Source organism: Macrotis lagotis, chromosome 7 (genome assembly GCF_037893015.1).
Source record: "Macrotis lagotis isolate mMagLag1 chromosome 7, bilby.v1.9.chrom.fasta, whole genome shotgun sequence".
Classification (NCBI taxonomy): Eukaryota; Metazoa; Chordata; class Mammalia; order Peramelemorphia; family Peramelidae; genus Macrotis; species Macrotis lagotis.
The window spans coordinates 150,168,068-150,240,156 of NC_133664.1; the positions used below are offsets into that span (position 1 = coordinate 150,168,068).

The 72,089-nt window shown below is 35.6% G+C and overlaps 2 protein-coding genes across 2 annotated transcripts; one reads left to right on the top strand and one right to left on the bottom strand.

Moving 5' to 3' along the window:
* Positions 1–31,667: 31,667 nt before the first annotated feature.
* Positions 31,668–41,315, bottom strand: DNAJB9 (DnaJ heat shock protein family (Hsp40) member B9). Its single transcript, XM_074193902.1, has 3 exons — positions 41,040–41,315; positions 38,737–38,963; positions 31,668–33,326 (listed from the first exon to the last, which is right to left on the bottom strand). Exons 2-3 carry the CDS (start codon positions 38,957–38,959, stop codon positions 32,890–32,892), a joined length of 660 nt encoding a protein of 219 aa, XP_074050003.1. The 5' UTR covers positions 38,960–38,963; positions 41,040–41,315; the 3' UTR covers positions 31,668–32,889.
* Positions 41,316–41,490: 175 nt separating this feature from the next.
* On the top strand, positions 41,491–52,454 carry THAP5 (THAP domain containing 5). The gene is made up of 3 exons (XM_074193901.1): positions 41,491–41,651; positions 48,566–48,758; positions 49,299–52,454. The coding sequence occupies exons 1-3, from the start codon at positions 41,572–41,574 to the stop codon at positions 50,229–50,231; spliced, it is 1,206 nt and encodes a 401-aa protein (XP_074050002.1). The 5' UTR covers positions 41,491–41,571; the 3' UTR covers positions 50,232–52,454.
* Positions 52,455–72,089: the final 19,635 nt, after the last annotated feature.

The window sequence follows — 72,089 nt, forward strand, 5'->3', positions numbered from 1 at the left end:
TGAATCTAGGCTGACTTAGTTATGCAGTAAGAAAACTACAAATTACTCATATATTTCTTTTAATTGGTTAAAAGAGAAATTTTTCATACAAATTGTTTGGCACTGTACAATTCAGGAAGAAACAATTCAGGATAAAAAATAGTTCAGGAAGAAAAAAAATGAGTAGTTCCCCCCCTTACCAAAAAAATACATCAGCAGACTTTTGGAATAAATAATAATCACCACATGATTTCATAAATTATCAACTTGCTCTAAAAAAGGTGATTTTATTCTGAGTCCTTAACTCAATAAAAGTTTTTTAACCCTCCTTTGGTTCTCTATTAATAGTCAAAGAGTTTTGTCCAATATTCTTAAATATCTAAAAATCTACCAATATCAACATATAAATGAATTGTGTCCAACACAAAAAGGTTATTTCTTATATATTTAGAGATAAGATTGAATCTCTGATGGTTTGAACCATGGCAATTTTGACACAAAATTACTTTTTCTCTATGCCAAAATACCTATAACGAAAAACAAGAAGATGTGTGAGAACTAATGTCTAAAAACAGATATCTCTCTCAGGGAAAAAAAAAATAACTGTTGGGTGAATAAGTCATTATTCCAACAGTTCTGAACATTTGTCAATTATTCAGGGCAATCAATCCAGATATCCATGTTTCTGTGTGTGTGTATATATATATATATAAAATATTCTGGTATATAAAGTATTATAGAATCTTTCATAAATGTGAATTTGGGGCTTATATTTGGATCATGTAAGCCCTACAAATTCTATACCTCATTTGTCCCACCCACAAAAAATATTTCATTTTGTAATAGCTAGGGTCACTAGTCAAATTATTATTAGCATGATTGCCTTATACATTTTCAAGGCCATGAGACCCAAAGACAAAAATTTCATATGACATTCCTAGAATAATAGAACCAATTTTATGTTTCATCTGTACATCTTTTATCCCCTAATTTTGTCATCTTAATCTCATCATGAGCCCATGCTACAACTGTTAAGCTTCAATGATAGGTCCCCTCCAGCTCATTGGATTAGGTTCTTCTGCATTTGATATATGGTAAACATAACTGATGCATACCTCTGACCTTGATCCTATAGCCACACATTCTAGGTCCTAGGTCTGGCTATTTATACTCTCAAGGAAAACATACAGTATAGAAGTTTATCCAACATATTAGAAAGAAAAAAGTATGAAAGTGGAGGTTCAAGATAAAAGAAGGGAAGCAACTATAAGCAGACACTTCAGACAGGTTATTATTAGTTAATGCACAACTCTGCCTTTCCTGCCAAGCTCACCTTGATAATGGTGATTTGGCCTAGTTTCTTGTTTCTATTTACTAAGTGAAATGACACCGAACTCCCATTTAGAAATTTATAGAATCATACAATTCAAGAAATTTCCCATACCCAATAAGGGGATGCCACCCCTTTAATGATTGGAATTTTAAGAGGGGAGATCTCCCTTGGAAGAGGAGACCTACCCTCTAAGTCTAGCAATATCTCATCTGGGTATACTCCAAATATCAGACACCCATTGTCCTATAAGTATCTATAGGCTCAGAAGATAACTGACATATTTTCAAAGGCATTTGATGATGATCAGACTTAGATTCCACAATAGGTTAAAATGACTCTATGAATAGTAGACAAAAAGTTATTAAACTGGGTATAGTTTTTGACCCCAAAATACCAATACTAAGTCTATACTCCAAAGAAAGATGGAAAGGATCTATGTGTACAGAAATAATTATAGCAGCTCTTTTGGTGAATATAAAAAAATGGAAATTGAGAGGATGCCTATCAAATGAGAAATGGATAAGCAAATATGGTATTTGAATGTGATCAAATACATGTCCTACAAGAAATGATAAAAAGCCTTCCAAAAAGCCTAAGACTTGTACATACCGATACAAAGTGAAGTGACCTGTACTAGCATATAAATGTAATAACAGTAACTTTGTAAAGATAGTCAACCTTTAAAGATTCGGTTACTTTAATGAAGCCAAATAACCATCACACTCCCAAAAGGATTAATGATGAAACATGGTAGCAGGCTCAAAGAAAAAGTGAATGGACTCAGAATAAAAACTGAAGCATGTTTTCTTTTCTTCGTTTTCTTTTTCTTTTTTCAGACATGGTCCATGCAGGAATGTGTTTTGCATGACTATATACATTTTTGTTTTTGTTTTTTATTTTTGCAAGGCAATGGGGTTAAGTGACTTGCCCAAGATCACAGAGCTAAGTAAGTATTAAGTACCTGAACTCAGGTTCACTTGACTGGTGCTCTCTATCCATTGCACTAACTGGCTACCCCCAATCATTTATTTGTATATCTATTTCAGTACTTCTCAATAAATGGAGGGAGGAAATAGTTCAGAATTGAAAGTAAAATAAAGTTTTAAAAATTTAAAGGTGATATGTAGCTACTGGAGTTGACTCAATGGGAGGCATGTGGTGAGACCTGTACTTTAGGTAACTAATATGATAGGTGAATGGTGGATGTTCTGGAGTAAGGAGAAAATTGAGGCAGGAAAACCAATCCAAAGGCTATTTCAATAATTCAGACATGTGATGATAAGGTCCTGCAGCATAGTTGTAGCAGTGTTAGAGCAGAGAAGAAAAGGTATATGAGAGATATTTAGACTAATCAAAAGGATTTCATAATAAAATGCATAATGAGGGGTTAGAGAGAGTAATGAGTCAGAAATCATACCTACATTGCAAGCCTATTTTCTGAAAGGATGGTGGTACCCCAAATAATAGGGAAGTTTGGAAGAGGGAGAGGATGTGAGGAAGAATGATTCCTATTTTAAACCTACTGAGTTTTAGATGGCCACTGTACATCTGGTTTGAGATGTCCAATAGGCAACTGAAGATGTAAGACTGGAAATCAGGAGAGAAGTTGGGGCAGACAAATAGACTAAGATTCACCTGCAGAGTGGTAATGATTAAATCCATGGGAGTTAAAGGGAAAGGCATAGAGAAAAAAAGAAAGAAAAGAGCTCAGGATAAAACCCTTGAACATAATGATGGTTAATGGCCACAATCTAGATGAAGATTTTGCTTCTAGATGAAGCAAAGAAGGTTCAGAAGATGAACCAAACAGGTAGGAGGAAAACCAGAAGCAAAGAGTATATACATATAATACAAATATACCTAGAATAAAATGATTTAAGGGTAGAGAGGACCTGAGTGAATTTGAGAACATGAAAGAGAGTAATGTAAAATAAGGATGAAAAAGAATATAGAATGTGGAAGACTATAAAAACCATGTTGAGAAGTTAGTATTCATGCTAGATTCATTAGGGAGGCATTGAAGATTTTTGAGCAGAGTAGTGGTGTGGTGAGACATGTACTTTGAGAAAGTCATTTTAGCTGCTAAATAGAGAATGGTTTGGAGAGGGGAGAAATTAGAAACAGGAAAATCAATTCTAATTGGTAGTCTTAGTGAAAATTGATGAGAGTGACAGACTGGTAGTCTTTTGAGTGAAGGGAAAGCAAAGGAAATGAGAGATTCTTGGTACCTGTTTGGATATGTGTTGCAGTGAGAGAAAGGAAAAAACAAAGTATTGTTCTGAGTCTATAAACCTAAGTGATGACTGGTGGTGGTATTTTTAATATTATGCTTGGATAAATAAAGTACAGCTAGAATAATATAATGGAAACCCACAGAGAGGAGGACATTAAGGAGAAAAGAGAAACCAACAGTTTTGAAAAAAAAGTTGAAAACAGAACATAAAAGACCCTTGGAATTGGCAGTTGTCATTGGTACTTTGGGAGAGTAGTTTCAGAGGGAAGGGAATAAACATTTACATAGTACCTACTACAGACAAGCCTCTCTGCTATATAAATATTATCTCATTTGATATTCACAATAATCTTGTGATATAGGTACCGATATTATTCTCATTTTGTTGGTGTATTTTGTTATTCCCAACAATAAGTTCTGATATTATCCCCATTTTATAGTTGAGGAATAGAGGCAAAGACAGATGAAGTGATGTTCAGCTAGTAAGTGTCTGTCAAGATTCCCTGACTCTGGGGTTCAGTCATCTATCCACTTTGTCACTTTGCTGTCTTATATTCCAGTTAAATGAGGAATCCATAAGTCAGACTGAGGAGGGTTTAGAAGAGCAAGAGGAAAGGGAAGCAGAAAAAAACACCAGAAGTATACAGAAAGGAATTCAAGTACCAAAGAATCATAGTCAGGATCACATAAGATCTGGCAGCTTCATAAAGATGAGATCTTGGAATACAACATTCCAAAAAGACCAATTTTATTAACCTACAATAAAAACAAACTTTTCATGCAAAAATGAGCATTATCCTATAAGGGAGGGAAATGGATCTGTAATGGAATAGAGGACTTTTAAGCTTTTCTCATGAAAAGACCCCAGTGAAGGAGAAATTCTGAAATGCAAACATAATTCATGAAAAATTTGGAAAGGTAATTCATTTGAACAATTGGAAGAATTCGATGAAGTAATATTAACACTCCTGTACAGTAATAAATAAGTATCCCTTTAGAATTTTAATGTTCTTAAAAGGTATTAAAGGAGCAAATTTTTAAAACTCTTTTAATTGGAGGAAGAGAGAAAGGATTGTTTCCATTTAAGGGTTTTTTTAAGTGGAGGAAAAAAGGTAAAAGAAAAAAAGAATATAAGATTTGCTATTTTTGAGAATGGGGGGTTGTTAGAAGAATATGCACAATTGAGAACAGGAAGCGGGTGAGAAGAGCAGGAACCAGATGAACTTCATCTAGGCAAAGGAGCATTGAACACATACACATATAATTTGATGCAGAAATATATCAAATTCAGGGCCACTAGGTGGCACAATGGATAGAGCACCAGTCCTGCAGTCAAGAGGATGTGAGTTCAAATTCAGCCTCAGACACTTAATAAATACTTAGCTGTGTGACCTTGGGCAAGTTACTTAACCCTACTGTCTCAAATAAATTTTTTTTAAAAAAGTTTAAAAAAAGAAATATATCAAATTCAACAGGGGAGCGAGTGGAGTTGGGGAGGGGGAGAGGGTTGGCTATATTAAGAGAGAGTGATACTAGAAGAGAAGAGCTGCAAGCAAAAAATTTCCTGATCCTAAACAGGAGATTAAAAGACAGGCGATAAATGAACAAATCATGATATATAGATTAGTGAAATAGTATTGTACCATAAAATATGATGAAAAAGAAATGGTTTTAGAGAATCCTGGGAAATATGAATTGATGCAGAGTGAAGTGAACAGAAGGAAATACTAACCAAATAACTAACAACAAATACTATAAAGAAAACATCTTTGAAAAGCTTAATAAGTCACAAAACAATAACCAATCATATTACTGGAAGACTTATAATGAAGTTTTTTACCTACTTGCCAGAGATGATGAATTCAGAATGATTGCAGAAAGAAATACACATCATTGGACATGATGGATGTGGATTTTGTTTGCTGTGCCATTCTAATATGTTACAAGGCTTTTTTTTCTTCCTATCTTTCATGAGGGAGGGAAGGAATGAGGAGAAAAGAGATGTCATAAAAAAGAGAACTATTGAAATTCTTTTATAATGTACAGAAGAAAACCAAAGAAAGGATATACAAATAGAAAAGTTTTGAAAGTGAAGTGTGGAATTCATAATATTTTTAAAAGCAAACAGTATAAAATGACATAGTTTCATAAATATTTTTTTAGTGTGTCTTCTTCTGTGTATATAGAAATGCTCATTTTTGACATTTAAATTCATAATAATCAAATTTAAAAGAATTTACAGTTACAGTAAGGCTTTTCATAAATTTACCTGAAGAACAAATGGTTGTTTTCCAGTGTCTATAATACCAACAAGTCCTACAGTCTGTTAAAGTGAAATATTCACAGTAGGAAATATTGGTCATGCCTATTGTCAATGTTTTAAGCAAAACAGTATAGAGAATGAAAGGTTGTCAAATTCCATATTTGACTCAGTAGTTGGAGAATAGAAAAAGGGATTATTTAATCATTATAGGGAAGATTACATAAAACTGCTGTGATAGAGGTGACAAAAACAATTTAGAAGAGTTTCTGGGCCCTGAATCTGTCCTCTCAATGGAAAAGAGATTTGTCCAAGAGGAAACTGGAGAGTCTGTGTAGTATGGTATATAATATGCCAGATTTGGAGTTTGGATCTAGGTTCAAATCTTATCTGTGATTTAGTTGTGATAACAGGAGTTCATGATTTAACTTTTCTGAGCCTCTGATTCCTAATCTGCAAAATGGAAATCTCCCAGGTATGTCAAACAATGCTAAGTTTTTATTACTATTAGAAACTGAAGTATAAGAAGTGACCTAGTCTACATACTTGTCATGTTCCAATTGCAAGAAGTACAACTAGCAATACCCCATCTATGATGTAATTGTGTGGGAAACAACAGAGATAAAAAGATTGTCTGTGTGTGTGTGTGTGTGTGTGTGTGTGTGTGTGTGTGTGTGTGTGTGTGTGTGGTAATAGTTCAGCCAATAAACCAGGAAGCATTATAATTGTAGAGCAAGCACTGAATTTAGGGGCAAAAAACACAGTTTAGAATTCTGTTACTTTACTTTCTTAGTAGATTTGAACAAGTCATTTAATCTGCCCCTCACCTATAAAATGAAAGGGTTGGACGATGTGAATCTAAATCTTTTATCAATGATCCTGGGACATCCTAGGTGATCCAGGGACATTTTAAACAGTCTGTAAAAACAGACCTACATAAAACATAAACAGACCTTCTTATGAGCTAGTGATCTTGGACGTGATAATATTTGTTCTAAGAGAGAGAGAGAGAGAGAGAGAGAGAGAGAGAGAGAGAGAGAGAGAGAGAGACTTAAGCATATTAAAACATTGTATTGTCACCATAACAGTTCCTGCATTTTCAGTGCAGTGGATTTTGTTAATCCTTTCAGGTTAAGTGGCATAACTCTTCAGAATTCCCTCCAGTGAGATTTGGAGATGTCAGGTGTTAATGTGCTTAGAATAATGAGGCAGAGTCTCAGAATAAACACAATGTCAGAAATACAGACAAAGCTTTCTCTGAACATTCTGATCACTGATTCAATCTTTATAGAAATGCTAAACCTTTACCATATAGGGAATAGCACTTCCAAAAAGACTGTAGATATTCACACGTATTCTCTCCTTTTAAGTTTTGTGCCCCACACAAGAGAATACAGAGAAATGATCACATTACAGCAATATGGTCTCTTCGGGAAACCTGAAAAATGCTGCATCACCTTGCCTACATTCCAGAGATTTACACAAGTCTCACTCTATGACCAATTCCCATTGTCTAAAGATGGCAAATTCATTAATTCTACTTGTTTATCCTTAAATAATCCTCTCAACTTTTGCCATAATTGTTGGGTATGATGTTTTTTCTTTAATAATAGTGTGTTAACATTAGGGGGGGTGAAACTTCTAATCTGTGTTTTGAGAAAAAAAAATACCTGGTTAGGGACTTGTTGGTCTTAATTGATCTAAGTGTGTTAGGAACAATCCAGGTGTTTTTCTGTCCTGACAGAAATCAGTCCATGATGAGATCTGGTCTCAGGCTATGCTTACTTAGTGAATGACAGGATCATTTTGAGACTTTCTTCTTACCAGAGAAAATAAGAGTAGTCATTAATATCTCATCAGAATTTCTTTCAACATTTGACCTTCTCCATTTTGGAATGTTATTTTTAGTTATTCAGAAATCAGAAAAGAATTTCCTTTATGGAAAATTACAACAATAAAATATTACATCATAATGGTATAAGACAGTTCTTAGAGTCAGAGGACCTCCAAATCCACTTCTGATAATTGCTACATGTGAGGCATTGGGCCTCCTTTTATACAATTATAAAATGAGAGGGTTAGACTAGAATGTTTTTAATCCCTTCCAGTTCTAATTCTATGATCCTATAATTGAAGAAACTAGAATTCAAAACTTTGACCAATGCTTGGATAGATCTGTGGTCTCTTGATGTCGGTCCTCTTTCTAGTGAAACTGGTGGAATCAGGAAAGTCAAATACAGAAGTACCTTTTTCTAAACTTTTCCCCCTTCTTTTTTATTTTCATTTTCCATTCTCATAGGGAGAATCCCTACAATAAGGCTAGGGTTTTTAACTGGATCCCAAACTAAGACTTTTATGTATATATTTTGAGAACAAAGTAAAGTAGAAGAAAGGTCATGATTCAATGCTCTGAAACATTCCCATTGACTAACAAATCCTCCACACCTTCACCTAGTGCAGTTGAGGAAAGAGAGATAGAGAGAGAAATATTTATTATGAACCAACCACTGTGCTAAGCATTGGATGTAGGGAGTCATTTGACACTCAAAAAAAGAGACAGGAGCAGCCAGGTGGCACAGTGGATAGAGCACCGGCCCTGGAGTCAGGAGTACCTGAGTTCAAATCTAGCCTCAGACACTTAATAATTACCTAGCTTTGTGACCTTGGGCATGTCACTTAACCCCATTGCCTTGCAAGAGAGAGAGAGAGAGAGAGAGAGAGAGAGAGAGAGAGAGAATTTTGTTCTATGTATAATTTCCTTTCAAATATTGAGAGCCCATGTCTTTTACCTACTTGTCAAAGAATCCTATTTATTATTATAATACCTTATATTTGCATAGAACTTTATTAGTTTACAAAGGGTTTTTCCCCCCACAAAATAATACTTTAAGGACAAGAGAAATAATATAATTATTCTTGGTTTGTAGTTAATGAAATCAAGGCTTGGAAAGGATAAGGTCATGTAGCTAGTAAATGATAGTTATAGCTCAAACACAGGTCTTAGATTCTAAATCCAGTGCTCTCTCTACTACATTATGCTAGCTATCAATACTGTTTGAATATTAATACAAATAATTAGAGGCTAAGCAGTAGCAAAATCGATTAAGTTAAAATTAAGGCATCTCAGAGTATATTATGGTTAAAAATGTAATAGTTATGTAATAATTTTAAATAATTACCTATATATATAAATATATTTAGTTGTAACTAAGTAGAAATTATAGAATGTCAGTAGGGAATTTTATTAATGGTTTTATTTAATACAAGCAATGATTCATGAAGAGGTTCCTTGAGAATGTTAATGTGATTATTATTAACATATGAAGATACACTGAAAATAATATAGAATTAAATGGCAAAATTAAGTAGATGAAAGTGCTTGCAATACTAACTCAAATTGATAATTTTATTCAGTGAAAATTATATATTACTATTAGAACAGCAGTTGAGATTCTTCTTAGTCATTGGAAGCTCACTCAGAAATCGTTTGGCATTCCCTTTTTTGCAACTCATTTTAACATATTCTTATTAGCATTTCTCCCTTCCCTCTTGTCCCACTTTTCCCTTCTTTCTACTCAACAGAAGAAAACAAAGAAAATGAGCCATTTGACTGAGAATAGTTTCTGAGAGTTTGAAAGAACCTTAGCTCACTTAATTCCTGTTCAAGTATCTCCTCATCCACAGGATTATAAAAACATAAATATAAAGAAGAAAAACTCCAGAGGTCATACCCTATCATTTTCAGACAAAGAACTAAAACCCAGGGAAGTTAAATCCTTGTTTAAAGGTCACACATTTAATAAGCATCAGGGGTGAAATTTAAGCCCAAGTCCTCTGACTTCAAAGCCAGAGCTTTTCCAGATCTCCCTAGTTTAGGAGTTCTTAACCTTTTGCTGCTGCTGTTCAGTCATGTCTGAGTCTTCATGATTCCATTTGAGGTTTTCTTGGCAGATGCTGGAGTGATTTGTAATTTTCTTCTCTAATTCATTGTACAGATGAGGAAACTGAGGCAAATGGGGTTAAATGACTTGCCCAGGATCTGAAGTGTCTGAAATACTTCTGCTATTCTATGTGAGAAACAAAGTGAGAAACAAATAATTAAATCTTTCTCACTTGGTCAGATGAGGCAGGAACAGGGACCTAGTTTAGAATATGTCGCGTACAGTTTGAGTTGTCTTCCCTCCTCCAAACGAACTGACCTGAATCCTGGAATAAGGAGAGAAATTGTGCTCATGTGTACACACACACACACACACACACACACACACACACACACACACACACAAAACCTACCTAGCTTTAAATGTATAATCCTATGATCTCTACCAAAAAAGGGGGGGGGTAGGAGGAAAGGATTCACAATTAAATGGAACTCAGGGGTGGCTAAGTGGCATAGTGGATAGAGCACAGGCCCTGGAGTCAGGAGTACCTGAGTTCAAATTTGACCTCAGACACTTAATAATGACCTAGCTTTGGCCTTGGACAAGTCACTTAACCCCATTGCCTTGCAAAAACCTAAAAAAAAAAAAAAAACAATTAAATGGAACTCAAGGTCAAAATTCCCTTATATAACTAGGATTTTTCTGACAGTCATATAGAATTCAAATAGTAAAAATGTAAAGAAAACATTGTTTTCATTTTATATAATAATAATAATAATAATAATAATAATAATAATAATAGCTAGCATTTAAATCACCCCATTGACAAAGTGCTTTGCTAATATCTGATTTTAGGAGAGTAATAAATGAATACCTTTTTTCTATCTATTTCATAATAACTTAATGAATTAGAAGAATTTATACAGGGCTTAAGTGCCTAACTTGCTCCTTAGGAACTTCTAATGCAAGAGACAATGTAATATAGGAGGTTTCAGCTGAAAGTCAGATGGAAAGTGCCATGGTCCTTAGATGCTATAGCTAATGCATCATCTTTAATAAGATGATTTCTAAAATGTTTAATTATTTAAATAAACTGATTTTTTAATTGTCCCTTTTTAGTACTGAACCATCTGACAATGCCAAATATCTTGGTGGTAAAAGAAAAACCATTCTGCTCTTCAGTCACTCTGGATACTGAGCAGGGCTGCAGCACTTGCAGAGACATCATGCAGGACACACCTCCACAGGAGTGGCTTCCTAAGATAATGCCTTTGGGGCTTGCTCTGAGGATGCCATTATTTCCAAGGTTCTTAGGTTCAGGGTTATTGGCTTTTTCCATCCTTTCTGAGGGGAAGTGGTGTTTGAGCTGCTGAAACTTATTTGCCTGATGCATGCCACCTCCTATCTCTCCCTCATAGTGCCTTGCTGCTTTAGCTAAGCTGGCTGGCCAACCTTTTGGGAAGCAAATAGAAATACATATAGACAGGAGAGAAATATCACTTTCTACTTGGCAGGAAACCCTGAATTTAATGGTTACTAACCCAAACCTCTCCAACTAGTAATCTTATCTAGTTAGCTATCATATATCTTATATTTCTACCTGCAGGATGCTCTGGAAGGTCACTAGAAACCTGGGTGTCAATTTCAACCTAAAACTTATTAGATATGTGATGATGAACAATTCACTTATTTTTTCTGAGTTTCAGTTTCCTTGTCTGTAGAATGGTAATAATATTTATGCCATCTATGTCACCCCTAAAACAGAGCATGCCACATCCCTGCTAACCATCATGTGCAATTCTTATCCATATCTTCCCATCAATCTGCCACTGGAGATCTTCCCAATCAACTGAAGGTCTTCCTCTGAATCTCTTGACATCAAATTGGAACATGCGGACTATCTATCAGTTATTGTGCATAACTGACCAGTCCACCCTCTTGTGGTCATACATATTTCTAAACACATCCTTTGCAGCATTTCAACTTGACTTGTGCAATTTCTAGTTGGTAATGTAATAGAGCTGCTAAAACCCATTGGTCAGGTAGCCAATACATATTTATCAAATATGTACTTCTGTCTGAGGATATAAAGATAAGAAATAGTTCCTGCTCTCAACAAGGGTATAATCTAAAGAGATAGACAACAATAAGATAGATATAAACAAATATATACAAATAAGCTATAAACAGGATTAACTGGAGATAATCAATAGAGAGAAAGTACTAGAATGATAGGGGATAAGGAAAGACTGTTTGCAGACAATGGATTTTTAATTCGGAATGTAAAGGAAACCAGAGAAGCCAGGAAGGAGGAATGAAGAGGGAGAGAGTTCTGGTACTGGGCCAGTATCACTAGATTGCAAAATATATGAGAGTAAGTAGAGTACAAGAATACCAAAAAAAAATATATTTAATCCTAGGGAGTCACTAAATCTTTTAGGATATGGGTGAGGAGTGACATGGTTGAATAACTGCTTTAGGAAAATCACTTCAATAACTTAGTGAAAGATATTAAGTGGAGAGACTTGTGCTAGGAAGAATATCTAGTATACTAACACAATGGTTCAGGAAGAAGGTAATGATAATCAATATCAGGAAGGTGCAGGGATGTTAAAAAGATAGAATGAGAGAAGTTACAAAAATAAAATCAATAGTATTTAGCAACAAATTAGATATGAGTAAAGTCAGGAATCAAGGATGATACCTAAGATGTGAACCTTAACGACTTCAAGGATGGTGATACCCTCAACAATTATAGAGAAATTAGGAAGAGGAAAGGATTTGAAAGAAAAGATAATATGTGGAGCGGCTAGGTGGCACAGTGGATAGAGCACCCACCTTGAAGTCAGGAGGACCCAAGTTCAAATCCAGCCTCAGACACTTAATAAATACCTAGCTGTGTGTCTTGGGTAAGCCACTTAAGCCCACTGCCTTGCAAAAAAAAACCCAAAGAATAATATGGTCAATTTGTGACAAGTTAACATTAAGATAACTGCAGGACATCCAGTTGGAGATGGAGATGGAGATGGAGATGGAGATGGAGATTGGAGATGGAGATGGAGATGGAGATGGAGATGGAGATGGAGATGGAGATGGAGATGGAGATGGAGATGGAAGATTAGAAGTGAGGAGGGAGGTCAGGGCTAGATAAGTAGATTTGAGAATCATCAGGAAAGTGATAATAACTGGATCAAAGATTGTTGATGAACTCCCCAAGTGAAAAAGTATTGTAGAAGAAGAGAACACAGCCCCTGACAGAACTTTTGGTGATACCCATGCTTAGAGAACATGACCTGGAAAAAGATTTAAAAAAGAGAGACTGAGGATTGGCCAGATAGATGAGAAAACCAGAAGAGAATAGAGCTACAAAAACCTAGAGAAAAGAGAGATTGACAATATCAAAGACCAAGAAGCATGAAGATTGAGAAAAGACCATTAGATTTGCCATTTAAGAGATTATTGATAACTTGGAGTCAGAAGCCAGACTGTTAAGAATTAAGAATATGAAGAAAGGATGTAGATCCCCAACCAGAGGAAGAAAAACAAACAAAACACACTGAAAAAAAACCACCCCTACCAAATCTAATGAACACTTTATAAAAATTATCTCTTATATATCTCTTTTCCTTAATCCTAATTCCTCATGCCAAAAATTACTAATTTGTAAATATGTTTACAAAATATGTATGTAAAATGCTAATCTGACTGTTCCCTACTGAGGGGAGAGGGGTGGGAAGGAAGGGTGGAGGGAAATTTTGCAACTTGGAAATATGCATGTACAAATGTATGAAAATAAAAAATAATTTAAAAATATTAGAAATTTTTTTAAAAGAATCTATATGTATAGGGATATCTGTAGCAGTTCTTTTCTGGTAGCAGAGAGCTGGAAATTAAGGGGATACCCAGTAGTTGGGTAATAGTTGGAAATATAGTGGTTTGTGATTAAGATGAAATGGTGTTCTGTTATGGGAAATGATGAACAGGATGCTCTCAGTAAAAAAAAAAAAAACTTATAGGAGCAGATACAATGGGAAATGTACTTTATACAAAGTTAACAGCCATACTGCAGGATGATCAGCTGTGAATGATGTAGTTTTTTTCCTCAACAATGCTGTGACCCAAAAGGACTTATGATGAAGAATACTATCCATCCCAAAGACAAAACTGATGGTGTCTGAATAGAGACCGAAGTATGACTCTTTTTTTCCACTTTCTTTTTTGTGAGGTTTCTCTTTTTTGTGGGGCAGTATATATACCTTTACAATAAGATTATTATAGTAATGTTTTTCTTGGCTACACATTTTTAACCAATACCAAATAACTTGCTTGGTATAGGTGGAAATGGGATGGAAGGGAGGGAGAGAATTTGGAATTCAAGGTTTTGGAATGTCAAAACTTGTTCATATATATATACATACATATATATAACTAGGGGGGAATTAAAATTAAATTAAATTTTAAAATAAAAATAAATAAAATTGCTAAAATATGAAAAAGCAGAGAGATTTCCTACAAAAAAAAAGAAAGGAAGTAGAGATACCTATTATAGATATTATTCTCAATGAGTTTAACTACAAAAGACAGAAGATGAAGTAGCAAGGATAGAGGGATCAAATGAAGGGAAGAAAGGGGGAAACATGGGCATGTCTGTAGGTGGTTGATAATCATCTAGTAGATAGGGAAAAATTGAAGATAAGTAAAAGAAGATGATAGAGTGGGCAATATACTAAAGAAGATAGGATGGAATGAGATCACTCTTGAATGTGGAGAAATTTTCCTTGACAAGCAGGAGGACCACCTAGTCATGTGAAATTATGGATGGAAGCAAAGAAAGTGGGAAAAGTGGTAGAAAGTGACAATTGGAAAATCTGAGATGGAGAGAAGAGAGGAAAAAACAGTGATTGGTCTCAATTCTTTTCAGGGAAATAGGAAGCAACATTCTCAGCTGAGAGATTAGGAAAAGGAGAAGCTATAGGAGGTTTGAGATTGGTTAAAAAAATGTTTGAAAAAGCTGCTGCTATTGTCTTTTCAGACAATTTTAATTCTTTGGATGCTTCGTTCTTCAATTTCTTATCACCATACTGAAATGCCTGAGTAATAATGTTTTTAAAAAGATGGGTTTTTGTTTCTGGGTCAAGCTTGGGGTCAGTGTTCGATTCTACAAAACCAATTTAGATTTCACTCATATTCAGTTCTGGAACTAGTTCACTGTCCAAGTGCAATGCTTGTCCAATACTGATATACTGATGGGAAATAAGTTCTAATAAACCTTAAGTTGCTATTTTTAAAAAAAAAGTTATTATTATTTTTATATTTCCTCTTCCCCCCACCAATTTGACCTAGCTATATGACTCTATTTGCCTGTTTCCAAAATTACAAAATGGGAATCGTAAAAGCACCTACCTTGCAAGGTTGTTGTGAGGATCAAATTCTCATTTGTAAATGCAATATTTGTGCATTATGTATAACTCACTTAGTACAGTGTCTGGCACATAAATATGCCATACAAATGATTATTCTCTTAACTTCCCTTGCCTCTTCATTCTCCCCTAGAATCTTAAGAATCTAGAAAGTTTCTGGATTAAGGGAAGCAAAAAATCAGATCTGGGTTCCAATATCTTCTTTAGTTGTTTATTATTTTTTGACCCTGGGAAAGTTATTAAACTTCTCTGGACCCCATTGTCTTCATCTGTAAAGTTGGTTCCCTTTTGATCTAGAGTCAGCTAGAACCAACTCTCTAGTCAATTGTGAAATTTTCAGTGTAAATATTTCCATTTTGGAAACTAGTAAACTACAAAAATCAGGGAATGATTTACTGTCTTGTTCATTGTCTAGATTTCAGAAAATGATGGAAAAAATTTCTATAATGTAGATTAAACTTAAAAGTGTATCCAGAATTACATTTTCCTCCCCAGATAGTCATTTAACAGTCAGTTGTTAAAAACTTATTAGCACACCCTTGATTCCGTTTTAAATATGTGGTCCTAGAATTATTATCCACCCTTCCTCCCAGGAATTCAGATAGAAGACCTATGAAAAGGTTTAGGTTTGCAAAGTCAGGAGACCTGGGTTTTAATTGCAGCTAATGTGACCCTCAGCAAGATATTTAACCCCTGGAGACATTAGTTTCTACACTTAGAGCAAAGAGAGATGAGTTTTCTCATTAAGGATGTTACAAATCTGCAGAAATCCCTATGGGTCTCCCACTGAGTATGAGAAAGTGACTCCTCTGTCAGGAAAGAGAAGGTAAAGCCATTTCACCTTACTCAGGCTCTCTGGACGCCATACCACCTTGAGTCCCCTACTTTAACTTTCATGTAAACTTTGGTACATATTTATTCCTAATTTGACCTTAATTGGTATCTTATCTTAATGATCTAAAATTCCCATATACATAATGCATTTTTCCCTAAAAGGATATATCTGATAATACTCCTTTATCCCATGTGTATGAATATAGCAGAAGGCTGATTGCTTCATGATTAATCCTAATTGCTTCTAAACACAGCAGTGAAGAGTTTAATCATCCTCTGCATGGTGTTCAGTTAACCTTTTTAACATCTCCCTTTTGGCCTCAAACTTTAGACTTTTTTCTAAATTTTTGATTCAGTTTTTTAACTTTGCTTCTGCTCTCTTCTAATTAAGGTGAATATTCTCATTTATTTCCAGTATGATTTTCTAGGGTAGGATATCTGTTGCTGGTAACCCCATCTCATATAGAATCTATACTATATATGTGTGTGTGTGTGTGTGTGTGTGCATGCATATATGCACATATATAATAGAATCTATATGTATAGATGATCCTTCTTTAAGTGACCTTTTATTTCTTGGGAAAAAATATAAATGGAGCAGAAAGAAAAATATTATTTAAGAATCATATTGTAGTCTTCCTGTTGTTCTTAGAGAAATGTAAACCCTCACCAACAAATGTTAGACATCATGACTTGCTTATGCATTTTTAAAAAAGATCAACCCTTGTGACCCGAAGTCAGAAATCAACTATAAAAATTTTTAAATGAGTCAACTTAGTTCAATCTGGTAGCAAATTGGTTCCTGGTAAATTCTTTGGAATAATTTAGCCACTCACAGTCCTCTAGTTTTCATTTCTATTGTTAAATTAGCTACTGAGAAATTAGCTATGATTATAATTTATTACCCACTCTAGTCAAAACTCTTTTGTTTCTCAATTATGTCATGAAGGTAAGGAACCAAAAACCTGTCTTTCCATTATATGCTCTTTCCAATTATTCTCACATTGGCTAAAGCTGAGGAGTCACACTGTGTTTTTCCATGCTGTGTCACTAATAACTTCAATAGTGACTCAAAATCTCCACAGGAGTGAGATTCCCATTCCTGCAACACCCTGCTATTGAGGCAGAATCCTAGGGCATATGTTAGGACTGCTGAGCAATTTATTTTGAAATTTTATTTCACATTGACTGATAGAAATGTTACTTATTAACAAAAACCCCTTGGGGGGGGGAGAACTCTTTTCCACTCATACCTGGCTGCCTCTCTAGCTAACTCACGTCCTCATTATCCCTCTCATCTGGCCAATTACAAGCATTTTTCTAATTATGCTCCAGGCTTCAGCATTCATATCCACAAGCTGTTAAATTAATATTCCAAAAGCCTAAACCTTATTACCTTACTCCCCAGCTCTAGAATTTTCAATTGTTCTCCATTGGCTTGAGTATAAAAACAATTCCTATTTATTATTTAGTTGTTACCCTTAGTTCTCAAAGAGGACCAAAATGACATCATTATGTTGGGGTCAAGTAACATGTACCAACTGTGGCTGACCAATACTAATTCAGAAAGCTCCACAAATGAGGCACAAATAGGCCATATGAATATTTGGAGTAGAGAGGTCTCTAAATTTGCACATCTCACATTTCTTCTGAGCTACTACAATTCAGCTTCACTCATAGGGCACATAACCTTCTTTGATGGGGGCATGTATTGATCCTTTGCCTATGTTTGCCATGCCTCATAAACAATTCTCAAGTTCTTCAGAAAGGTCCTGAGAACGTACTTGTTTCACTTCTTCTGATCTCCATGTAAATGCTTGCTTTGTGTGAGTTCTTCATAAAATGGCCTTTAGGCAAATGTACATTTGGCATTCATTCAATATGGCTAGCTCATTGGCTCTATAGTAGAGTTTGAATACTTGGCAGTTCAACTCAAGAAAGGACCTCAGTGTCTGGTACCTCCTCTTGCTAAATGAACTTCAAAATCTTAAGACTATCAAAATGGAAGTAATTCATTTTCCTAAATAGAATCAGTACTACTGTACACTTTCACAGGCATACAACATGAGGTCAGCACAAAAACTCTTTAGACAGACCTTCAGTTTAGTAGGTAGTCTAATACCTCTTCCCTGCACTTTCCTTTGGAGTCTCCCAAATACTAAGTTAGATCTGGTATTGTGTACATCAACCTCATCATCTATGTGGACATCCCTAAAAAGTATGCTGCCCAGGTAAGTGAGCATCCACAGTATTCAAAATTTCTTCATTTGCTGTAACTGTTCCTCATATGGATGATGTGGTGCTGGCTGATGAAGAACCTCTGTTTTCTTGATGTTTAATTGTTAGGTCAAAGTTAGGATATGCAGCATAAAACTGAAACACAATTTGTTGCATCTCAGCCTCAGAGACTGCAATGAGAGCACAATAATATATGAACAAGAAGTCATATATCAACTCTCCCTCCACTTTAGTCTTGGCTTGTAGTCTTTTCAAGTTAAATAATTTACTGTTGATGCAACAGCTGACCTTGATGTAGTTTTTGTTCTTATGAAGGCATCTGACAACATTGCTGAAAATATCCTTCCAGGAAATAGCCATGGTCCCTCTTTACTCCACTGGTGATTGAGAAAGTACAAGAACATCAGCCATTATCCAGAACCTATTCAAGTATATATATTATATAGAACTGGCTCACAATATTAATGAACTTCTCTGAGTTAGGTAAATCTGTACTTCTGTTCATGAACTGATGGAAAAAAAATGACTAACTTTTTAACTAAAAGAAAAATCACCCTTCATTTGAGAAAGTGTTGTTGTATTATTGCGATGGGACCTTCCCTTATGGGAACTCCAAAACTCAGATAGGCACTCTGGGCAAGACAAACAAGCCCAGTCAGCACTTCATGACTTGGCTATGCTCACTCAACCATCAGATGTCTAATACAAGATTAGAATGCAGATAGTCTATGTAATACATTTATCCATTGTGAAATTAGCTGCCCTCAGGAGATTAGTAAATTCACTTTCTGTGGGCTTTCTCAATTGGAAGCTGAGTGATTACTCAAGAATGAATTAGGCTTGATAAACTCTAAGTCTGCTTCCAATCATGAAAATCCTTTCCACGCAGTGCTTTTTGAGTTGGGCTCCTTAAACTATAAACTCCTTGAGAACAGGTACTATTTTATCCTGCATTTATATACCCAATACCTAGCAGAGTTCCTTCAACTAGGTGCCTAATGAACACTTATGGATTGCTTGATTGTTTAATCACTAATTTGCCAACCTGATGATTATCCTCTTCCAATTCACCTGGTCTTTGGATAACAAACATCCTGTTACTGATTATATATATATATATATATATATATATATATATATATATATATATATATATTTATATATAATAAATCTTTCAAACATGGTTCAACTTATGGAATTTATGCTCTGTTTTGCATAGCATTTATTAAAGATAATAATTAAAGACAATAAGTCACTGTTGGGTAAATTTAATGTTTAAAGCTGGGGCGGCTAGGTGGTACAGTGGATAGAGCACCGGCCCTGGAGTCAGGAGTACCTGAGTTCAAATCTGACTTCAGACACTTATTGATTACCTAGCTGGGTTGCCTTGGGCAAGCCACTTAACCCCACTGCCTTGTAAGAATCTAAAAAACAAAGGAAACATCATTAATGTTTGAAGCTAACATGAACTATAATCGTATAACATGCAACAGTCCTAGGAAAGTGAAGCAGTAGATTATTTTGGCTACTGAGATGCCAAGTAGAATTTCAATGGAAAATCTTCCCAATAACAAAGATTTTACTATACTAGCCATGATAGATTTCAATCACCAGCTATGGTTATTTGAAATCTTTTTATTATTCTTTTTTTGTTTTTGCAAGGCAATCAGGTTAAGTGACTTACCCAGGGTCACACAACTAGGTAATTATTAAGCCTCTAAGGTTGAATTTGAACTCAGGGCCTCCTGACTCCAGGACCAGTGCTCTACCCACTGTGCCACTTAATTGCCCTTTTTTTTAAAAAGTACATTCTGAAGCTTTTGTTCTTTTTTTCCTAAAGCAGTGCTATTCAAATCACCTTCCATGACTCTTTCAAGGGTCCTAATTTATGTATTAGAAGGGTATAATGAACCACATTCTGCAGTACATAGTTATAACGCTCTTAGTTAATGATGATTGTAAGCTGGATAATAACCACTGGTCTGAAAGATTTTTGCATACAATTTTTTGAGTCTAGTAACAGGTTTCATTTGACTGAGGTGCTAGTTGCTTGACAAAGATTAAAGTTGCCCCAGGGTATTGCAGTAGAAAGTCTTTAATAATTTCCTGTTGTGGTTATAGTTTACATATTTTGAAAACTTGTGAAAGACAGTCTATTTGTTCTGCTTTTACAAGGACAAAAATTGGCACAGTAATAGCGGTATTGTAACATAATGAAGGAGATAAGGCCAGAGTGAATTACACTCTCATACCACAAAATTCCCTTATACATTCAGCATATCTAAATAGAAACTATGTTTTAGTTATTTTTGAGGTATGTAGAAATGCAAATGTGCCTTCTTCAAGTATGCCTTCTACATGGTTATATTAAATACTATGTATGTATGTATGTATGTATGTATGTACTTGGCTCTGTTATTTATAATAATATGTTTGAGAGTCTACTCTGGATTTTTTTCTATATGTCTAAAAAAACATTCATTGTTAAAAGATTCAGTCATGAAAATACATTAGTATTATGGCTTAAGTGGGACATTCCCAATGGAATATAGATATAAGACAAGGATATAAGATAAATATAATCTAGTTTGTAATCAATAGACCTAGATAGCAAAATTGAAAAGGGGAAGAGAATTTTATAATTGAGCATCATTCCTAGAAAAGAGGTTACCTCTTCATTCAAAATGTACTTATTTGAAGGAAATTTAGTTTACTAGAAATTAGATTCTATAGTAAAAGAGAAATATGAAGTAAACCCAATACACCTGAATCGTGCATTAAAAAGTTAGCCAGTAGAACTTGCATAATAAATTTCTGAATTTGAATGACCCTATTTTTTAGCTATAATTTGAGCATATTCTCAAATGTCACTGCTAATATGTTGTAATGGTTTAATTTAGAGAAAATGTTTAATGAAAGCAATGAAATCTATAACTGAAAGGGCAGGTTATATAGTTATCCCTTGCACATTGTAACTTTCCCCATGGAGCTTTCAGTATATCATAGGTTAACACAAGAAGTTAAATGGGAACTTTTCAGGAGTTTTGAGGAACCTGTGGATGACATGTAAAGGCTAGCAGATGACACAGGGCCTATGACTAAATACTTAACCCAAATTTTACAACAAGGTACTATAAACACCCCAAAAAGAAAAAGAAGAAGTTCAGACTTTGATAATAAGGGCCAAAAACTTTTACATAAATTTCCCATATCATAGGGGAACCATACCCCTAATGTGGAAGTATAACCTCAATATTAAAAGTAGGTAAGAAAAGATACCTGGTCAAATGTACTACATATCTTGAATTTAGGCCTCAAAAGTAGCTCACAATTACAAATCTCTTCTCATTCTGCTTAATAAAAGAGAAAACTGCTTGCCAAAGGAAACTTGACAGAATGTAATCATATCCCAGGAAGTTCATAGTTGAGGAATGGAAAGCAAGGTACAGTGTGATTTGTACCCTAGATTTTAGAAGAACAGATTTCAAAGAGTAAAAACAAAGACAGGTATGGCAACATATCTAAAGAGAAAGTCAGTAGTATAGGAGTTCTGTATTCCAAAGATATAAAAACAAAAAGGGAAAGTACCTATATATACAAAAGTATTCACAGCAGCTCTTTCTCTAGTGGCAAAGAATTGGAAATTAAGGGGAGGCCAATCAACTGAAAATGGTTGAACAAGTTGGATTACGTGATTGTGATGCAATATTAAAAGAGATGATAACTATTATACTCTCAAATACACCTAGAAAAGACACCTGAACAACTTATTTTAAATTCCTATTTAAAATACAAATCAACAGAATTTGAGTGATCTCAAAGACTTTTTAAAAATTATCTGGCATTATCTGCCCAAGGTCACACATCTAGGTAATTATTGTCTGAGGCTGTATTTGAACTCAGGTCCTCCTAACTCCAGCGCCAGCTCTATCCACCTAGCTGCCCCAGACAATATGATTCTTGACCCATAACATTTCTTTTTATGTTTGATGTCTTTTTCTGCTTATTCATGTCTCTAGCATTGATTCTTTTTTAAAAAAAAAAACTTTTTTCAATTTATTTAAGGCAACAGGGGTTGAATGACTTGCCCAAAATCCCACAGCTAGGCAATTATTGTCTGAGGACAAATTTGAACTCAGGTCCTTCTGACTCCAAACTGGTGCTCTATCCACTGCACCACCTAGCTGTCACCCTCTAGCATTGATTCTTGACTTGAGACCAAGATCAGAATCTGCCTATCTCCGGATCTTGGTAGGGATGGTCAGGCTGTCTTTGGTTCAGACCTTACTTCCCTGAGGTGCTGCCTGGCTTCAATGTCTCCGATTAGAGCTCTGAAGTTGGCTATACTGTTATTTTCTGTTCTTCTTGAGACTGTCCTTTAACAGGGTGCTAGGTGGTCTTTCATTCCCCCTTAGTCGTTCCTCAATTTGGACATTACTGGTTCTATTGACCTCCCCCCTGGGGGAGTTTTCTGTTCCCTATTCAGGTTTGCAACAAGGAAGAGTCGTATCTCCCTTCATATGCATCACACACCATCTCTTTACTGCTCCATCTTAAATAGTCTTGGGACCTTTACATCTGATTTGTATTTGCAATTTCCCAAATGTTTCTTCCTTCATTAGACCTTGAGTTCTTTAAGAATAGGGAGTATCTTGCTTTTTTCTATTTTCTATCACCAGCTCTTTTTTTTTTTAGGGTTTTTTTTTTTTGCAAGGTAAATGGGGTTAAGTGGCTTGCCCAAGGCCACACAGCTAGGTAATTATTAAGTGTCTGAGACCCGATTTGAACCCAGGTACTCCTGACTCCAAGGCCGGTGCTTTATCCACTACGCCACCTAGCCGCCCCTATCAACCAGCTCTTAATAAAGTTCTTTGCAAGCACCACCTAGCATCCTGTTAAAGGACAGTCTCAAGAACAGAAAATAACAGTATAGCCAACTTTTGTTACATATTGGATGAAATAAAACAAGGCTGTGTCCTTGTTCCCTTACTTTTAGCATGTTTTCAGCCATGTTATCAAACGCCTTCACTGAGGATAAGCATGGCCTCAAGGTCAACTACCGCTGTTGGCAAATTATTCAACTTGAAAAGGTTATAAGCAAAGATCAAAGTGGAGGGAGTGTTGGTGCATGATCTTGTTTGCAGATGATTGTGGACTCAATGCAGCCTCTGAAGCTGAGATGCAACAAAATCTAGATTGATTCTCTCCTGTTTGTGCTAATTTTGGTCTAACAACCCCAAGAAAACAGGCATTCCATCAGCCTGCACCACACCATCCATATGTGGAACCATCTATTACAGTAAATGGAAAAGTTTTGGATACTATGGACAAGTTCACTTATCTTGGCTGTGTCCTTTCCAAGAAAGTACACATGGACAATGAGACTGATATACACATTGCAGAGCTAGCTCAGTATTTGGGAGGCTGCAAAAGAAAGTGTAGGAGAGTTATTAGATGGACTATCAAACTGAAGGTCTAGAGAGCTGTTGTACTGAATTGCTATATGTCTGTGAAACCTGGACAGTCTACCAACACCTTGTTAGGAAATGGAATGGCTTCCATTTAAATTGTCTTGGGTGGGGGGCGGCAGCAGCTAGGTGGCACAGTGAATAAAGCACGGCCCTGGAGTCAGGTGTACCTGAGTTCAAATCTGACCTCAGACACTTAATAATTACCTAGCTGTGTGGCCTTGGGCAAGCCACTTAACCCCATTTGCCTTGCAAAATCCTAAAAAAAAATTGTCTTAGGAGGATTCTGAAGATCACCTGGCAGAAGATACCAGATACTGAGGTCCTTTCTCCAGCTAAACTTCCAGGCATTCCAATATTACTACAGAGAATGCAACTATGATGGGCCAGGCGTGTTGTTAGAATGCCAGTACACTTGCCAAAAAAAATTATTTTATGGAGAACTCACACAGACCAAGTGGTCACAAGGAGGTCAGAAAAAGCGATACTGAGACACCCTGAAGGTCTCATTGAAGAGCTTTAGAATTGGGAGACACTGGCACAAGACCACCCAGCATGCCCTCATTAGTAAGGGTGCTGCACTCCATGAGGAAAGCAGAATTGAAGCAGCTCAAAGGAAATGGACATATATAAGAGAACCTATTCCAGGTGTCCACACGTACTATTTGTGCCCAACCTGTGGTAAAGCATTCTGAGCTCGTATTGGTCTGATCAGCCACAGCCAGACACACTGTCATTTGTCTCAAACATAGTGATGTCATTTCGGGCTTCTTCAATAATGGACAAGAACCAACTTTGCATACAGTGCTTTCTCATTCATTTATTCATGGTGTGTAGTAGATATATCTGATCCTGAGTTCTTATAACAACTTTTATTGAAGTAAAAGCTCTTTCAAGTTCTTCATGCTGTAAAGATTTTAAATAGACTGTGTCTACTACTCGAGAACCAGATTTTCATTGCCAATAGACTGTAGCCTTTTTTTTCTTTTCCTACCTTTTTTAAAAGAGTATTTGTTGGGGTGGCTAGGTGGCACAGTGGATAAAGCACCGGCCCTGGGTTCAAATCCAGTATCAGACAATAATTACCTAGCTGTGTGGCCTTGGGCAAGCTACCTAACCCCATATGCCTTGCAAAAACCTTAAAAAAGAAGAGTATTTGTTAATAACATTGCATATATAAATGTCTAGTTTTATTTTTCACCATTTAACATAAACAACATAATCTTTAACTTTAATTGAATTGGGATCTGTTATCTATTTTATTTTTGGCTTGCCATTTAACACTGTCTTCATTTACATCATAATAGTCATTGTAAACATTTTTCTTCTTTACTTGTGCATTACTTCATGCTAGTTTCCCTAAGTTTGTCTGAATTCTTAATGTTTGTTGTTATTTACAGCAACAACAACAAAAACTTCATATAGTGCTACCATATTTTCAATCAATCAAAAAGTTTTTAATGAGTACTTAAAATTACAGGAGATACAAAGATAAGATTTCTAATTGGGAAGACAAGCTATATACATATATGTAGAATACAAATAAAGCAAATACCTGGTTATTTGCAAAGAGAATGCAAAAGCAGTTGGGGAATTTTTAAAAAGTTTCATGTAGAATGGTGTGAGCTACAGGCTTTGGCCTGGTACTGCTATAGCAACTGCAGGTGGGACTTGAAATTCTATAAATCCAGAAGCTCTTTAGGGTGAATTAGATAAATGTTTGACCAAATATAGCAGGCTAATTTTTAATTTTGTATATATGTATTTATGTGTATATATATATATATATATAATACATGTATGCTTAAAAATGGCTCTTGACAGAAAAATGGTTCCCCACCCCTAATGTAGAAGATGGCACTAAAACTGAATTTTGAAGGAGATGGGAAGTCTAGAAAACAGCTGAGGAAGGATTCCAGGGATGAAGGATAGTCAAAGGAAGAGAAGACAGATAATGGAGTATCATATTTTTTGCAGAACTGCAGAAAGGTCAATATAGGTGAACCATACAGTGCATGGAGGAGAATAATACATAAAAAAAGACTGGAAAGGTAGGATGGAGCCAGATTGTAAAGAGGTTTAAATGTCACAGGATTAAATGATTTTGGAGATTTAAAAAAAAAAGAGTCACTAGAGTTTATTGAGGGAGTATGGGTTTGGGAAAATCACCTTAGCAACTGAGTATAGATTTGGAATGGAGGGAAACTTTAGACAGCATGACCAAATAGCAAACTATTTTGCAGAAGTCCAGGAAAGGGGTGGTGATCTAGAGTGGTGATATGTGGAAATATGTCCAAAGATGATTTAGAAACCAATATAAGATTTGGTAAAGGACTGGATATGTCCTTTACAAATACATACAAAATTATCAACTTAAAAATTATTTGGTCAAACATTTAATTAAGTGGCCCTAAAAAGTTCCTAGATTTAATGAATTTCAAGATTACAAAGATGGCAACAGCAGACCAAATGATTTCTTGGGCCTTAATCAGCCTGCAGGCTTGCCCCTGTTTAACATGGAAATTTTTTTAAAAATCTCCCCCCACCCCCACCCCGAGTAAATGAGAATTGAAGAATCTAAGGAACCTGGAAGACTACAAAGATAGCACTGCCATTCAAAATAATAGGAAAACTTAGGAAGGAGTTTTATAGGGAAAGAGAGTCATGTTGATTTTGCCATACTTTCAAGACTAAGAGGATAGGGAGAGAATAGGATGAAGGGAAATAACCTAGCTGGTAATCATTACTGTTGAAAAGATTATATAGTTTCTTTGATAAAGACTTCATTTCTCAAATATTTAGAAAAGCAAGTCAAATTTATAGAAAGAAGAGCCATTTCTCAATTGACAAATAAATGGTCAAAGGATATGAATAGTCAGTTTTTAAACAAAGTATTGAAAGCTCTCTATGGTCATGTGAACAAAAAGGCTCTAAATCACTATTGATGAGAGAAATGCAAATTCAAACAACTCCGAGCTGCTACCTCACACTGGTCAGATTGGCTAATATGATAAAAAACAAAAAATGGTAAATGTGAGAGGGGATATGGAAAAATTAAAACACTAATGTTCTATTGGTGGGGTTGTGAAGTGACCCAACCACTCAGGAAAGCAATTTGGAACTATATGCAAAGGATTCGAAAATTATGCATATCCTTTAACCAAGCAATACAACTAGTAGGGTCTGTATCCCAGAGAGATAAAACACACACACACACACACACACACACACACACACACACACACGAAAAGGAAATGAAGGTCCTCAAAATAAAGGGCTTTCTCAAGAAGTTTAAGTACAAAGCTGAAAAGAGATATAGGACAGTAGCTGTCACTGCAGCAACGGAGGGAAGGCAGGGGAGAGAGAGAGGATAGGGGAGAGAGGGAGTGGGAGACAGAGAGAGAGAGAGAGAGAGAGATTATGGTTAAATGGTTAATTTGGGGTAAAGAAATCACCATACTGGTTCCTCAGGAGGGTAAGGAAAGGCATAAACTTTAATTCATAGGTTGCATAGGTTACTATAGAAAGTTCACAAGTTAGGTTCTTTGGAGAAGCAGGAGGAGTGAATTTCAGTATTGCTGTGAGCTAAAGGGAAAGAGACTATACAGCAGGCTGTGGTTAAAGACAGTTTTAAGAAGATAGCAAGCTGGGCTAGGTTTTTTAACAAGGTAAAGAAGGCAAGTTTCTAAGATAGTAAGGCACAAGTTAGATTAAAGAGAGTTTTTAAGATGGGTCAACAGGCAACTAGGTGGTGCATTAGATAGAACATAAACCAGCCCTGGAGTCAGGAGGACTTGAGTTCAAATCCAACCTCAGGTACTTAATAATTATATAGGGGCAAGTCACTTAACCCCATTGCCTTAAGTAAAAATTTTAAAAAATATATGATAGCAAAGGAGAGTGCCATCTGTATCCAGATAAAGAGCTGTAGAGTTTGAACAAAGTTCAAGGACTATTCCCTTTAATTTAGAACAAAAAACATCTTATTGTCTGATCTTTCTATCTCTTAGACTTTAGTCTCTTCCTTAAGGATATGATTTCTCTCTCATCACATGCAATTTGGATCAATGTACAACATGGAAACAAAGTAAAGACTGACAGAGTGCTTTCCGTGGGGGGGGGGGGGAGTAAGATGGGGGGATTGTAAAACTCAATATCTTTAATAAAAAAATATATGATAGGTCAAGCAAAAAAGAGACAACTGGGGGAGAACAGCAAAGACAGTGAAGAAAAGGAAAAGAAATGGCCAGGAAATGGTGACTGGGCTTAGATAAACATGAATCCAGCTTAAAGGAACTGGGACCATATGGATCCAGCCTGGAGAAAGGAACAGGAAAAGAAACTGAGCAAGGAGGAAAAAGAGTGTGGGAGGGCCAGGCGCTTTTAAATGCACTTCTATGGTGGAGGAGGTAGGGGGGGAGTGTTTAAGAAGTAGTTAACACTTACTTGGTGTAGGAGAAGCCTATTGCACATACTCCAAGGGTAGGCTTAATTAACACCTGGTGGAAAGTAACATTTATTGCACATGACAGTGGTTCTGCTGCATCTGCCCCCAAAGCATGACCAAGGTCAGGCACATGGCCTTCTATTGTTAAGGGACACCTAGAGATGTGTTTGTTGCCAGAAATAGGGTATTTACAAAAGTCAATACAGAAGGCAAAAACATTTTAATGGTAGAGAAAAAATTATAAGACTTGTTTCCCAGACAAAAGCACAATAATAATTTCTCTGTGGACAATTCCCCTGCTTCATAAGGATTATTCTGGTAGGTAAAGTACCTGAAGAATTATGAAAAGAGGTTCACAGCATTGTATAGGAGGCAGCAACAAGTCATTCCAAAGAAAAAGAACAAAAAAGCAAAGGAAGGTTTTAGCAAAGGAAAGAAAACAAAAAGGAAAAAAAGAAATGCTATTCCCAAATGAGTGTGGAATTCCAGAGTATAGCAAGAAGATGTAAGATTTCCTTAAATGAGCAAGTTAAGAAATAGAAAATTTCATGCAAAAATGGACAAAAGATAAATATAGGGATTGAACAAAAGTAGAAAAGATTAAGGAGACACAAATACGCAAAAGAACTATACAGAAAAGACGTTAATATCAGCAATAACCATGGTTTGTTTACTGATCTAGAGCCTGACATCCAGTAGAATGAAGTCAACTCACCTTTGCTAACAATAAGGCTAATGGAGATGATGGAACCTAAATGACAATGCTGTTGAAGTGTTCAATATACCAACAAATTTGGAAAATAAAATAACCACTGGATTGGAAAAGATCAGTTTATGTTCCAGTTCTAAAGAAATGCAATACTAAGGAATGTTCAAATTACCAAATGAGTGTTCATTTCTTAAGCCTGCAATATTATGCTTAAAATTCTGCTTATATATGCTTAAGATTCAGCAATAAGTAAACTAAGAAAAAACGTAGAGTAAGCTTGTTTTTGAAGAGGCAGAAGTACCATTTATTGGCTTATAGACAAAGCAAGATAGTTACAGAAAAGCATCTCATTTCACTGATTACACCCAAGCTTCTGGCTATGTGGATAATAAAGTAGCAAATCCTCAAAGAGATGGCATTATCAGATCGTTTTGTCTCCTGGTAACCTATATGTAAGCCAAGAAGCAAGAGTTAGAACCAAACATGGAAGAACTGACTGATTTAAGATTGGAAAAGGAGTTCAAGAAAGCTCAACAGTGTAACCTTATTTAACTTAGATGCATAGTACATCATGTGAAATGTCAAACTGATGAATCAAAATCTGTAATGATGGTTGCCAGGAGAAATATCAACTATCTCAAATATACAAATGATTCCATTTTGACAGCAGAAGAAATGGAAGCACTATCCAAATTTATACTCGGGCTCAAAAATCACTGCAGATGGGGGCAGCTAAGTGGCACAGTGGATATAGCACCGGCCCTGGAGTCAGGAATACCCGAGGTTCAAATCCACCCTCAGACACTTAATAATTGCCTAGCTGTGTGACCTTGGGCAGGTCACTTAACCCCACTGCCTTAAATAAATTTTAAAAAGATAGTTGCTTCTTGGAAGGAAAACTATGGTAAATCTGGACAGCATACTAAAAAACTTCATCTTACTACCAAGGCATGGCATCAAAGCTATGGTTTTTCCAGTAGCAATATAAGGCTATGAGAAATGGGACTTAAAAGGAAAGCTGAGCACTGCAGAACTGCTTTCAAATTTGTGGATAACTCACCAAGCATTAAGGAGGAGAGGTATATATGACAGTAATGTAATGTTTAGGTTAGGCTTATGTCCAAAAAATATCTTAAGTTAAATTGATTCATGTAAATTCTATCTGTATGTGAATTCAGTAACAGCATTTTTAAATTATCATCTTAATCATTGCCTTACAATATCCTATATGAAAAATGAAATCACATCCCACATTTTTACTAAAGCAGGAAAGTATATTAACAGTTTTGAAAGACTTTCAGTAATACAATTAAAGATTTTATAGCCTTATTTGTAGGAAAATTTAATTGCAGTTGTACTTAAGTTTTCTTTGTAGGTTAACTGCCCCCCATACTCAAATTTCTTCTCTTCCTAGTTTAACATTTAGATATGCTAATATTTATGAATTTATCTTGCACCTTGCTTGTTATTGTCTCCATTACTCCTCTAATAAATCATCGATTTTGACTTTTCTTTACCAATCTGTAATGATTGAATGTTGCCACAATTTATTTTTCTGCACAACTGCCACATCTAAAATGCTCCCTTGGTTCTAGGCAGTCTTTCTTGGGAATGAAATTGTCTCACATCCCAACCTCTGACTCAGTGGATGAGTGGTTGCTTTGAAATCAACATAAGGAGATATAAAGAAAATAAGTTAAATCATTCTATTAATATCATAAAGTAAAATTTCTATCATTTTCTCCTGTTATCCTTAACATAAATAATAGTGAACAGCCAATTCTTAAAAGTAATCTCAAGGTTGTACAGTCATTTCCCCCCACTCCCCAGCCCTACCCCATTTCCTCCATTTCGCCCTTACTGATTTGGAACAATGCAGGCAAAGCCTTAAGTTCAAAGCAGACCAATATATAAGTATCTTACACAATAAAAAGACACAATGTCCTCCAACTTGTTTATTTAACTGCAAAATTGAGTGCATATTTCACCTTCCTCACAAAAGTTGTTGAGAATGGCTACAAAGTACAATTGCAGACTCTCTACTCTTCCCCAATAAGCCAGGCACTTAGCCCAAACAAGCAAAGTAAAACAACAATTAAATAAAATCTTCTAGTGACCAGATATTTGGCAGGTGGGTATGTGAAACCACAAGAAAAGGAACATAGGTAGCTTGTAAGAGAAAAAGCAAAATGGTAAGAAAACAAGGTCAATATCCAGGATTGAGAAAAGAAAGTTTGAATAGTCTAGTCAGTAGACATTCAACCCCAGCCTCTTCTAAATTCTACAGTACTACACAAGTTGATATTCAGAATTACATTTAGCCTTACAGAATCCTAAATGAAAGATGAAATCACATCCCACATTTTTACTCCTAAGGCAGGAAATTATACTAATATAGTTTAGAAAGACTCATCAATACAAGTTCAAATAAACTGTGATGTAATAGAACTAGAGAGATTAGGAAGCCCTAACTTCCAGTTTGTCATCAGTTAGATGTGTGCTCCTGGAAAAGTTCTTTAGTCTTTGTAAACTGAATCTGCATTAACTCTACTGCTTCTTCCAGCTCTAATACCATTTATTGAAAAGGGGTCCTGATTCAATTAACCAGTAATACCCAGTTCCTAAGCATTTCCATTGAAATTTTACTATAGTTTTAAAACTGCACATTTATACAGAAGTACTGGTAATGTTTAATATTTAGCCATACTGAACAGCTAGGGACAGTAGCAACCAAAATAAACTAGCAGAGCAAATTATGCTAAATGTAATAAGGAAATTTCCATTTTCAGTAATCTTAGTCCCAAAGTAATTGTAAATTAAAGCAGCTGAAGCCTATTTTCAGGCATTTAAAAATATCTGATTAGTTACCCATAAAAGTAAAATACTGATAACTGCTGAAGCTCACTTGCCTTGAATTTTGGACAAATGATTTTGTAACTTTCATGACATTAAAATAAACACTAGTAACCAAGAATAAAACAGAACATTCAAGTTGTAAATATTGTATTTGTTTCACTCACATATAACTGTGTTATGATAGGTGCTAGTTTTGTCAACATATATATAGATGTGATTAACACTCATACAAAGGATGATAAAGAAAACTACAGAACTGAAATTTTCATAAAACTACACAAAGAAATTAAGTGTGCAAAAAAACAAAACAAAAAACATTTCTATTTAAAAATATTGCACATTATGATATGGGTACACACATTGGCTTTTTTAAAGACTGAGGTATTAGTTAATTACCAAATAATGGATGCAAAGGAAAAGGAAAAGCACTTGACAAAAATAAGTAGGTCAAAAATTCAAGAAATATGAATGGCACTGAAAAGCAAGTATGAATTCCATTACAAAGACAGAATAGCTCAGCAAACATGAAACAATCTCTTGGCAACATATATCACTTGTCTTTTATATCTGTCAAAATATATGTGAACAAGGTAATTTCTTTCACTAATAGATATTTCATTTTAAAAAGGTGTTTTCATGGGAAGCACTACTAAACTATCCCATGACTCTTTTCTCCTTTGAAATAAATTCAATAGAAAAATAGAATTTCAAAATTCCTAAATTTCATGAGTGAAATGCTATCTCTAGAGTAAGCTCTAGATCAGCTGCATAGGGCAGCTTTACTTAAGTAGCTCTCTTCATAACAAAATTCCACACTTTAGGTATATTGATCAAAAAAATTAGTACAGATCATGCAAATTTTATGTTACTAAAGATTTCACTGAGGCTATTCAGTTCTAATATACAATTTAAGTCAGGAAAATATCCAAAGTTTAGTCATCAAACTCATAAATCCTCTTTTGGTTTTAATAAATCTAATCAAATGAAGGAATTCGTGGGCAAGTTATTTAATTAAATTTCTAATTTATTTTCTTTCATGTCCTAATTGAGGAAATGTTAAATTAGCCCACTGTCATCTACTTCCATGGTGAAGTTATTAAGATTGTTTTATATACACCTTCTTTATAATATTTAGGTATTTTGTGAATTCATGCATTTGTCACAACAGTTCACAGAAACAGTTGTATCTATTTGTATTCATAAACGCTGGCTCTATAAGGATGGGACAGAATTACTGTCCTGAACAGTCAGTGTATGTAGTAACCATATTTCCTCTACGCTGAGTGACAGTCCTACAGTGCTTGCCAGATCCGTGAAATCTCTTTTCAGTTTGTACTGTATGTCGGTTTGCATTGTCAAAACCATTGAATGAAAACATTTTTTCCATATCTTCAAACATGTCATCAAACAATCCACCTCCAAAAGAGAATTCCTGAAAATGATGCCTTTGCCTGCTGGAACCATCCTGGCGTGTTCGGAAGTGAGTTTCAAAATGTTTTTTGGTTTGAGTGTTTTTGTCAGGACCAAAAAAGTCAAAGTCTTTAAAAAGATCATCAAAGTTGAAGTTGAATGACTGCTGGAAGGTATTTCCACCACTACTGGTAAAGGCACTATGTCCAAGAAAATCATAATCTTTTCTCTTATTGGCATCTGAGAGTGTTTCATAAGCTGAAAAAAGATAAAAAAAATTAAAACTGAAGGCAAAACCTTTAAATAAAGTAAATCTTTAAACTAAATGACACTGAAGTCATTATGGGCATTTTATAAAACAAATTTATGTCACTTAAAATGTAATAGACATATGTATATACATATATATCCAGAATTTGCTATTTTAAATTATTAATGTCACTATTTCCTTTCATTCATATATAGATAATTAGACACATAAACAAATTTGTCTTTAAAACATAAAAGAAACATTATAAGATCAAAAATTTTAGAGATCCCTTATACAAAAAAGCAGATTTCTAGAATCTTTCCAGCTTGTCAATAGCAAACATTTCTATCACAGATCATGCATGGTTCACAACTTGCTTTTCTTTTTTTGTTTTGTTTTGTTTTTTGCAAAGCAATGGGGTTACATGATTTGCCCAAGGTCACATGGCTAAGCAAGTATTAACTGTCTGAGGCTGCATTTGAACTCAGGTCCTCTCTTGACTCCAGGACAACTTGCTTTTCTTACAATTAATACTGTGAAGCATGTAGTGTAAATATTGGCACATTAATTTTACATTTGAGAAAACTAAGGTTAAGGGAACTTAAAAGGTGCCACAACTAGAAAATGTTTATCTGAGACAAGAACTCAAGTCTCATATTTCAAGAACAGTGCACAATGATGAAATGAGTGACAAAATAGAATTTATGAAGTGTAACACTTATGTCTAACAGTTCTATTTAAGTTGAGAAAAATCTTTTTAAGTAGTATCATTACTCCAAGTATGCACAGCAACTGTTTAAATATTCTCATCTCTCATCTTTACCCACATCCTTGAATCTGAAGAGAACCTCTTCATTTTATATCATTCAGCCATCTTCCTCCACTATTTCCTTCACTCCCAACTCATGCAAAAGTGACCCTTCTCCTTGTCAAAGCCAACCCCTTTATAGTACCTATGATGCCACACTCTCTAAACAGATTGCTCTCATTCTCATCCCTTTTTCTTTTCTTCAAACTTATAGTAGCTCTCCCTCTGCAAATTATTATGTCTTTTCCTTTCCTTAAAATAAAAAAATCTCATTTGATTCCATTAAGCTGTTCTATAGCTCTCCCCACCCCCTTCTCAGCTAAACTTCTTGAGAGAACCGTCTACTTTTTCCACTTCTCTGTATCCTCTAAATTCTTTTCAATCTGGCTTCCAACTTCATCATTCAACTGAAAATATTTCCTAGTCTTTTCTTAAACCATCACCCATCTTGAACTCTTTGTATGTAACAGTTGATCCTCTTCCGTTCATGATACTCTTTTATCTAGTTTTTCTCAACTATTCCCTCCTGGTCCTTCTTCAGTCTCTTTTGCATGCTTTTTATTCATAGAAATTTCCATAGTTGGTATGTATGAGTCTTCTTTTAGTTTCTAAAACTACTATGCTTGGTGATTTCAATAGCTTCCAAGATTTTAATTACCATTGTTATGTCCCCAGATCTATATATCTTGCCCTATTCTCTCTTCTAAGTTAATCATGCATCACCAATGCCTTTAGGACACCTCAAACTACATCTCCCTAGGCATCTCATCATCAATATGTCTCCCCCTTCTAACCTTTTCTCTTACTGTAGAGAGTACCACTATCCTCCCAATTACTCAAGTTTATAACCTCAGTGCATCCGAGTCTCCTCACTCTCTCAGCTCCCATATCAACCTGTTAACAAATCTTGACATTTCTACCTTCACAACATCTCTAGTATACACTTTCTTCTCCTTATTCACAAAGGAACTCTAGAGTTCAGAATCTCATGGCTTTTTTTTTAATTTTTTATTTTAAGGCAATGGGGTTAGGTGACTTGCCCAAGATCACACAGCTAAGCAATTATTAAGTGTGTGAGGCCAGATTTGAACTCAATTCCTCCTGACTCCAAGGCCAGAGCTCTATCCACTGCACCATCTAGCTGCCCTATCTCATGGCTTCTTGCTGAGATTATTGCAATAGTTCACTCCTCTTTCTCCTAAACTCATGTCTCTTGCCCACTCTAATACATCATCTATTCAGATGCCAAAGTGAATTTTTCCAAAAGCAGAAGTGTGATCATATCACAATAAGTCTAGTGTCTCTCAAATACTCTTCTGTTTGGCATTTAAAGTTCTTCATAATCTGGGTCCTTCCTATCATTTTAGTCATCCAACACCTTCCATCCATGTCTTCTATGTTCTAGCATCACTAGCCTACTTGTAGTACCATCTTTGCACGGTAGTCTTTCAGACCTGGAAGGACCTGCTTCTTCAACTCCACCTCTTAGCTTCCCTAATTTCCTTTAAGACAGCTCAAACCTTACCTTTTCTGAGGTCAGATTCTAATGTCTCCCTCTTTCAAACTATTTTCCATCTTCTCTCTCTTTATATGTCATACAGACTATCATTTGTATATATTATATATATATATATATATATATATATATATAATTTATACAAATATAAATTCTTTGAGAGCATGTTCTTTTAAAACCACAGAACTTAGCATAGGGCCTGGAACATAGTAGAAAATGAAGAATTTAACATGAGCCATCAAAAATAATTGAGAAAAAAGGTGACGGAAAATGAAAAAGGCAAAGGAATAAGCACTTATCTAATTCTCTCATGTGCCAAGCATTGTGTTCAGCACTTGTTTAAAAAAATAAGTACTGCATCATTACTACAATGCTATGAGGTGGGTGCTATTATCCCCATTTCACAGGTGAAGAACTGGGGCAAACAGAGGTGAAGTGACTTGCCCAAAATCACACAAATTTGATTGAGATTTCTACCTTTCTCCAGGGCTCTATCCACAGCATCATTGGCTGCCTCTAATCCACCAAACCCACTCTCCAGGTTGGTTTAAGGATTTATCATCTAAGCTTTTAAGAATAACAAGACATGATGGGGGTAGCTAAGTGGCACAGTGGATAGAGCACTGGCCCTGGAGTCAGGAGTACCTGAGTTCAAATCCAGTCTCCGACAATAATTACTTAGCTGTGTGGTCTTGGGCAAGCCACTTAACCCCATTGCCTTGCAAAAACTAAAAGAATAACAAGACATGGAAGGGATGAACCTTTTACAACCAAAGCATAACAGAACTAAAATTTCATTTTAGTCTTAGTAATACGGCTTTCACTGACAGAAATTACAGAATGTACATCCACTAGCTATGTTACTACTGGACCTAAGTCCCAATTCACATATAAACCTAAAACATAATTAAAACACAGCATTTCAAAAACAATTTGAGAGCTGAATCACTTCCAAAGTATCAAGAAGCTTTTTCTATAATGGGAATTTATCATTATTTAAAATGAACCTTACTATTTGGTTAACAGTCAAGTGGCTGATAAGGCAACAAGGTAGTACGGTGGATAAAGTGCTGATTCTGAATTCAAGTTCAAGTTATTAGCTGTGTGACCCTGAGCAAATCATTTCCTCCTGCTTGCTTCAGATTCTCATCTGTAAAAGGAACTGGAGGAAGAAATGGCAAACCAAAGAAAGCCCCAAATGAGGTCACAACAAGTTGGATACAACTGAAAATGACTGAACAACAACAAAAATGCCACATACTGCAGGTATTTAACATAAAATGTCTGTGAATAGTGAATGATTACTCCCAATTTAATGTTTTTATATATCAGATTTTCCCATAACACATCACAGTAAGCCATCTACATTCTAATGTATCCTGTCACATTGTGCTTTTTTCAAAATAGCACTGAGATGATTCTAGATTTTCTAAGACTATGCCAAGAGAGTTAGGTTCTGACAAGTTTGACACAAATCTTAAAAGAGTTCAATTGTAAACCCAGGAAAATGATGTCAACTGAAGCCTAGACTAAGTTTGAAGAATCACTAGGACATTCAGTGACAGGTAGTGAATGCTTTTTATCACATACCAATTAAAGAGGATCTCTATCAGCAGGAATATCTTCAGGTAATGCATTTTAATTCTTTTTGAAAAAGTTAATGAGTTTCATTTTAAAATGTGATTATATACAATATTCCCCAAGTTTTTGCTTTCTTGTAAAATCAAAGAACTATAGCAATAGCTAACAAATATACAGCATTTACTATGTGTCAAGCACTATGCTAAGTGTTTTAACAATTATTTAATCTTCACCACAACCTTGGAAGATAGGTGCTATTATTCCATTTTACGGAGAAGGAAACTGAGGCAAACAGAAGTTAAGTGACTTGCCCAGAGTCCCAGAACTAGTGTATGAAGCTGCATTTGAACTCAGATCTTCTTGATTCCAGACTGTGCCACTTGTCTATCCCTTAAAGTGAGATATGCTACTCCAAAAATATTTCATGGCATTTGGTGAGGAACATTTTTAATGTATGGCTGAACAATCTGCTTCTATGATATTTAATACAAGTTGCATTTTACATACAGCTTAGGTCCTGATTTGTAAATCCTCTGAAATGGTCAAATCATTCAAATTCACAAGGTATATTTCCATTGGCTTGGAAACAATGACTATATTTTATCCAAGTATAACTGTGGTAGTGTTGATTCACAAAAATGCAACCACTACATGGGATTCATCATTCATATTTAAACAGGACCCAGCTATACATACAAACCAGAAGGTAAATATTCATAGAAACTTACAAAATATGAAGTCAGCTATCCATATTACTGAAGAGGTAATAATTAACAAACTCCTAACTCCATATTTTCATAAATTCAAAATGCTCTAAGTATATGAATTCTAAAAACAAACTTTTTACTTTCAGAAATTCAGATGTTTTCATTTCTGACAAACTTTTTACAGTTTTCTTTTCCAAAATCATCAGATCATGAACTTTGGGAATAAAGAAACACCATTTTATTTTCCTTATGCAGCCTACTTTGCAGCTATTTTAATATTTATCAGTCCCAAAGGACACAGGAAAACAAAAAGAAAATTCAGGTATCTTTAAGTAGGAATACAGTAAGGATATCTACAATTTCTTATTTAGATGTGTGACTCTCAGCAATTCACTTAACCTCCTCATCCAGAAAATAAGGACATAATATTTTTGCTACTACCTATCTTAAATAATGGAAATGTTTACTAAATCTTTTTTTTTTTTTTGGTTTTTGCAAGGCAAATGGGGTTAAGTGGCTTGCCCAAGGCCACACAGCTAGGTAATTATTAAGTGTCTGAGACCACATTTGAACCCAAGTACTCCTGACTCCAAGGCCAGTGCTTTGTCCACTACGCCACCTAGCTGCCCCTCAGTGTTTACTAAATCTTAAAAGGTTATATAAATGTGAATTATTATCAAATATTTTCTACGATAACATCCAACTCCTACAGACCATATCTATGTCTCTCTAAATACCCATAAGCCCCACAAACTTGAGAAAACTCATCAAACAATGCATATATGCTATTTCTATGTATTCATTACCTTCTGCAATCTCTCTAAATTTAGTTTCAGCATCAGGGCTCTTATTTTTGTCAGGATGGTATTTCATGGCCAACTTGTGAAAGGCCTTCTTGATTTGGCGTTCTGATGCAGATTTTGGAACTCCTAAGATATCGTAATAATTTTCTGTAGCTAGAATTAATTCTGTAATCATTAAAATGCAGATCGCAAAGGTGAAGACTGCCTGTGGAGTAGCCATTTTCATGACCCTGGAAAAGAGGAAAATAATTACTTCAGATAGTTATTAGTTATCAAAAGTGCTCTTAAAATTGAGAGGCAGGCTGGTACAGAGGAATAAACTAGATTTAGAATCAGGAAGACCTGGATTCAAATCCTATCTCAAATACTTGATAGCTATGATACTATGTGCAAGTCATTTCACCTGTTTCCCAATGTCTAAATGAGAGAAATGGATTTTGTCAACTCCTAAGGATCACTCCAGCTCTAAATCAATTATCTTGAGAATTTTTCCACAAATAAAGCATTGAAGTATACTGACGGTATTCTTTTAAAAAGCCTATAATATATATATATATATATATATATATATATATATATATATATATATATATATATAGACCAACTGTTACATGCTGCTTTATAAGTGCTATAAAGTTTCTTAGCTGTGGTATAGTAGAAAAAGAAATCAACAGGCAGTCAGGAGAAATATGGACTCAAAAACCACCTGTAACATTTTCTAGTCATGTCACTTCTCAGGGCCTCAATTTCTTCATCCTTAGTACTGAATAATTCCATCTTGTTATTAATTATCAATTCCATCATTATAAATTAAATGGAATTAACAATTTCATTTTGCCTTTCTTTACAAGGTCACTGTGAGGATCAAGCCTGGTGAAGTGAAATGCAAAGCTCAAAAGCAATATTTCCGTGTGTGTGTGTGTGTGTGTGTGTGTGTGTGTGTGTACACAAACACATTTCAACTGTGTATATCTGGCCTCAAATTTTAAGTTCTTGGATTGAGCTTTTTTCCCCCACATACCCTCCAATAGTATCAGAATAATAGCGTGCATATGACACCACTCAGTAAATGCTCAATAACTAATTTTCCATAATACTGAATGAAGACTAATATGCAAAGCTTTTTGTAGAAATGAACATAACTAATTTTCCATAATACTAAATGAAGACTAATATGCAAAGCTTTTTGTAGAAATGAACAAAAAGTTTAAGCCATGAACTCTAATCCTCAATAACAAAAAGTTCATTTAAGCATGAGAGTGTTCATTTTCAGGTCAAATAAATATCTCTCCTCCATCAGAAGCCAGGATTTCTCCTAACCTTTCAGGAGTTTCCTTCCTGGGAATTTCACTTGCTTCAACTCTCAATCCAGTTATCATTTATTCACCACTTAGTGTTTGTTTAGAACACAGTTCTAAGCCAAAAGGGGGAAAATAGAAAAGATGATTAAAATGCCCCTAACAGCAGATGGGAAATTCTTTCATTCATCATACTGATGACAGAACAAAAATTTTACCTTCTAGAAAACTCGAATGTACATTAGCACAAATCAGTGGGCTACTCTTGTCACAAACTGATATACATAAAAAAAGAAACCTAGTCAGGATTCTTTTAACTTCAACTTTAAATATCACACATTAATAATGTCTTCAGCAAAATCTGAAAGTTTTGTTCTTTTAGGGCGGGCTGAAACAAAATCCAGTGGTCATTTAGATAACATTTCTATGAGGAAAAAAAGTCAGTATTTTACAAATTTTCTTCCTACTTAAAAAAGTTTACCAAGAACTCTCATAAATGCGTGTATGTATTTTTGTGCATATAGAATATATTTCTTTAAACTGAAAAATTGACAAATAAAGCCAGTCTCTTGAGCACCGCATTGCACCTGAGCGAATAACCACCAAGATGATGAAAAACTCTACGGATTCTTGAAATTGCGGTGGGCAATGCCGCCCTCCCCCCAATTACTCATAGTCACGAGGGCTCAGGCTTGAAGTACACTTTGGGGCGTTCAAGGGAATATCATCCTGGGAACTTGTTCCAACTGGATGAGGAGGGTTTAAAATGTCATTCGAGCCGCGGCCTCGGAGCAAGGTGCGCGCTTCGCTGCCTTCGAAACAAAAGGATTCGGGGCTCCAGTCCCCACCGGCGGGGCCTCCCACCGGGGGGCCCTCCAGTCCGGAGAAGGGGCTACGGAGGCGGCACGGCTCCGGGGCTGGGCGGCAAGCGGCAGGCCAGGGAGCCCGGGGTCCGCCCCAGCCGGTGCCGACCCCCGGCCCTCCCGCCCGCCTCCGGCTCACTCTCACCTTCAGCGGCTCCGGCCCCCGCGGGGAGGCGCCGACGCAGCGGGGACCCCCTCCTGCTCCTCCTGCAGACCGCGGCGGTCCCCCGCTTTCCGCCCGTCCTCCTCCCCGCCGCTTCGGGGCCGACTCCAGTTCCCACAACCGCCGCTCCCCGGCAACGGCAAGCCGAGCCCGCACCCAGCTCGCACCAGGCAGAGTCCTACACGAAACGCTTTCCCATTGGCTGCCGCTGCCCCGCCTGACTCCCGGCGCCTTTAGCGCACGTGGAAGACTGTTGTTACCTCTTTTCTCCCAGAGTCACTTCCGGCTTGGCGCGCGAGACGGCGAGGGGGGGAGGCCGGAAGGCGGAAGTGGGCGGGCGGCGGCGGTGACAGCCCGTGGGCCTCCCCGCTTCCCCTCCCGCTCCCGTCAGCCTCGGAGCAGGCGCACTAAGGCCCGGCGACTCTGAGGCGGCCCGGGTCACCCTCGCGGCCCCGCTCGCCCGGCCTGCTTCTCTGCGCCCGCGGCGCGCTTGCCTTGCGGCCCGACGGGCGCGATGCCCCGTTATTGCGCCGCGTTTAGCTGTAAGAACCGCCGAGGACGAAACAATAAAGACCGGAAACTGAGTTTCTACCCGTAAGTTGTCCCCCGACAGAAGCGCCGGTGCCGGCCCCCGCGCGCGCACGCCGGCGTCCCCCTGCCCGCCGCCTCCGCCGGCCCCCGGTAAAACCCGGCGGCCCTGTTGCGCTCCGGGCCCCCGCCTGGAGGAGCTGGGCCTCCCCGCCCCCACCCACCTGAGGCATGCCGCCTCCCGCCGATCACGTAGCCTTGACCCTCCTGTCACCCCCGACATCCCCAGCCCGCCGCTTTCTCCCATTCCGTGGTGAGACTGGTGCAAATAGTGTCGAACCAAAAACTTTGGACCTAGAGAAAGTAACGCCAAGCGGCCCCAGCCTTTCCCTGCATCGTGTTACACCTGCTGTGGCTCCCAGGTTTACATTTGATGTAAACGAGTGAAGCCAACAGTGCAAATTGGAAGCCTTGATACCTCAGCTGGTTGCCTTGCCTTGTTTTATTAGCGATGATCGAAAATAATAGCAACTAGTCACATTATTAGTGCAAAGTTAAAAATAAACAGGGTAGACTCGGTGCTCTAAATTATACTGAGAGCACCTGCCAAGCACATCAAGCGCTTGTAACTTTAAATTTTTTTAAAAAGTCCTTTGCAAACGGGTTATTTCTATGCTTTTTGCCCAGAGAGTAGCATTAAGAGGCTTAAGAGAAATGTGAAGTGTTTCCCTTATTTCTCAAGCCTTTTTTTTTTTCTAAAAATGTAGAAGAGTAGGATCAAGTACCTCGATGATGAAGACTCCTTAAAACTGTTTATGTTGAAGCCTAGGGAAATGTTGTCATCAGACTGTCGCAACTCCAGATTCTTGTCTTTTAACTTTGATCTCACTATCTTGCCCTTATTTAAATCCAGTACCGCTTGAAAGACTTATACACACAACAAAATAGTAAATATCATCTTAAATATTCTATCAGGGTTTAATATACATTATTTAAAATGTCCATGCTAACTATCAGTAGTGTTTGGCTTCAATTCAGAGTAGGACATGTACTGTGAGAAAAAATTAGAACTCTGAAGAGATACTTTATTCTTTAATGAAGTTTTTCCATTTGCTTATTTAGCCTCACTTTGCTTTTTGTTCTCACGTGGCTGTAGACTTTGGTTGCTACTTCTCCTGAGTTCTGGAGATAGAATGAAATAAAATTACAGAATGAAATACACAATTTAGTCTCCCAGTCCCTCAATCATTTATTAAGCACCCACTTGTGTGCCAGGGCATTGTACTAAGTATTGGGGATTAAAAGAAAAGTAAAAAGGTAGCCCCCTACTCTCTGAGAATCATTGTCTGATGGGATGAGACAACATGCACCAAGCTTCATGCAGGATAAAGCTGATTAATCAACAGAAGGAACGAACTAGCATTAAGGAGAATCTGGACAAACTTCCTGTAGAAAGTGGGATTTTAGCTAAGAATGAAACCAGGAAACAGATGAGGAAGGAGAATATCCCGGGCATGAGAAAAAGCTGGTGAAAAATGCCTGGAATCTGCAGGTAGAATGTCTTGTAAAGCAAGGAGGCCAGTATCTCTGCAGTATTTGGAATGAGGACACTAGTGGAAGGGCATAAGATGAAAGAAAGTTAGTAAGGTAGAGGGCAGGGTGAGAGTATGAGGGTCAGAGTATTTTATGTTTGATCTTGGAGGTGATAGAGGGAGCACCCGAGTTAATGGGGGAGGAGAGAGAGGGAGTGACATGTTCAGATCAGCACATGGCCTAGTTGAATTGAAGTTAGGAGTTAAAGAGTTCAGATCCTGCCTCAGACATTTTCTAGCTTTGTGTTTTTGTCTAGTCATAACCTCTCATCTTCAGCTTCCTCATTTGTAAAATGAGGAAACAATTGTAGAATTTATCTCATGATGTTATTTTCAGCATCAAATGAATCATAATTGATGTCCAGGGCTTTGCAGACCATAAAACTATATGAATGTCAATTATTGTAAACACTTTAATTTCTAATCATATCACCATCACTGCTTCATTACATTCTAGTTTTTTAAATGTTTGTATATTAAGGATCAATCCTACTCCATTCTTTAGATATGTTTTATATATAAATATCAATTTTGCAAATCTTTTAGGTGCTTGAAAGCCAGGTGTCTTTTTTGTTTATTATTATAGTATAAACTTTATAATATGTATAGTATCTAATAATTGTTGCTGTTAGTCAGAAAATGATTCTAGAAAGCTCTGTTATCTTGAGAGAGTACTTTCAAAATTCTTCCCATCCTTCCCGCAAACCCAAAAGGAAAGCATTTAAATTCATTTTATTTTGAAGTTGAATATAGTCATATACAACTTTTAGGAGCAAGCCATCAAATCACATAGAAATAGACTATCAGTCCTCCTCAAAGATTAAGAATCACTAATTAGGAAACTATTATTTCTGCTATATTTCAAAATGATGCAGCTGGGTGGCACAGTGGATAGAGTGCTGGACTTGGTGACACATCTTGCTAAGAACAGATCCAGCATCAGACACTTACTAGCTGTGAGACCCTGGGCAAGTCACTTAACCCTGTTTACTTCTGTTTCCTCATTTGTGAAATAAACTGGAGAAGAAAATAACTAACTATTCCAAAAAAAAAATCTCAAATGGGGTCATGAAGGATCAGACACAACTGAAAAACAACTAAATGATATATTTCAAGGTGTGTTTTTCTTTAGTATAGTATATGTGATCCAGAATGGGTCACTATAGCTCTTAGCATCTCAGGACATACTTTGATGGTTGAAAACACACAGTGGAAAATTATATTTCATTGTAATAGTTGTATAGTTTAAAAGGGGTAAGCCCCAATTTAGAAAACTTTAAAAGCCCTCAATTTTCAGTTTATTCAATTCAGCAAGTATTAAGTGACCATCCAGGGTAATTAGACCTTAGGAAAACAGGATAACATTGCTCTAAACTCAATAGAAGACAGACTTGTTATCAGGACATCATTTTAGTAATTTAGTGTGGGGAATTATGTCTCAACAAAAACCAGAAAATGTGCATTGGTCAAAGCAAGTTCTTTCAAGGTGGTATGATATCTGAAAACCTAATCAATAAATTGATTAGTAAGCACTGGAGTCATGGAACAAAATCTTAAAAGTTCACTATACTATTAGCCTAAGTCAACTTTCTCAATTCTATATGTAATTGTCACTCATCTCCCCTATTCATTCCATGCTTCCTCATAGATATGAGTTCTAGAAACAAATGATTACTTTCAGTAATCACAGATATTCTCATTCTTGGTTTATTCAAGAACATTAATATTTTTTCAACAATAAAAACAATCTAGGGATCCCAGATATTTTCCTTTCTTTAAAAGCACCGGCCCTGGAGTCAGGAGTACCTGGGTTCAAATCTGGTCTCAGACACTTAATAATTACCTAGCTGTGTGGCCTTGGGCAAGCCACTTAACCCCGTTTGCCTTGCAAAAATCCTTAAAAAAAAAAAAAAGGAATACCTTTAGTAGTCAAAAAGTGCTGGTTAAAAACATTGTGGTACTGAGGAAAGCACAGTGAGTTAGGATTAGCAAGCCATTCTTATTTGCTTAATTTTTAAGTGAGGGAGTTGAACTAAATAAAACTGTGAGATCCCTTCAAACTCTTACATATGAACCTTATGTTTCTAGTAAGACCTTTGGTAACCCAGGAAGAGGAGTTGTAATAAGTAAAAATTTATCTTTTCATCTTGGATTATCTTTCAAGTTTCAGTTAATTGGATTTAAGTGTCTTTTTTTTTTTTTTAAGATTTTTGCAAGGCAAACGGGGTTAAGTGGCTTGCCCAAGGCCACACAGCTAGGTAATTATTAAGTGTCTGAGACCAGATTTGAACCCAGGCACTCCTGACTCCCAGGGCCGGTGCTTTATCCACTACGCCACCTAGCCGCCCCTGGATTTAAGTGACTTTCAAAGAAACTCTTATCACTGCTATCATCCCTTCAAGACTGGAGTTGCTTAAGTAGGATCTTTAAAACTATTACATAAGACTTCCAAAGGCAAAGATGGCATGAGGTATATTCCAAGCATGGGGAAAGAAAGGCAAAGGCATGGAGGTAGGAAAAGACATTAATACTGAGACTAGGGTAGTGCAGTGATTTAACTAAGATCACATAGAGCAAATGGGAGAGGTGTGATTTGAATTCAGGTCCTCTGAATTCAAATTCAGTGCTCTTTCCAATGCACCAAGCATAAAGAATTTGGATTATGCATGTAGTCATTAACCAGCATAGCAGTTTTTTTTAATTTTTTCCAATTACTTGCAGAGATAGTTTTCAACATTCATTCTTTGGCAAACTTTTGAGTTCCACATTTTTCTATCACCTTCTCTTCCCTCTCTATGGAAGTCTGATATAGGTTGTACATATAACAATTGTGTTTCGCATATTTCCATATTAGTCATATTGTGAAAGAAGAATTAAAACTATGAGGCGGCTGGGTGGCGCAGTGGATAAAGCACCGGCCCTGGAGTCAGGAGTGCCTGGGTTCAAATCCGGTCTCAGACACTTAATAATTACATAGCTGTGTGGCCTTGGGCAAACCACTTAACTCCATTTGCCTTGCAAAAAGGGAAAAAACCTATGAGGAAGAAGTCATGTGAAAGAAAGGAAAAACATAAAGGAAATGAAAATAAACATGGTATGCTTTGCATTCAGACTCCATAATTTTTTCTCTGGATGTGTATGGCATTTTTCCATAACAGGTCTCTCAGGATTGCCCTTGATCACTGAACCTGCTCAGTATTTTGAGCCCATGAGAACATGATCAAATCTTTGCATGAGGAAGATTATTTAGCATCAACATGATGTGTATATCAGCAGGACACCAGTTAGTAAGATACTGTAGTAAGATAGCAGGCAATAAAGGCTTGTGTCCATTTCTAGTGGCAGTGGAAATATAAAGGAGTATATCTTAGAAATTTCAGAGTTGAAATAATGAGTTCTTTGCATCTATCTGTGACAGGTGTGGGAGAGGGAAAATTTTCAAGCATTCATAACTTGGTAAATAATGGTGACTGACAGAATCAGGAAGCCAAGAGGCTGATCACCATAAGGAAAGAACTAGAAGGAAGGCAGTTGTATGGAGCTGGACATAAATTCTGATTACATTCTCTTTCCCCATCCATCCAAACAAGTGATAAACCCAGTTGTACTAACATCACAGTTACTGTTTTAAAACAGAGAATAAAGGTGGGAGTTGGTTTGGGAATAGATTATTCAGTGAACATTTTTCCTATTTTATTTGCAAAATCTGCATCTAGATAAATTCACAAATAAATAATGATAGTTTTCCCTTTACAAGTTAAGGCTATAACATGTGGCTATCAGATTAACAATAGCAAATTCAATTCCTAAAATTTGGTGCCAAAAGGAAAATAAACACAATTCTCAGCATCTAAATGCATGTATGCACATTAAGGATGCATGCACATGACTCAAAATTAAGTGGTAAAGATCCTTTTTTCCACCCTTCTGATAGTCTCTTATTTAGCATAGTGATTCATTAAGTATACATGTATTGGTCTTTTAGGAGTTCTGAGGCAAACAATCCAGTTTAATAAGATAAATTGTTACTTACATTGATATAATCTAGGCTATTAGAGAAATGCATGCATTCAATAAATATTAAGTATGCTCATTGTACAAGAAACTTTTGGAAAGTCCATACTAGCTAAAATTATATCTAACTTCCAAAAAAAGATCTTCATATTATTACACTTGCCTTGCAAACAGTATTGTGCAAGGAGGGGGTTAGGTTAGGTGAATTTGAGCAAAAATGGGAATGAAAACTCAACTTGTCCAGATGGTAGTGGAAAGCCAGGAAAAGTAGAGAGTATTAAATGAGGAAAAACTATGTTAATAGTGATATTCCAAAGAGATCATTTTGTCAGAACATCAGTCCTTCCTTGCAACAGCAATTAGAGCTATATTATAGGATTCCATCTTAGAGGTGTGGCAGCAGTAGATCATTTTAAGAATGTTTATATAATATTTGTCTTAGAGATTATATTTTGTGGAAGTTATTAGTAGTAACTTTAGGTTGTTGTCTTGAAAAATATATTTAACAGTTGTTAAAACCTGGAATTTTAAAATTGGTAGTAATGTTTCCTATCAGAATTTATCACAAGGGGCAGCTAGGTGGCACAGTGGATAGGGCAACGCTCCTGGAGTCAGGAGTACCTGAGTTCAAATCTGGCCTCAGACACTTAATAATTGCCTAGCTGTGTGACCTTGGGCAAGTCACTTAACCCCATTGCCTTAAATTTTAAAAAAAGAATTTATCACAAGTCAAATTTAGCTGACAATATATACTGTACGTGACAAAGGAATGTTAATAACAAATGCCAAATGCTCAAGAGCTCTTTTTTTTAAAAAATCTTAATTTACTTTGATACCAAAAAGTATCCAAACCTAGGACCAAATGTTTGCTCTTTTAAAATAAATTTTTACCTATGTCAAACTAATCTTAATTCAGAACTTTGGATATATATGTGTGTGCATGGTATATTGTACTTGCCTTTATATATGTTCATATATACATGTATTATGCATACCATGTATATATTGCATATATTTATGCTTGTATATGTGTGTATGCAGATTATGTGTGTGTGTTAAACATTTTTAGTTATCATTTATAGTTATAATGAAATTCAAGAAAAGATCTATTAGCTTGTGGGAAAAGTAAAGCTTCAATTTCCACCCATGGGCTTTTTTGTGAGCTCATAAAATGTGATAAAAGTGTTGAAATATACTTTCTTCTTCTGCTGATAAAAGTATCATAGCAGCTCACTCATCTTATAGATGAAGAATTTGAGGCCCAAGGAATTTTATATGACTTGCCCTAGGTCACATCCACAGTATGGGTCAGAAGTAGGATTTGGACCTAAATCATCTGAGTTTAGAATCATTGCTTTTTCTTTTCAATTCCAGGTTTCCTCTCCATGACAAAGAGAGACTTGAAAAATGGTTACGGAATATGAAACGTGATACATGGGTTCCTAGTAAATACCAGTTCTTGTGCAGTGACCATTTTACTCCTGACTCTCTTGACATCAGATGGGGCATTCGATATTTAAAACAAACTGCTGTACCAACAATTTTTTCTTTACCTGAAGACAGTCAGGTAATTTTTTTTTTTCTCTTTGGGGGAATTGGAAAGGTGACTGAAGTTTTCAAAAAACAAAGACTAAAATTATTATTTACTTACCTTGTCGGAAAGCCTATATATTTTGTGATTAGGTATAAAAACAAAATTCATAAAAAAAAATACTAATTTTTACAAAATAATTGTTTCACCTAAGAAATGTGGAGTAATATGTTTGATATTTAAATGTAATACTTGTCAATTAAACAATGACATGAAACTTGGCATTAACAAAAGTGTTAAGTATTATTTAACTTACAATTCTAAATTTAAGGAGTTTACAATAATATTTGCCTGTTCTTTTCCGTATGTGAAAATTTTTAAAAATATCTTGAACATTTCAAATATTTTCTGAGTCAGTGAATAGCATAATATTTTTAGATATTGGTAAATTTTCCCTGACAATATACCTTTTAATGTTATTTTTCATAAAACAAGCTGTGTGTGTGTGTGTGTGTAGTTTTAATTCAATACACTTTGAAAAAGGAACTTTCTGAGTTAGAATATATTGTTTTCTAGGAAAAAGACCATGCAAAAAACAAGCCTCAGGAAAATAAAACAGAAGATGAGAAAGAAATATGCCTAATGGTAAAATCAGAAGAATTATCTGCACAAATGGAACCAAAGAAAAATATAGTAAGCACAGAAAAAATTGACGAAAGTACAAATTTATTTTATTCATCTTCTTTGACAGAACCACTTCAAAAGGATAAACCACCAGTTTCCAATATGGAAAATCCACTTAATGGCACATCAGTTATAAATTCTGCAATTCCACAACATATTGAAAAACCAAAACCTGTGTTAGAAACAGCAGTTGTCCAGGATATAGAAGTTAGTAGTTTTCATACATCTTTTGAGAACCTCTTAAATACTACAACTGCTACTTTAAATGTCTCAAATCCAGAGCATGTGCATCTCTCTATGGAGCCCAGTAATGTAGTTGAAACAACTATAGACCATCTCTCTAATTCAGATATCACAGATATTTCTGTGTCAACACAGGAAAACACTGTCTTGCTGAGTACCATTACTCAGACAATTGAAGAACTGAACACAGATGAAGAATCAATTATTACCATTCTAGTGCCTACTGAAAGCTCTAAGCCATCAACCAGTTCATTCATACCAACAGAACAAGAGAGCATAGACGTAGAAGATATAGATATTGAAGATTCCTTATATGATGACACAGACTATGGAATTGAAATACTACAAACTGAACATTCTTATTGCAGGCAAGATATTAACAGGGAACTTCTTTGGCAAAAAGTTACTAAACTGCATTCAAAGATAACCCTTCTTGAACTCCAAGAGCAGCAAACTCTAGGAAGACTCAAATCTCTGGAAACTGTTATAGGACAACTAAAACAAGAAAACTTGCTATCTGAAGAAAAACTCAAGATTGTAGAAAATTGTTTCACAACATTTGAAGTTACTATGATAGAATAAAAACTTTTTAGAAGCCATGATTTTTATATAAAATCATTACATACTCTGATTATCCCTGAGTTATTTACAAGGCGACCTTTTTGCCAGCATGAATCTTATATTCTTAATGACATTTATGAGAATACTGTGTCATAAAACATCTGTTTTCATATGATCCAGAAAATAGGAAATTGCCCTTTAAAGTGATTAGCTAAGAAGTTTAATGAGAGAAACTACAGGAAAAAAATTAAAGATTTGTATTTTAGCCCAAGGAAGCATTTGTGAAACAAATTCTGTCATTTCAATCTAATAATCCATGTTGATGTTAACATTGTGGAGGGACAACATCTTATGATGATTGTGTTATAATGAATTCCTTATAAAACATGGCTGAATTCTAAAGATTGAGCTCCTATTCTTTGAAGCTAGAAGAACACTAAGATGGGAATCAGTAAACCTGTGATTTAGTCAAGCAGCTTGCCTTTGGCAAGTGTAGAAAGTTGGGAAAATCACACCTGTTCCTCAGGTGTCTCATCTGTAAAATAAGGGAATTAGGTCAGGGAATCTTGTCAGCTTTAAAATTCTGTTTCTGTGAGACCCTTCCCTTCAAAGATATTTTACATTCTGTCTTGATCATAGTTATTGCTTATGTTGTCTGGATAGGCTCAATATTCACTTTTATAAGAATTCCTGTGTGGTTTGACTTTTCAACTGCAATGCATTTCTGTAATAAAATGTGCCCCAGGATTGTTTTGTTTTCATTTGAAACTGCATTGTAAACTGGGCACCACCTTTATGCAGTACCCAATTGTGTTATAAGATTCTCTTAAACCTTAAGGATTACATATCCTGAGTTATAAATATGCCTTGTGTGATTGGCCATTGTAATAGTCTTCTAGGAGCTTTATAAAAGAATACCAACTGTATCTTTACATTTCCTAAAGGCAAGGAATAAATTAATAAATGAAAAAATTTTGAAACGCAATTTTCATAATAATCATTCCACAGTATTCATTTCTTTATGAGTATTAGTGACTTTATGCTTGTGTGTTGGGCTTCCAAATTTTTTTTCAATTTCTTAGAACATTGGTATAACAAACATCATTCCCACTCACTACATTTTAAGGAAATGGATAATCAAGAAATTTTAAGGAAATTGATAAAATACATTGGGAAATAGTTGGAGAAAAAGAATTATGCAGATAAAAATTGCTTTTAGATAGCAGCTTGAGAAAATTGGCAAAAAACCTAAAATAGGACATAATGATGTGAAGAAAATAACTAAAACCTTCAAAACTAGCTAATGTAGCCTCTGAAATTAATAGTCAGCTTGAATGATAAATGTTAATGAAGAAATATGCATAACAGTTTGGGAAGAAAAATAATTACTTTTATCCCTTCTAGCCCCCCAAAATTCTATGATTATTTTCGAACAGATAATTTCTTAGTTATATTTTTCTCAGGTTAATTAACATACATTGTCTTAAATATTTATCAATTGACAGTAGATGAAAGTGGTATGGAATTGGGTGGAGTAATATAGAGAAATCTAAACTGAGTTTTAAAATTCAATGAAGACTGAGAATGTTGATAACAAAAAGCAATTTTTTTAAAAAAGATGTATTAATGTGTTTCCCTTTCATTTGAAACTATGTGGGATGTAAAGCATCTTTTTTAGGTTTTTGCAAGGCAATGGGGTTAAGTGACTTGCCCAAGGACACACAGCTAGGTAATTAGTAAGCGTCTGAGTTCAGGTTTGAACTCGGATCCTCCTGATTCCAGGGCCGGTACTCTAGTCACTGTACCACCTAGCTGCCTGGATGTAAAGTATCTTAATGTGTTGAATGTAAATGAGAGCCTGATTTTTTATTTCTCCACTGTCACGACCAGGTAATGTTATGAGGTTAGCAATTCTCAGTTTTAGTCAAAGTAGACTATAATTAATTGTTCATACAAAGGCATAATTTATTTTTTTTTTCAGAAATAAGTTTGGTAAGAGAAAAAAAACCTAGGACTATTAGGTATACTCCTTGGCTTTTGTAAGTTCGTTACTTAGATATTATTAGAAGCCATTTTCAAAAGAAAGTGTTAGGGGCGGCTAGGTAGCACAGTAGATAGAGCACCGGCCCTGGAGTCAGGAGTACCTGCGTTCAAACGTGAACTCAGACGCTTAATAATTACCTAGCTGTGTGGCCTTGGGCAAGCCACTTAACCCCCATTGCCTTGCAAAAACTAAAAAACAAATAGTGTTGGAAGGAATGATTAGGTTTCCAGGCTCACTTTGAAACCTTAAACAGAAATGTAGATCTGTGCATTTACTCTAAAGAAAAAATATTTTAGTCATTAAAACACTAAAAAAAAAGGATAAACTAATTTTTACCTATCTTGAGTGCTCATGCTTGAAGAATAAGCATATTTAAGTAGAAAAAAAGGGAAGCAGATAGTCTATAGAATGTACTTTTAAGGGTTATATAGATTGATGGCAATGATTATTATGATTAATTTTTCTCTTATGCTCATCAGCTATAATTGGGATCATTCTTGGCTTAGAAAGGGAGATGAAGAAATTTTTCCAGAGGTAAATAGAAAAGAGATAAGGCGCAAAAATGAAAAGGGTTTATATATGGATTAAAATTTTCCTGAGGTCCAACTGTTCGTTGTAAAAGCCAGATGGGAAGAAATGGAACATGTTTCTAACTCAGGCCTTACTCACTGGGGGAAGGGAAGTCAGATAATGCCCCCATTAAGTGCCACTGTTGGTCTTTGACAGCCTTGTTGGCCTGTGATGGATGGGAGAGAAGGAGACAGCATACAACTTGCCATATATACACATATATATGTATATACATATATATGTGTATATATATTAGATTCACAGATGAAAGGTTTGTAACTCATGTAAAACTTATAGGATATGTTTTTTATTGAATTTAAAATATAAAATTAAGTTTTATAAAGGCTTATCTTTAAGTTGAAATGTTAAATATTAGGAAATACAAATGTAATGCTTCTAATACATTTTAAGTAAAAAAATAAATTTTGTAAAGCAATTCTGAAAATTTTAATGCATCTTGGATTCCTAAAGCTATGTTTGGTAGAATTTTATATTAGTCAAAAAGAACATTATTATTACCCAAAAAAGTTTTCTGGTTTTGTTCTTTTATGATTGTGATGCCCCCCTATAAATTGTCAGTTGTAATTATTATTCAGTGGAGTATACATGAGACATAAGAATATTACTAAAATCTGTTATCTGTTTTTAATTTTTTAAAAATGAAGCCATTGAATATTTTCTTTTTCTTTTTTCTTTTTCTTTCTGTAACCACACATCTCAAGTAATCAAAAGAACAAAATTCTAATCATTTGCTCATTAGTATTAACTTTAAGTGTCTTCCTACGGCACTAATTGCCTTCCTTGGCATAGAAATTAAGCTAGGCAGACTAAAAGAACTTTTTAACCTCATGTTTCCGAGTCATTATTGAACAATCTGAACCAAACCAGCTCCCTAATTCTACACTCTGTTCTTCTAACTTTCAGAGCCAATACCATGCCTTGTATTTTTCTATTTCCCTGGCTAACTTTTCTAATCTTTTTTTTTCTTTTTGTCTGAACAAATTGTCCTATTTTTCCTGAATCCTTCCAGGTATCCTATTTGCTATCTTGTGTTATCTTCACCTAAAGGAAAATGGGGTTGGCTTTTACTGACACTTCCTCTAGGTTGAAGTTATACTTATTTCAGGTGTGTTTCTACATATTATAAGTTTTACCTTTTTTGAAAAAGTAATGTAACCTATTTTGCATTTCTGTGAACATTTTACTAATTCTTCTCAATTGACCTTCCAGTTATTCACCTTTCAACAAAGCTAAGAAGTTTGTCACATGTCCAGAGGATATGGGATATACTCCTACCTCATTCCTTTTTAGGATTTTCTTTTTTCAATTTAACAATTTATTCCACCACCACCCCAGTTACATGTAAAAACAATTTGCATTTGTCTTTTAAAAATTTTAAGTTCCAAATTCTCTCCAGCCCATCTTCTCATCCCCATTTCCCCCTCTTGTCACCCTCCCCCCATCCCCATTTTGAGAAGGCAAACAATCCAATATAGGATATTTGTGTGTGTGTGTGTGTGTGTACACACACACACACACACACACACATTCATATACATTTCCATTGTGTTGTAAAAGAAAACATGGGAAAATAAAAAGTTTGCTTTATCTGCGTTTCTTTGGAGATGGATAGCATTTTTCATCATAAGTTTCAAAATTGTCTTGGATCACTGAATTGCTGAGAATAGCAATCATTCACTATCATCATACAATATTGCTGTTACTATATAAAATGATCTCCTGGTTCTGCTAATTTCATTTTGCAAAGGTTCATGTAAGTCTTTCCAGGTTTTACTCCAAGCATCTTGCTCATCTTATAGCACAATACTATTCAATCACAATCATTGCAACAACTTGTTCAGCCATTCCCCAATTGATGGACATCCCTTCAATTTCCTATTCTTTGCCACCATAAAAAGAGCTGTTTTAAATATTTTTGTACATAGAAGATCCTTTTCCTTTTCCTTTGGTCTTTAAGATACAGACATACAGACCTAGTAGTGTTATTGCTTGGTCAAAGGGTTTGCATGGTTTTATAGCCCTTTGGGGTATATAGTTCCAAGTTGCTCTTCAGAATGGGTGAATCATGATACAGCTTCATCAAATGTGCATTAATGTCTCAATTTTCCCATCACCCCTCCAAAATTTGTCATTTTCCTTTTCTGTCATTATTCAATCTGATTGGTGTAGGGTAGAAACTCTGTTATTTTAATTTTTATTTCTTTAAGTAATTTAGAGTTTTTATGTGACTATAAATAACTTTGATGACTTTAAAAACTGCTCATTCATATCCTTTGATCATTTATTAATTGATAAAAATGCCTGTTTCTATAAGTTTGACTCCATTCTCTATATATTAGAGAAATTAGTTTAAAAAAAATTTAACACAATTACTATGTATTTTCTTCCATTCTCTTTTCCTTCTATTTATCCTACTCTCCCTTTCATTCTCCCTGTTCATTCTCAAAAGAATTTGCTTCTGATTTTTACTTCCCCCAATTCATCCTCCCTTCTATAGGCTCCTCTTTCTATTATCCTCTTTCCCTCCATTACTGTATAGGATAACTTTCTACACTGAATTGAATGTGTAATAACACTGTGAATCAATTCTTTATATAAAGATTTTGTTTTCCAATTACATACAATGATAGTTTCTGCCAATCATTTTTTGCAAGGTTTTGAATTTTGCCATTTTTTTCTTTCTCCCTCCCTTCCCTCCTCCCTCCCTCCAATAGAAGGCTATTTGATATAGTCTCTACATTTGCTTCCATGATATGCATAGAACAAAAGTGAATGTGTTGTGAGAGTAGAAACAGCTCCAAAAGGAAGAAAGAAAACATTAGAGATAGCAAAATTACATAATACGACAACTTTTAAAAATTGTAATAATCTTTGGTCTTCATTTAAACTCCACAGTTGCTTCTCTGGATATAGATGGTATTTTCCATCAGATACCCTAAAATTGGTCCTGATTATTGCACTGATAGAATGAGCAATTCCATCAAGTTTGGATCATCAACTCCATGTTAGTGTGTACAATGTTCTTTTGGTTCTGCTCATCTCATTCAGCATCAATTCATGCAAGTCTTTACAGGTTTTTCTGAAATCCTGTCCCTCATGATTTCTTTTTTGTTTGCTTTTGGTTTTTGCAAGGTAATGGGGTTAAGTGATTTGATCACAGCTAGATAATTATTAAATGTCTGAGGTTGGATTTAAACTCCAGGTCCTCCTAACTCCAGGCCCTGTGCTCTATCCACTGTGCCACCTAGCTTCCTCCTTCATGTTTTCTTATAGAACAATAGTGTTCCATCACATACATATACCAATTTGTCTTGCCATTCCCCGATTGATGGACTTCCCCTCAATTTCCAGTTCTTTGCCAATACAAAAAGAACTGCTATGAACATTTTTGCACAGGTGATCTTTTTACCCTTTTTCATGATCTCTTCAGGATATAGATCCAGTAATGGTATTGCTGGATCAAAGGGAATGCACATTTTTATTGCTTTGGGGCTTAATTTCAAATTGTTCTCCAGAAAGGTTGGATCAGTTCACAGCTCCCACCAACAGTGCATTAGTGTAACAGATTTCCCACATCCCCTCCAATGCTGATCATTATCTTTTCTGGTCATATTGGCCAATCTGAGAGGTGTAAAGTGGTGCCTCAGAGATGCTTTAATTTGCATTTCTCTGATCAATGATTTAGAGAAATTTTTTTATATGACTAGATAGTTTTGATTCCCTTGTCCAAGAATTACCTTTGCATATATCTGGTTTTTTTTAACAAGGCAGTGGGGTTAAGTGACTTATCCAAGGTCACACAGCTAGGTAGTTATAATGTGTCTGAGATTGGATTTGGACTCAGGTCCTCCTGATTCCAGGACCGGTGCTCTATTCACTGCACCACCTAGCTGCCCCCATATCCTTTGACTATCTGTCAATTGGGAAAGACTTTTTTAATATAAATTTGACTCAGTTCTCTACATGTTTTAGAAATGAGTCCTTTGTCAGAAACACGTAAAAATTGTTTTCCAATTTTTACATTCCTTTTGATCTTGGTTACAATAGTTTTGTTTGTGCAAAAGCTTTTTAATTTAGTGTAATAAAAAATATCCAACTGTATTTTTATAATGTTCTCTATCTCTTCTTTGGTCATAAATTGCTCCCCTTTCCAAAGATCTGACATCTAATTTACTTATGATATTGTCTTTTTTGTTTACATCCTGTACCCATTTTGACCTTATCTTGGTATAGAGTATGAGATATTGGTTTAATCCTAGTTTCTACCATACTAACTTCCAGTTTTCTCCAGTAATTTTTATGGAAGAGTGAGTTCTTATCCCAGAAACTGGAATCTGGGTTTCACAAAATCGTTCCCTTCTGTCTCTTTTGCATCTTATCTATTCCACTGATTCACCACTCTATTTCTTAGCTAGTACCACACAATTTTTATAACTGATGCTTTATAATTTTAGATCTGATATGGCTAAACTTCATTCTTTTGCATTTTTTCCATTAAATCCCTTGATATTCTTGACTTTTTGTTCCTCCATATTAATTTAGTTACTATTTTTTCCAGCTCAATAAACTAAATTTTTGCTGTAATCATTTTGCTGCTATTTTATTTAAATTTTTTGCATCCATATTCAATAGGGAAATTGGTCTATAATTTTCTTTCTCTGTTTTGATTCTTCCTGGTTTAGGTATCAGCGTCATATTAGTGTCATAGAAGGAATTTGACAGAGTTCCTTCACCTATTGTTTCAAATAGTTTATATAGAATTGCAATCAATTTTTTCCTTGAATGTCTGATAGAATTCACTTGTGAATCCATCTCATTCTGGAGATTTCTTCTTAGGGAGTTCATTGATAACTTGTTGAATTTATTTTTCTGAGATAGGATTTTTTAAGTATTTAATTTCCTCTTCTTTTAACTTGGGCAATTTATATTTTTGTAAATATTCATCCATTTCACTTAGATTATCAATTTTATTGGCATCCAGTTGGGCAAAATAGTTCCAAATTATTACTTTAATTTCTTCCTCATTGGTGATGAATTTACCTTTTTCATTTCTGATACTAGTAATTTTTTAAATCAGATTAACCAAGATTTATCTATTTTATTAGTTTTTTCATAAAACCAACTCTTAGTTTTATTTAAGAGATCAGTGGTTATCTGCTTTCAATTTTATTAATCTCTCCTTTAATTTTCAGAATTTCTAATTTGGTATTTAACCAGGATTTTTAATTTGGTCTTTCTCAAACTTTTTTAGTTGCATGCTTAGTTAACTGATTTCATTTCCTCTTTCTCTATTTTACTCATATAAGCATTTAGAGATATAATATATCCCCTAATGACTGCTTTGACTGTATCCCATAAGTTTTGGTATATTGTTTCATTATTGTCATTGTCTTGGATGAAATCATTAATTCTTTCTATGATTTGTTGTTTGATCCACTCATTCTTTAAAATTAGGTTATTGAGTTTCTAAATAGTTTTAGGTCTATCTCTCCATGAACCTTTATTGCACATGATTTTTATTGCATCATTTTCAGAAAAGGAGCATTCAATATTTCTGCATTTGATTATGAGATTTTTTTTATGCCCTAGTACATGGTCAGTTTTTGTGTAGGTGCCACATGCTGCAGATAAAAATGTATATTCCTTTCTATTCGTGATCAATTTTCTCCAAGTCTATCATGTCTTAAGTTTTCTAACATTCTATTCATCTCCTTAACATTATTCTGGTTTATTTTATGGTTATATTTATCTAATTCTGAGAGAATAAGGTTGAGATCTCCCATGGAGATCCCATGGATGCTGTGCCACTTGTATATACATATTTAGTATTGAACTTACTTCATGATAGTTTTTAGGAGAATATAATTTCCTTATCTCTTTTAATGAGATCTATTTTTGCAGCTGTTTTGTCTGAGATGATTGCTACCCTTGACATTTTCACTTCAGCTGAGGCATAATATATTCTGCTCTAACCTTTTACATTTACTCTGTAGGTATCTCCCTGCTTCAAATGCATTTCTTGTAAGTAGCATATTGTAGGATTCTGGTTTTTAATCCATTTTGCTCTCTGCTTCCATTTTATGGAAGAATTCATTCCATTCACATTCAGCTGTAATTACTAACTCTTTATTGCCTTCCATTCTATCTTCCCTCCATTTGTATTTTTCCCCTTCTTTCACCTTATCCCTTTCCCAGTAGTTTGCTTCTGAATACCACTTCCTTCAGTGTGTTTACCCCCTTCTATCCCCTCCCTTTTCTTTCCCCTTTCCCTCTTCTTCCTTCCCTTCCTTCTGTAAGTCCCTCCTTTTCTCCCCTTTCCCCTCTTAATACTTGAAAGGTAAACTAAGTTTCCAAACTCATATTAATGTGTGTGTTAATCCCTCTTTGAGCCAAATTTTAAGAGAGTAATATTCAGGTGATTCTCACCTCCTCTCCCCCCCCACCACCACCATTGTACTAGGTCCTTTGCATCTCCTCATGTGATGTAATTTACCCCATTCAGTCTCCCCCTTCCTCCCATCTCTTTAATGGCCCCCCTTTTTAATGAGATATAATTTTTAAATCATTCCATCAAAGTCATAGATTTGTCATGGATGCCCATTCCTTCTGGCTAAGTATGTTCCCTTTAATAGAGTTGCAATTCTCAAGAGTTAAGGGAATCTTCCTCCCAAGTTCTCAAATAGAACTATAATCTCAGGCTACAAAATATAACCAACTAGGGACTCCAAAGAACAGGAGTAAAGGATGTCAACAAGGAAAAGAGATAGAAATGGTTACCTGGGAAGACTTGTAGATAGTCAGACTCACAATTTAAATGCTGAGAGAAAATGCATTAGCTCGCTAGCATATTGGATACATCTCATGTGGTGAACTTTGGGGTACACTTGGGCAAGGCCACCAGGCATGGATGGGGTTGTCATCTGTAGCATAGGAGGGAACTTCTCAATCAATGAGATTATAGTTCTATTTGAGAACTTGAACAGATGGAAGGATTAAAAGTAATAAGGGGGGCAAAAACTTTCAGAAATGAAAACTTTTAGAATATTGTAAAAATCACCAAAATGTGAAATAAAAACACATTATGAACATATGCTTTAGACAAGTGATACTGATAGACTTTCTCAATGCAGGATTGCCACAAACCTAATTGTAAAAAAATGCATTATCTTCAAAGTTCAATAAAATAAGGTATACCTATATATAGAAACTTTGTCAAGAGCTGAGATGATTTTTTTTAACTAGATATGGTAAGGTAACTGAAAAAGAGGCAACTCAAAATGAGGGGGATGCCCTCTAAGGCAGATGACTTCGAATACTGGCTTTGCTCTAGTCATAGAGCCATAGATTCTGGCTAGAAGGGAACCTTAGAGTAATAATAGTTAACATTTACTAGTGCTTTCAAGTTTGCAAAGCACTTTTCAGAGATCTCATTTTATCCTCACAAGGATTCTAGAGAAGTATGTACTCAACATTATTTTACTGATAAGAAAACTGAGGCAGAGATTAAGTGACTTGCCCTGGGTTACACAGCTAATGTAGTATCTAAGGGTGCCTTTGAACTCAGGTCTTCTTGATTCACTACTAAGCTGCCTCTCATCCAATCCTAGAATATACACACTTCCCAGTCTTTCTACTCCATGCAAATTGCACTCAAGTCATCATTATGTCTGTGTCCTCCCCAAAGGAACCTTGATATCCTTAGTGATATCCTGGCCTCTGGTAGGTTATCTTGGAAAGTCTCATCTTGCCTGATCCTAGGCCTCAGCAACAGTTCTGCAAACAGCTCTGCAGTTACTCATGAAGTGCCAAATGATGATTACCAACAATGATGTGATCACTGTGATAAGTTCCCTGGAGATGAGTTTTTCCTAGGGAGCAGAGGGGGGGAAATGATGGTGAAATTGAATCCATGGAGTGCAACTAGTATGAAATGAAGATTTGTTTGGATTGAATTACCAACTAACTGGCTTTTGAGATATGAATACAGATATATATAAACTAGAAAGAATCTAAAAACAGATCTAAGCAGATTAAGGGACCTGCTTGAGGTCATACAGGTATTATCAGAAACAAGACTTAGACCTAAGTCTTGTAACTCCACGGTAGACTCTTCTTTCCAATAAACCACACTATCTCATACAGCCCTGGACAAGTCAGAGAATACATCTTTATGAATCCATTTCTTATGTCTGAGGAGGAAACTCTACTTTCCAAGATTGTTAGGATCTCTGTAAATTGTAAAGCAAAAGATAAGACAATCTACTTTCTCAATGCATCAGTAGGATTTGATTTTAGCTCTTTGTATTCCCTGTTAACCACAGTTTTCTTAGGCTAAAAATAAAACAATTAGTTTCATAAATGAAGTTTTATTTTCTATATCTTATCAAAAATTCATGGGTGGATAGCATCCTTATGAATGTCAACCCAAATAAAAAATTCGGGGGGGGGCATTTTATAGAGAAAGGACAAAAAAAATAATAAAAACTGAGTTAAGTAACCAGTGAGATTTCTAACAGATGACATGGGTTTATAATATGATCTTCTCATATATGATATTTGCTTAAAATTCCTAATGACAAGAATCCCACTTAGGCTGAAGTGTAAATGTTTACAAATAACAATAGGATTACTCTCTCCTCTTCCAAGATGTCTCTTATCTGGTGGTTTGTTGGTTAGGTAAAGGAATTTATTGGTGCTAAACATTGTGTTTTCAAGGCATTATTGACACAGGCCAACATTTGGAATATAGGAGATAGGCCTTACATAGCAGACTGACATTTTTTTATATACACTGAATTCAAAACCATTAGTTGAAGATTAAGAAACTATTGACTAGAAATATATAGATCAGAAATATTAATTCCCAAATAAGGAATATCAGATTAGACATCTGTTATAAAAATCAACCAATCAATAAACATTAAAAAATCAGGCATTCTGGGGACACAAAAAGAGGCAAAGACCCTGCTCTCATAGAGCTCACAGTATAATGGGGAGGAGAATATATATGCAAATAAATATAGCATATACAAGAAAAATAGGAAATAATTTTTAAAAGGGAAGCACTGTAATTAAGAAGGATTATAGAACACTTCCTGTGGATGAGATTTTAGTTGGGACTTAAAGGAAGCCAGGGAGATCAAGAATGAAGGAGTGAGAGTTCTAGAGAAGGGGACCAACCAGAGAAAAGGAATGGAACAGCCAGAAGTCCATTGTCAATGGGCTGGAGTGTCTAGTTGGGGGTAGGTCATAAAAGTCTTTGAAAGCCAAACAAAGCATTTTGTATTTGCTTTTGGAGTCAATGGGAAATTGTTGGAGTTTATTGAGTAGGAGATGACATGATTCCACCAAATTCAATTCAATATGCATTTATTAAGGACTTATTCTGTATTAGGCATAATTTTCTTTTAAAATGCTCTCATCTCTGAAGTACCACCTCACACCTCTCAGACTGGCCAATATGATCAGAAAGGACAGTGATCAATATTGGAAGGGATGTGGGAAATCTGGGACACTAATACATTGTTGGTGGAGCTGTGAACTCATCCAACCTTTCTGGAGAGCAATTTGGAATTACACCCAAAGGGCAACAAAAATGTGTATGCCCTTTGACCCAGCCATACCACTACTGGGTCTATACCCTGAAGAGATAATGAAAAAGTGAAAAAACATCACTTGTACAAAAATATTCTTAGCAGCCTTGTTTACGGTGGCAAAGAATTGGAAATTGAATGAATGTCCATCAATTAGGTAATGGCTTAGCAAACTTTGGTATAGGTATGTGATGGAACACTATTGTTCTATTAGAAACCAGGAGGGATGGGAATTCTGGGAAGCCTGAAAGGATTTGCATGAACTGATGCTGAGTGAGATGAGCAAAATCAGAAGAACACTACACAATAGCAGCAACATGGGGGGCAATGATCAACCTTAACAGATTTGCTCATTTCATCAGTGCAGCAATCAGAGGCAATTTTGGGCTGTCTGCAAAGGAGAATACCATCTGTATCCAGAGAAAGACTTGTGGAGTTTGAACAAAGACCAAAGACTATTACCTTTAATTTTAAAAAAAATTATATAATTTGCTATCTCTTATAATTTATTTTTTCTTTAAGGATATGATTTCTCTCTCATCATATTCGACTTAGATCAATATATACCATGGAAACAATGTAAAGACTAACAGACTGTCTTCTGTGGGGTGTGGGGGGAGGGAAGCAAGATTAGGGGGGAAATTGTAAAACAAAATAAATAAAAATTTTAAAATGCTCTCAAGAAGCACACAATCTAATAGGTGGAAAACAGTACACAAAAGGAGGAAGTTTGGGATGGGGGAACAGGGAAAGTCCAAGGGGTACTCGGCTAGGGGGCATCTTCATCCATGGAGTTGAAACAGGAAGAACAGTAAGTGCAAAGTAGAAAAATCACTTGAATAGCTGAAAGAAGAATATATTAGAGTGGAAAGAGACTTGAGGCAAGCTGACCCACCAGTAGGCTGCTTCAGTAATCAAGACAGGTGATGATGAGACCTACATTAGAGTAGTGACAACGCCAGAGGAAAAAAGACAATATCAGGGAAACATAAAAATGGTGAAACTGACAAACTGTTCTCTATAGTAATAAGGTAAAAATAGGGTGCAGTTTAAGAGGGAAAACATGAATTCTGTTTTGGATATATTCAGTTAAGATATATATACTGGGCATCTACTTTGAAATGTCCAAAAGGTAGTTGGAGAAATGGGATTAAAGGTCAACCAGAGAAAGTGGGGCAGAAAAGGTATGTTTGAGTATCATCAGCATAGAGTTGGCAATTAAATCCATTGCAGCCAATGAGAACATCAAGACAGAACATGAGAATTATATTAATTGGCAACTCCGGACACACCCAGATTTAATGTCTCCCTTGGGTAAACAGAATAAAACTCCCAAATGAAGATTGTAAATTCTCACCTTCCTAAAGTGAATCAAGGCTAAATTAAAACAGCAGGTGGCGCTGAAGAACAAGAATGAAAAAGAAACTGATAAAAAGGACTCTATACTCTGTCTACAATTTATTTTTTCCCAGCAAACCTACACAATACACATGCTTTAAAGGTTCTTTTATTCCCCTTAGAGATTCTAAAATCTAAAAATACCTGACCTGGTTGTCTTAGGTTTTCCTTGCTTAGGTGTACCAATGACTGGGGATGCTCATGATAAAATCACCTTTTTGAAAAATGGTATAAAACTATACCAGGGATAATTGCTGCTATGACCTGTACTCTTCAGTGCATTTTTCAAGCCTATAAATTAGGATTGAGATTAATTTTATAGATAGATCTTAGAAATGACTGTTTCTATTTTTTTCCATAGAATTTTAAAAACTAGAAGGAATTTAAGAGATTATCTAGTTTGTAATGTGGAACCTAATGCCTATTATCATATATGGTTTTAGATTTCAAATTTTCTAATGTTTCATCTTATGCATATTAACTAATCAATAAATAAACATTAAGTTTCTGCTTTGTATCAGGCAGGGAATAAAAGTACCAAGATACAAGGAATAAATACAAAGACAAAAACAATCTCTTCCCTCAGATAGTTTTCTAAATTAAATCCCTTCCATTTAGGAAAAGGCAGCTAATCCAAATCAAGAGTTGAATCATTTTAGTCTACTAGCTTTTGACTCTGCTTTTAATTGTTTAATGCATAAGCTCCCTCTAATGAAAAACTCCATATCATTAGTAGTTCTTTTAATTGGTATTACTCCTTTGAATGGAATTAACTTCTATTTGGTTATGCTGTTTTTCTGAATAGGATAGCTCTTAGAGCTGGAAAGGACTTCAGAGGTCATGAAGTCCAACCCCCTTATTTTGTAGAAGTGGTAAACCCAGAGAGCTTAAGTGACTACCCAAAGTTAGACAGGTTGCATCAAAGGTGGGCTTTGAACCCAAGACCCCTGACTCCAGGTGTTCTTTCCATTGAATTACAAAAGGAATTTCATTCTAAATTGCGCTTGTGTGTCTGTGTGTGTTCGGGCATGCCCCGCCCAATTCAAATTAATTCAACAATGCCAACAAATGTTTATTCTGATGGGTTTTGTCTAAAACTGCCTTGGGAAATTTTGTTTTATATGTATTTTAATATGGATCACATTTAATATGAGTTGCTGTCCTTCATAGTGGTAAAGACTATGATATCAAATGAATGATGGCATGACTTGCATATTAGGTTTATTATAGTGAGAGAGATGATATGCAAAGACATCCTTCTCACTTATCTTTTCCAAAACTATTTCATCCTATGACCTGAATTAATAGGAAACAGGACTTCTGGTGAATTTCTGAATATGGCACCTCCTATATCAGTAAGGCTCCACAGCACTTCAGCAACACCAAGCAAAGCACCAATATGGTGATTTATTTTTTTACTGTCGTAGTTCTGACCATAAGTGATGCTGACTAGCGATGATATGACAGCACTATTCCCATGACCCACCAGGCAACTTTTGGGTAATCAAAATGTTTGGGTTGGGGAGGGGGAATATGTTGCAAAAGCTGAAACTTAAATTGACAGGGGGGCACTTCTAGAAGTGGAGACTTAATTTGGCTCAACATGGGAAACCATCAAGAGACAGATTAGTTTTACCACATTGTTGAAAAACTGCAGATATACCATGAAGTTAGCTATACCATTTTGTTGCAAAAAAAAAAAGAATAAAAGGTCATGAGTTTTGCTTTTCCTATGAACAGTTTTTCTCTAGTTCTGTCTTTAAATACATTCATACCAATTTTCTGTACCTGATCTATATGATATTGCAAATGAAATTTGTCTTCAAAAATATTAGTATGAGAAAACTATTTGCTATCATGTCATTCCCTCCCCTATCTCATCAATTGAAAACAATGAGGAAAAATGGCTTTATATTACTATTAGGATCAAATAGGAATTCCTATTTGATACTTAAAGGTCTTTATAACCTGGCACCTTACTATTTGGTCAGCCTTCTTAAGCTTTACTTCCCTTCAAGTTCTCTAAAATCCATCTACACTGGTCTACTTGTACCTCAAATATGACCCAGCTCTGTAAATTTTCAGTGGTAGCACTACTTGCCTAGAATGCTGCCCCTCATCACCTTTGCCTTTTCATTGCCCTGAGTGCAGAGTCCCAGTTCTGGACTCCCTTATCCTTTCTTCAGGCAAGCATTGGAGGGGCAGGAGACAAGTACTCCATCAAGATCTCCAAGTGCTCCATCTAGTTACCAGAATAAAAATGCTTAAAGACCTTTCCAGTCTCTAATCCACCCCCACTCCTGTGGTACTTAGTAGAACAAGGCTCTGATAGTCAAAGACACCAGGTGAAGATAATTTACAATGTTCTGATACACCTGGTTCCAAACACCTGGGTTCTTCAAGATTCAGATCAAATCCTACCTTCTATAGGAGACCTCTCCTAGTCCCCCTAGCTTCTAGGGCCATTCCCTTTGGGATTATTTTCCTTCAACTCTTTTTATCTTATATGAATCTAAATAATTATGTGTTGTTTACCCTATGAGAATGTGAATATCTTGAGGTGAGAAGTAATTTTTATTTCTTTCATTCACTTTCTTTGTATCACCATCCCTGATGCATAATATGAACTCACTTGACTAACTGGGGTGGGGGGGGAATGAAAAATATTCTTCATTCAATTTTTAAAGTTTGTTTTAGATATTAGATGAACTTAAGACTAATAATATTGTAGTAGTAGTAGAAATCTTAATTATAATTTCAATGTAAATAATAATTAGGGATTTCATCTTATGGGTAGGTGATTAAAAGTAAACATTAAGTACTAGAAGTTTATTTGAATAAACAAATTGCATTAAAGTCACTGATAAGTATAGGTTATGTATTCTTTTAACTACTTGGTCTCATGAATTTTATGTTTCCTGAACATTCTAATAATGGCTGTATATACATACACACACACACACACACACACATATAGATAGATAGATACATAGATACATATAGATAGATAGATATAGATACAGATATATATATATAAATTTGGGAGAAATTGTGGCATGGTGAGTAGAAATCCAGTCCTAAAATCAGAAAGACAAGTTCAAGTCCCACCGGGTAGGGCTCATTTAGCTCTTCAATGCCTCAGCCAATTTTCTAATATTAGAAATAGCATCAGTCTCTGACTACATTGGTAGAGGGAGGTCCCTGTACCTTATAATCATAGGGATGAAAATATTCTACAATTTAAATGAATTGACATGAATGCAACCCACTTGTAAGGGAGCTTCATGGCAGGGGGGGAGTAGGGAGAGGAGGAAGTACAAATGAAGACTGGTAGGCTACTCTCCTCTAGTGATGACTTGGAGATTTTCAGTTGGTTAAGATTTCACATGTCCTTAATGGATAATAAGAGTATCTAATAGAAGAGACATGTATTGTAAGCCTAGCAATACCTGCAGTAGCCTGACAAGATGGGGAATATGAGGAGACAGGGAACTATTTCCTAAATGTATAGGATTTTTAAGAAATTTCTTGACATGGAGTGATCTTGATGCTTCCATTCTAAATTTGTTTTTAAAAATCTAACTTCTGCACAGTTCTTTATATTTGTTTTAGGATAAAAAAATCCTATTCTGATTTGAATCAAATATTTTTCACTTTGGTAAGTAAATTTATATAAATGAGCTTGTACTATAACCTTGCCTATTTACTCTCAAACCCCTTACATGATTTTATGTTTCTTGTGGGATAATGCAGTGGGAAAGGTTAAATTAGCACAAGGTTCCTTCAGTCTCAATAAGACTTTCTTTAGCATTGTTATTGCTTAATCCTTGACCAGGCAGCTAAGTAACTAGCTAGAGCTCCAGGATTAGCATCTGGAACACTCATTTTGAGTTCTAATCCAAACTCAGACATTTACTAGCTGTGTGACTAAAATGAGCTGGAGAAGGAAGTGGTAAACCATTCCAATACCTCTGACAAGAAAATCCTAAAATGGGGTCATGAAAAGTTGAACACCTGAACAACAACAAATCTTTCCCCAGCACTATAGAAGAACAAGCTATTTTAAGTTTTAACCATATTAGAATGGAGAATTTGCAATAAATATAGCTATGTAGACCACTGTGTGATAAGACACAGAAAACATCTTAGCAAAACATAGAACATAAATGCACATATATTAATGATAGCAGATAATTGTCTTTCCTGATTTTATCAAGCTTCATATACTCCAGATCTTTGGAAAGTGGGTTCTTAGCACCATTGAGGTACTTATCCACTAGAATGCCTGGAAACCAAGTCCTAGAAAATAAAGATACAATTTTACTAAAGAGAGTAAGAAGTATTTAATAAAAGTATTTAATAAAAATTATATGGCATAGGGAAAATTTTTGGCTCAATGATAAACATACAACTTTGATTACAGAGATTATCAATTATATGGACTAGAGAAGGAGAACTTCCTAGTTCAGTACAAACATGCAAATCTATCAAAAAAGTTTTATGATAATAATAATTATAATCCTTTAAAATAATAATAATCCCATAAATATTAGGAATGCTAGTATTCCTGAAAAGAAGATGACAATGTATTGATTATTAATACCTGTTCTAGGCCCAGTAGGCCTGCCATCCTGTCACCTGGGAGGGGTATATGGAGAAAAAGAAAAGTAGCTACAAAATGAACTCTTCTTCCCTATGCCTCCTCCATCCTTCAAACCAATCAGTCAATAAACATTTATTAAAGCCCATGCCCTTGAAGAGCTTATACACTTTGGGGGAAACAAAGAACAGATGTATGCAAATTTTAAAATATAGAAAATAAGTATAAAGTCATGTCAGATGGAAAGGTAGTGAGGGAAACAAGCAACTGGGAGAAAATAAATCAGCAAAGAGGGAACAAAGCAAAAGCAAGATTGTTGCTCTCTTGGTCAACAAGGAAGAACAAGATCAAGAAAGACACTTCAGGAGGCCTGTTTTGAAGCCACATTTACTACTAATCAAGTCACCTATTCTGTGCTGTGATTCAGGTTCATTTATCAGCTCTAGTTACAGAGGGAGCTACAAAATCCTTTATCTTTGATACTCTATGGTCTGTAGGTCAGTGGAAGGAAAAAGTCAGTTTTGATTCAAAGGGGTTCTCCCATATTAATAAACAGAAAACTGTCTCCTCAATCTATTCCATATAATTTATTAGATTTCACAGTTTAAAGCCTATTCAAAATAGAAAGCTGCTCCCTCAATCTATAACCTGCTGGGAGTGCACTGTTTGATGCAATTTTTTTCAGATATCTCAGTGGTCCAATGGAGTTTGGATTTGGAGTTAGAAAGATGTGAGTTCAAATCCTGCCTTAAACATTGGTTGTATGACCCTGAGAAAGTCACAGAACCTCTCTAGTGTCATTTTCCTAAATTGTAAAATAAGGAAAATAATAGCTGTTACCTCACAGGATTGTTGTAAGAATCAAATGAGAGAGGATATGTAAAAGTGTTCTGCAATCTGTGTAGCACTAATATAAAATGAGGGCTATATTATTCTGGTGAGAGTCTTGTTATTTTTATGCCTCATTTCCCCAAATTCAATCAGCTAAAAGGTAACATGATGTCAGTTGTTAAGTGTTATATTTCCAAGGATGACTGAACAGGCAGCCTTATAACAGTCCCCCCTGGGGATAAGTTGATGATACTCATCATCATGTCCATAATATCATGTCTAACCAGGCAAGCTTCTTAAAAAAATATAAAAACTGGTAACAGTGTAGCCAAGTACATTTTTGTGTGTGTGATGAGCTCATGTTACAATGAAAATTCAAAGTCTTAGTAGTTTGCAGTATTAGTGATGGAAGATGAAGAAAGACCCAATTTTCAAAGACAGGAGTAGAGAATTTTGTCCAAGACATCCTAGACATGTAAGTGCTCTCTCCTCGTTCTGCTGCTAAGGAAGGATGTGATAGTATATTCTTAAAACAATACTTTCTCCTACTACCAATCTGTTTACCTCTAATTTTTAAAATGCATGTGTTTTTCTTTTTATCTGGAAAAAATATTAACTACTTTTTTTAAGAATGGGAGAGCATAATACCACTGACTTCCATTTGTTAACCACCAGCTTTCTTTGTGCAGAGTGGACTTTTGTAGGAAGGTGGAATGGAAAAAAAAAGGGAAAGAAATATGGTGAGAGGTTTATGTAAACCTATCTCAGCCAACCAGAATGATATCAGCCACCTCTCATCAGTTTTAGTCTTGATACAAATTGAAATGCTCTTAAAATTTACTGAACAGAGAACAAAAGGAAGTTTACTCATCCCTAAAGTCAAACTAAGAAGGATTCTGTGGCAGTGAAGTTCCAACAAATACAGCACACCTCCTTTCCATGTGGAACCATGTCACAATATGGTGACTCTTAAGTAGCTCTCAGACATTCACCAAATCAAAGGGGCCCTGTATCCATGTAAGTAATTTTTTTATGCCTTTAGGTGACCAAGAAGCTTCAACAAGGGAGGCTAGGGCCAATCTAGTCCTATAGGCAGCTTTGTTATCATTTAGAGAAAACTAATACCTGTTGTAGGGAAAAGAGAGAAGCTCTGGTCCTATCACAGTGGTGAAACAGGGATGGAGGTGAACCAAATAAATATCAAAAGATCTCTTCTCCCACCCATTCTAGAAAAGTAGCTAAGAAAAACAGTAGTAGTGGCTTCATCTCTAGTCCCTACTCCAGCTTCAAGTTCATGCCTCCCATTCTAATACATCAGAAATACACCCATTTTCTCCTCTATTTTATTCCCCAATCTCTGACCAAGAAGTGTAAGAGTACAAACTTTATTAAAAGCTGGTGATTGACCTAGCTGTGTGGCCTTGGGCAAGCCACTTAACCCTATTTGCCTTGCAAAAAAAAAACCTAAAAAAAAAATCCCTAGTGATCAGGTAATAAAATTAAAAGAGATGACCATCCATAGTCATTTGAAAAATTGCTCCAAATCATTATTTATTAGGGAAATACAAATTAAAGTATCCTTGAGATACCACCTCACACCTCTCAGATTGGCCAATGTGACCAGAAAGGACAGTGATCAATGTTGGAAGGGATGCAGGAAATCTGGGACACTAATACATTGTTGGTGGAGCTGTGAACTCATCCAACCTTTCTGGAGAGCAATTTGGAATCATGCCCAAAAGGCAACACAAATGTGCATACCCTTTGACCTAGCAATACCATTATTGGGTCTCTACCCTGAAGAGATGATTTAAAAAAGGGTAAAAACATCACTTGTACAGAAATATTTATAGTAGCTCTGTTTGTGGTGGCAAAAAATTGGAAATTGAGTGAATGTGCTTCAATTGGGGAATGGCTTAACAGTTTTAAGTGGTATATGTATGTCATGGAACACTATTGTTCTATTAGAAACCAGAAAGGATGGGAATTCAGGGAAGCCTGGAGGGATTTGCATGAACTGATGCTGATTGAGATGAGCAGAACCAGAAAAACATTGTACACCCTAACAGCAACATGGGGGTGATGATCAACCTTAATGGACTTGCTCATACCTTCAGTGCAACAACCAGGGACAATTTAATTTTGAGCTGTCTGCAATGGAGAATACCATCTGTATCCAGAGGAAGAATTATGAACTTTGAACAAAAACCAAAGGCTATTACTGTGAAATTAGAAAAAAGGCATTACATTATTACATAATTTTACTATCTCATACTTTCTTTTTCATCCTTAAGGATATGATTTCTCTGTCATCACATTCAACTGAGATCAATGTATAACATGGAACCAATGTAAACACTAACAGAATGCCTTCTGTGGGGGATGCTGGGAGGGAAGCAAGAATGGGGGGGAAATTGTAAAACTCAAAACAAATAAAATCTTTCTTTAAAAAAAAGTTTAAAAACCAAACAAAAAAGAGATGACCAGTATCACTCCTAAATTTCTTATGAAAGTTTAAAGAGTTAACAAGATAAGAGGGAAAGGAAAAAGAAATTTTATTAGTTGCAAGGATTTTGCAAATGGACTGATCCTTAGTGGAAAAGCATCTAAAGAAAGAAGCTAGGGATTTTTAAAGAGAAAAGTGGTAATGTTGTTTATTCTGGAAGAATTAGGAGTAGTAGACCACTACACATGCCTTGAGAAGTTAACGCTGGTTTGAGGGTTGAAATTAAGAGTAGAGAAGTTACATTGGTTTCCAGGTGTCCCTGAGGAATGTAACAAAGATACATGGACTGAAAGTCTAATGAAATATAGGAGTACAT

Excerpts from the sequence above, each read along its gene's own strand:
- DNAJB9 (XM_074193902.1), bottom strand. The coding sequence starts at position 38,959 with ATGAAAATGGCTACTCCACAGGCAGTCTTCACCTTTGCGATCTGCATT. Across the intron at positions 33,327-38,736 it reads ATTTAGAGAGATTGCAGAAG|CTTATGAAACACTCTCAGAT; the intron begins GTAATGAATACA and ends ATCTTTTTTCAG.
- THAP5 (XM_074193901.1), top strand. The coding sequence starts at position 41,572 with ATGCCCCGTTATTGCGCCGCGTTTAGCTGTAAGAACCGCCGAGGACGA. Across the intron at positions 41,652-48,565 it reads CGGAAACTGAGTTTCTACCC|GTTTCCTCTCCATGACAAAG; the intron begins GTAAGTTGTCCC and ends TTTCAATTCCAG. Across the intron at positions 48,759-49,298 it reads CTTTACCTGAAGACAGTCAG|GAAAAAGACCATGCAAAAAA; the intron begins GTAATTTTTTTT and ends ATTGTTTTCTAG.